Here is a 72,089-nt window from a genome sequence, read left to right as displayed (position 1 = left end):
AAGTGAGGAGGGAGAAAAGCACCAAGAATAAGAGCACGAGCCGTCTCTAAGATATGACGATGCTTGTGTTCAGTGACCCCATTCTGAGGATGAGCCCTAGGACAAGAAAACTGAGGCAAAGTGTCCTTAGAAGATAAAAAGGCACGAAAAGCCTAAGAAGTGTATTCACGACCAGAGACAGATCGAAAGTTCTTGACTGATGTAGCAAATTGGGTGTAAACCATGGCTATAAAAGATCGATAGATGGACAATAACTGACTACGATGATGCACAATATAGATCCAAGTAAAGCGAGTGTAGTCATTAATAGAAATAACATAATAACGGTTACCTCCTTTAGAAATAAAGGGAGCGGGACACAAAACATCAGAATGAATAAGTTCAAAAAGAACAGTTGTCTGAGATACACTCATAGGATAAGGGTGATATAGCTGTTAACCAAGCTTACAGCCAACACAGACAATATAAAAGGAAGGAGAGACAGCTCCTAAGACTCCAAGACAAGCAAGAGATGATAGACGAGAGGGACACAAATGACCAAGATGATGATGTTACATATGATGAGACAAAATTATATCATGACAATGATGATTGGGCCTAGCTAAAGATGAGAGGTGAAGGCTATTCAACATATAGACTCCACTATGGCGGCATCCAGCTCCAATCACCATCCCACAGTGATCCTGCACATGACACAATGTACGGTCAAAAATAACCTGACAATTATAATCAGTAAGCTGACTCACAAACATAAGGTTCATAGATAAATGAGGAACATGAGAGACAGAAGGAATAGAGAAGGCATTGGAAGAAAAGTGACAAGTAGATGAAATAGGAAGGAGGGCCATCTGCAGTGCAAACACATGTAATATGTAAGGATGGACGGGAATGATGAAGATGAGTGGCGTCAGGAGTCATGTGAATTGAAGCACCAGAATCAAGAAGCCAGAAATGACAAGAACTACCTAGAGTAGAAGAAGGAACCTGAGCCGACCGTGCATGTCCAGTGGAGTCTACTAAATGGGAATGCTGGAATTGTCAGAACATCGCCAATAGCTGACAGTAGACAGTATAGTAGAAAATGGTGGAGTAGGAGATGATGGAGCAAGAGAGAACTGTACAGAATGTGCCTACTGGAGGAAGTGAGGCAGTGGGAGAAGAGGTGATGAAGAAGTACCATAGGAAGTAGTATGCGGAAGTCCACACTTCTTCTTCCAGTAATCACGTTTGAGATGACCAAATATGCCACAGTAGTGATAAGTCATAGTACGTTTCGCCCGTGAAGAAGGCCGAGATGAGATAAGATTAACCGGAGGTCTAGTAGATGAGGAGGCCGAAGAGACAGAAGGAAGACGAGAGACAGCAAGAGCACTATCCCCCTATGAAGGAAGTCCGGAGGCGAGTTTCCTCAGCATAAACAAATGCGAAGGCCTCATCTAAAGAATATGCTGAGGGGGCATGAAGTAACTAAGCCTAAGTTTGCTCAAACTCAGGGCGAAAGCGCATAATAAACTCATATATACGCCGTATCTCATCAAGGATACGGTGACAAGAGCAAGACCCAGAATAGGTAAGAATCTGGGCAGCATAAACAACACAATAAGGAGGAGTGAAAGCATCAATCTGACACCATAGGGTATAATACCGACTATAGAACTGGTTGACTGTGTCCTCGCCTTGTTGGAGACTAGTGAGAGCCTGGTATAAGGTGTAGAGTTGCACCTGACTAGAACCACAGTATTGGCACTCAAGATATTCCCATATCTCGTAAGCGGTGGAAAGATTAGCAATCTGAGTATGAATCTCAAGAGTGACTGTCTAACAGATCATCATCTTGGTTGTAGAATCATCAGCAGCCCATTTCCCAAACTACTGCTCAAAGGCCGTGAAAAGAGCAAAGGCCTCAGTGGAGGCAATAGTGTCAGGGAAAGAAGGGGTAGTAAGAGCAGTATAGGTACCGTCAACGTGGTGAAAAACACGGATGCCATCGAGAATCCGCTTGATGGTGAGTCTCCAAGCAATGTAGTTGGTGCCATCAAGCACCACATCTGAATGGTGGAGATTGCGGTGATGGTGGTGATGGTGGTCGGGTAGCTGTGGTAGAGTTGGTGAGGATCATGGTGTTGATGGTGGCTGGGTCACGGTGGAGGTAATGATGGCCGATTGGTGAGGATGATGGTGGTCAGGTCACAGTGGAGGTGATGGTGATGGGGGCCAGTTGGTGATGATGATGGTGGTTGGGTCACGGTGGGTGGTTGGTGATGATGATGATGATAGTGATGCTGATGGTGGCTGGGTCACTGCGGAGGTGGTGGGGATGGTGGCCGGTTGATGATGGTGGGGTGGTAAGGATGATGGTGGCGACCAGTTGATGATGGTGGTGGAGGAAGCTTGGTTGATGGTGGCCGAATGATGATGGTTGGAGGTGGTAAGGATGATGGTGGTGGCCGGTTGATGATGGTGGTGAAGGAAGCTTGGTTGATGATGGTGGAGGTGGTGAGGATGATATTGGTGGCCGGTTGATGATGGTGGAGATGGTGAGGATGATGGTGGTGAAGAGAAGATCCAGTTCAAGTTTTTTTTATGAATGATGATGGAAAAAGTGATGTAGATGAAGATTGCCGAGGAAGATGACCGGAGAATGTTGATGAAGATGACTGGAGAAGTTGGACGGAGAAAATGGCTGGAGAATTTGGTCGGAAAAGGTAACCTAACCTAGTATGTTACCATGATAAAAGATAGAAGAAGAATAAAATGAATCAATCCTTATTCATTGCATGTGAAACAAGTATAATCTTGGGTCTACATATAGAAGCCAATGATACAAGTATACCCCACTACCTTTGTACATACATACATATATACATCTAACAAGCACATCATGCTTTCTTAGTCACAAATTCAAACCAATAGTCTCCAGAATGATGGACATTGTGAAAACATTCATAAGTATTACAGGCTAAAACACTATAAGAATATGTATGCACTAGGAGAAAACTTCCAAAAAATAATAAGCACCATATAATTGAATTCTCATGAAACTTCTTTATTGTAGCTGAATATGATAGCTTAGTTTCTTGAATTATACCGATTCAATATACTCTCTCATATGCCTGAGCTTACATTGAAAATCCGAAGATGGCTATAGTAGATTTATACAAATTGGCATCTGATAAGGTCTTATACTATCATAGTCAAATTACTCTCGAAGGAATTAGTAGTAACTTCTTTTCATGTAAGTTCAATTATACATGAAGGCTTAATCACTATCTGTATGACATACTGCACATTCTGACATCTTTTCAGTAATACATGGTCACTCCATTTTACCTCAATATAATTGATAAAATAGACATCAGGAATAAAGCATTCAAGTCCTAATATCTCTTTTATTAGGGGTTCAATTTCCAAAAGGGCATGGATATTTGCTGCTTCTAACATAAGAAGCTCCATCTTCAACCTTTCTGAAAATGCTTGCTTCTCCAATCCCCATAACATACCTACATGGAATGAGCTCTTAGATGTATGTCCAAAATTAAGAACATATGATGATAACATAGAGAGGTCAAGAAAAAAAGAAGCAAGAATCACATAATAGATGGTCCCATTTGTATCACTATCTGCAGAAATAAGCGATATCATCACAAAAGAATAATATACAAGAAGCAAAAGATAAGACTTACGTGCCAAGAAGAGCCTCCATGTCCTCCTCTTCAGCTTGTGAAACAAGATCATTCTGAACGATAACTTTGGAATCAGTTGGTGTCAAAACAGATGCAACTGCGCCATCTCTTGTTATTACTTGATTAGTAATTGCAGGTTAGTGCTCCTGAACTAGTTTAATAAACATGATGGTGAATAAATATTATGATTACGGTGATGACTGAAGATGTAAAATTTATGCAATGTCACAAAAATAGACTACGAGAATGTCCAACTTGAAGCCTCTTATGACCATAATTGCAATACGGAAAAAAAAAATTCACATCACCTCTAGCTATTGAAGAGCACACTTTCACAAGTAACCTTCTTATATGATGTTTCCTTCTATATATCATAAAGACTTCAATATGTGTTCCAGCCTAAGTCATAAAAATATTAGAAGGTACATCCATAATTTTAATTTTAGATGTACACTGTTTAATAATGATTAAAAAAAACTTACACACTGTGATTTGTGCCCTTGACATAAAGTGTATTACTCTAACCATACTTCAAACATTGACATTATCTACTTAATCCTGATAGAAGAATTCTACTTAACCAAATCACACACTCCATCCATTAAAAAATGTTTTGATTTCCTTAATCCCCACATTCATGCAAACTATAGAGCTCTAAACAACTGCCACTTAGCCAGAAATAAATGTCAAACCAAAATTGTTTATGACAATGAGATGCAAGAAAGAAGAAGAAGAAGAAGAAGAAGAAGAAGAAGAAGAAGAAGAAAAAGAAAGTGTGTACCTTAGCCCATAATGCCATCTCAACAATGTCTATAACAACAAATTTGGGAAGGTGGCCTAACATCTCTTTACACATGTTTAGAATGCCATGAATAAGCCGATTCCTACTCAAGAACAGCAAGACAACTAGAATTTATACTCATTGTAATATAAGTAATCTATTTATCATCCTACATGTCGCTGATACTCTTGCTGATACTCACATGTTATCTATATTATGCATTGTCCATTGTGGAGGTGCAACACTTTGGCTTCTGAGGTTGTCAAATCCCTAGACCAGAAACAAACTACACAATGAATTTCTTCATGGTTGGAGGGTCTGCATTACTCGGAATCACATGAGATTGACCAAAATATATAATAAAAGAAATATACAAACAACATATTTAAAAAAAGGTGTGACAAAAATTTCATTCTTGACAAATAGTATGAATGGATTGAGATAGAAAAAACAAGTCTTTCATTGTTAAAACAGTTCAAAACCACCGATAATGAACACTTACTCTCAAAAAGTCCAAGCTTAATCTTACCCTGCAAATCATTCAACACAACAATCAGTTCCAATAAAACTCCACAATGAAAAGCTCTAATCCATAACATAAAACCAACATTTCCTAGAATTAAATCAAATATCAAAACAAGAAAGCAAGAAAAACACAAAAAAAAAGAGATGCAAGAAAAGGAGTAAGATAAATCACCGCGACGGCATTGCAAGCCCCACACTAGTCATCAATGGATAGAACCGGAACGAACACCGCAAAGATGATGACAACAATGACCAAGCTAATGGATTGAATGATCTTTGCTCGTTCCCTTCCCTCCATTTCATTAGCAAGCTTTGAGCTCTTCGTTGTTCGAAGCTGTGAACCAGATCGAAAGTGGTCACTACCTTTCAAAGGTAATTTATTTATAAGTGTGATGAATTTTTAAGTAATTATGTCTTTTCTAATGAAATTTTTCTGAACATTGGTCAATCACATTGTATCGTTTGAGTAGACAGAACCACTCTCATCTCCAACCTTTCCCTTCCTCCATGTTAATGCTTTACTTTGAAATCATCTCCTGCGGGTCCACGCCGAGCACCACACAGACCTCACCTGCTGCATTGAACACCAAATCCAGCCTCACACATCATCCACATCATTCACTTCTCTCTAACCCAAATAAATCCCCATCCATGCTTTACTTAGAAAAATACCCTTCTTTCCATTCCCCCTTCCCCTTCCTTTCTCTCCTCTCCTCTCCTCTCCCCTCTTCTCTTTTATTGTTTATCAGGCAAACAATAAACACATAATTAAAAGCATTGTATTATTTGAGTGTAGGAACAACACCATATAATAAACACATGAAAGCAATAATCATTAAGCCAGTAAACAAAACCACTCTTAGCATGTTGACACACCCCTTTTATGTGTATACCGCAAGTGCACGGGTTATCAAAGTAATAAAGTACCCTAGTGAGTGGGTAGTTGTATCCATAGGGAATAGTGCTCAGAAACATTAGAATTGCTATTTAACTATGGTGAAGATGATTTAAGAGTTGTGTAAACAATATCAATGCAAATGAAAATAAAGGAAAGAAGAAAGAGACCCAATGGGAATAAGGAGAGGCAATCGATAGAAAATGGGGCACCCGGACATTGCTCACCCTAGAACTATTGTTTCAAGTGCAAGACTCCTCATTATGCCTCCTAACTAATGTCTAATGAGTCGTGAAAATCCTAAGACACACGGGTCCTAAAGCTAAGGTCAACCGTGACTAATCCTCATACTATGCCCCGACAAAAAGGGATACTCTCGACGCCTGACACTATGTAGGGTTGCAAGAAGCTCAGGGACTCCAAGTGATAAACCTTATACCCTAGTATAGATCTAACCCTTTGGTCCAGGTGAAAGACCTCTAGTCACAATTACACTTTAGCACTAAGGATTACTTCAATGCTTCACTTTGTTGCTTGCGCAACTAAGCCCCAGTGGAGTTTGTCTCTTAACACTTTACTCTATCATGACCGCAAAGAACTCTTGGAACGTGGAGGTAGGATAAATAACATCGGATGGGAAAGGGGACGTTCCGCTACCTCTCAACTCATCCTCTCGACCCTCTCCAACCATGCTTTGTCTAACCCTCATGGTGTGTCACTTCATCCACAAGGATTACCAAGATAGATTCTCAACCCCAGTGTCACTCTAGGGGAAAATTAATACAACAAGCATTTCAAGGTTGGAACTCAATTAAAACATCAATTAAAGAAGCAAAATAAGAGTCAATGAAACAAAATCATCCTAGGGTTTACAAGTCCAAGCACCCACTAGCGGTTTAGCTCTCCATGGAGAAAGATACAATCAATAATGCAATTGAATGTAAAAGCATGCAATCCATAAGAAAAATCCCCTCGTAGTCCATATCGATGGTCTTGTGGAATAGCCTCATCTTCTCTAAGAGTTCCCTCGTAAAACCTAGGGCACACCTCGCCAAATCGATGCCGACGAAAGCTCCCCCAATAACTATCTTCCGAAGGAACGAGGTGTCGAAGGATGTAGAACCACTCCAAAGACCTAGCCAAATCCTCTCCAAACCCTAGCCACAAGTGCCTCCAAAGATGGGGAAAAGTTGGGGAAAAGATTGGAAAAGGATCCCTTAAAACGTCTGAAATCACGGCTTTTATAGGGGTTGGAATCGGGCATCCATATGGGCTTGTGAAATTTTCACACGCCCGTGTGAATTTGTAGAAGTTGATTTCCTGTGAGCTGTGAACAGTAACTGTTACATTGAGTTTGCTACAGTGATTTACTATGGTAAACTGCTACAGTATTTTGTTAAACCACTCCTAAATCCACACTTTTCATCAAGGTCACATGGATGGGCACACATCCATATGGTAGATCGCGTTACGTCTTCAACTAAACCACATTGATAAAGATCTTGCTAGCATTGCTTAAGTCGGAACACATGGGTGTGACTGCCTTTGTGCCCCTCCAATTAGCGTGTCCGCTCGAGCACAATGGAGGTTGGCACACACTCACATGTCTTTGAGCACAACTTGTGTCTTCATGTTTGTTCATTCCAAGACTTCATCAACAAATGCATCCACGATCTACTTTTGGTTCCTTTCTTTCTCAATTATCTCCACAACCCTTTATGCACAAAAGAACACATATACACAAGAATAAGCGATAAAGTCTGAGAAAAGTAATGCTCAATGTAATAAAAAAATACTTTGTATTACTTATACACAAGCACTTATCACATGTCATCCTATGCTTTACTTAGAATAAAAGTTACTTAATCCTTGATCCTTCCATGTCATCTAAAACCTTTTCCTCAAACCAAAACACAAATACACACCCAAAACCCTCAAAAGTAACCTTATTTTCATTTTCCTTCTCCTCCACCTCTTCTCTCCTGTTGGGTAGGACTCATCAGGAGAGACTATTGTGTAGGAATCGCCAGGAAGGGCTATTGGGCGAGACTCGTCAGGAGAAGTTGACATAGCAGCTCGAAGGAGTATTCGCAGGAGTCAAGGAAAACTTCATTCCAAGTTTAAAGATTACATAATGCAATGAAACATATTAGTAGAATGGTTGTTATGATTTGCATATTGATGTAATTAGGAGTAAGAGTAATTAGAAGAGTGGTGATTGAATTGATAGCTGTCCTGGCATAGAAGGTGCTAGATAGAATGCCAGACTGGAAAAGTTTGTTAGAATTGTAATGATTCTATATAATAGTGAATGATGAATGGAGAAAGGCATCTTTAGCCTGATTTTCTCTAATTCTCTACTCCTTCCTCTCCTTCTCTTCTTCTTCTTCTTCTTCTTCTTCTTCTTCTTCTTCTTCTTCTCTATCTGAAATTTCCTTGAATTATCATCCATCCCGCAACATCTCCTCTCCTCTCCTCTCCTCTCTTCTCTTTTATATCTACTAATTAATTAATTAAGTGATCACATTGAGATGATCATTATTAACACAATCTGTAAATCAATAATACAACCAGAAAAATTAAATGTTTGTTTTCAATTAATACAAACTATTGTTCATTGATTTCAAAGCTCCACAACACCCATTAAAAGTTAATCATTTCACACAACACCCCAAATTCTGAAATAGCACAAGCGTCACAAACTGAAACCAATATGAAGCTAAATAATTGAACATATAGAGAGACAATAAAAAAATTAGTGGGATATTTATACTATCATCTATTCGGATTACATTATCAACATAAGACATCAATGTATCAATTGAATGATACATCAAACCTATTGGGATCAAAAACATCATTATGATGACCAAATAGTACATTAAAAATTTCCTTATTAATATATCTTTGGATTATAAGCAATTGGGTATGACTTATGAGACATATATAGCAAGAGTATCATTAACTCTCTTAAAGTATCAAATCACTACCCAATTATTTGTGTGATCAATTCACAAGAAGAAATAATGTAAACTTGTGTGAGGTAAGAAATCACCCAATTGCTTGTGTGATCAGTTCACAAGAAAACCAAGATAAGATGAATTAGCAAATAACACAAATTACCACAGACATATGAATAAAATCTAGCTGAAATTCCTAGTCATCAAGATTAAAGCACAACACCAAAAAGATCTAAATTGAATATTCGACTCTCAGTCAAGGAAACCAAATGATTAACACTGGTAATTTGATGACTAGGAATTTGACTGGTATTACACAAACTTCTGACGCATTACTGATAATTTGACTGGTATTTGTAATTTGAATAAAGATATGAAGAATATATATATATATATATGGCATTCAAAGTTGATAAAGCAAGAAGAATATCATTACAAGCCTCTTTTGCAAATTAAGTTTCCAGCATATGCTCCCAATCAACATATATGTGTTATACTTTAAGAATATACATGTGTTTGAGAAAGAAATCAGTGAAGTTTTCAAAATATGCAGCTAGCCAACATATCCTCTTTCAACAATCCTTGTAAGTCAACAACTTTTCATTATTGATGCACATGCTAGCAAACTTTAATGACATCCGAATCTTCCTAGTTCACTGCATTAAAGATAGCACGACAATGAAGTTACAGCAGTAATAAATTCCTGCATCAAAGAAAACTGGCAGAACTAAAAGCAAATCAAAAATAAATTCCTCTCCTACCAAGAAACATGCGGGAAAAAAACAAAGAAATGTAACAAGGAGAATACATACATACATACATACCTTCGGCTCCATGACACTTCTTCTAGAGTTCATGCTTATTTCTTTAATGGACCTAAAAAATAGGGAGTCTCAATAGTCAAAGAAAAATTCCAAACTGTTGACTAAAACATTCAATATCAATAAAAGAATAAGTTTCACTCTTATTTATGGTTCCTCCCATGTGTAAGCATTCAGTCTTTCCTACTTCACTTTCCTTCGACTTGGATCAAGTTATGCAAACCAAAAACTTATTAGACAGTAGGGTAGCTTTCACAATGAGGTCGGTAGCTTTCACACCCCTTACGTAGCCCTTTCTCTCGGGAAAATTAACAATTACACATTGACACTGTATACTATTGAATTACTCAGGAGTAACTTTCACACATCAAAAAAGATAGGTCTTTTTGCCCATAAAATAGTAACTTTCACGCATCCCCTGAGGTAGCCCTTTCTCTCTTTTATCATCAAAAACACACTTGTAATGCATAGTATCTGATTATAAGAGCGGCTTTTACACAATAAGGGTGGTAGCTATTTCCGCCCGTAGAACAATAGCTTTCACACATCCCTTGAGGTAGCCCTCACTCCAGGTTAATCATCAAGCACACATTCCTCAAACATAGTGTCTATTTACCTTAGAGCGGCTTTCACACTATAAGGGTAGTAGCTCTTTCCTCTTTTTAAACACTAGCTTTCACACACATGATCAAACTAAGTTTCTATTCACAATAACTTTCTCTAAGCATCTAGATCGCTATATAGTAAAGACTCAAGAAAGAAATTAAAATCGACAAATGCCATTTTCCTATACTAAGAGACTCCCAAACAATGCTAGGCACTCAAAAGCATATTCACCTGTGTATAATCAAGGTAATTATTTAAGCAATTAATTTATTGTTGTTAAAAATAAAGATTTAAAGAAGAAGAAGAAGAAGAAGAAGAAATATAATGTGTTAGTGGTTACATAGGCAACAATCATCAAGGAAATAAGAACAAAAAATTCATCTAAATTTACTCAGTATAATTTGACAATTTTGTTTATTATAATCATAAATATATATATATATATATATATATATATATATATATATTTATAAATGGAAAAAAAATTTTAATTTTCATTATTTTCTATAAACAAGGCTCAACAAACATTAGTGTTTGTATACTTAAAAAAGGACAATAATTTCTCAAAGTAAAAAAATACATAACAATACCATGTGTCTTTCAATATTTATTTAATTTCTACTTACTAGAATTTGATCATCACTCCAATTCTTCACTTTGGTTTGAATAAACTCTATTTTCTAATATGTTGTTGTTCTTATTTCGGAAGAGCCTATGGTTCAATCAACTGTATTTTTCTCCTCTTCTTTTCTGCAGATATTTAAAAAAAGAATATTAAAATTAAAAGATTTAAAGAGATTTATATAGATTTGAATTATTATAATACTAAATTATATATATATATATATATATATGCATAAACACAGAAACACACCTTGTTGTTGTTGTCTTTCAATGAACTTCCTCTTGGAATTCTCTAGTTTTGCTTGGAGAGATACATCATCAAGAGAAGCCAAACAATCTTATAAAATCCAAGTTATTCAAAGTGGTAGTTCTACTACTAATCTTTAGGGAAACATTGGCTTTAATTTTAACTTTAATATTACTACCTTTTGAACAAAGTCCCCATTACTAAATTATCTGTTCACTTTTTAATTTACAATGTTCAATGAATAAAATAGTAATTCTTTCTATCATGTGTGATAATTTAGTTAATGGAATCACTACCTTTTGTTCATTTTGACTCTGTATTGTTAAATTTGAGTTGGTCACTTTGCATGACTCTAAAATTTTTGGTTTTGAATTTATTTCATTATTTTGATGAAGTTTTGAGCATCTCTCTAAATTATCATAAGTGAATGAACTATAGTAGAAGTAGAGTCCTCCTTCCTTTGAGTACGAATCTTCTGTTTATTTTGATTCATAGGCTTGTGATTATTGTCTTCAATACCACCATCTAGATTACTGATTTCATAAAAAAACCTACACCACATAAAAACAAAATTTAAGTCTAAATTTTAATAATTAAAAGCTAAATAAATAAACCAAAACATTAAAATTAGCGCCTTAACATGATCAAGCGATGCAACTTCAATGAGGAAGTTCTCTACTTCATCAATTGGAGGAAAATCACCCCATAAATTATCTGCAATATTGGATATCCTTTTCCTGTTTGTAATCTAATTCAATGCAATTAGGAACTCATCATATATGTGCAAATATATAAATATATAACATGAGAAACATATGAATATAACTGCATACTCATCATGACTACTATGAGAAGCATTAATTTATGAGTTGAAAAGCAATTCAACTATTTTGTCTCTTTATTGCAGTAACTTTTATGGATATTGAGATGCAGCAATGTTAATGGCCCTTTCTATCAATTCAAGTATTTCATCGGCTATCATGCAATCAAGAGACCTTTTCATGTCATCCGTTGATGATGTATTTGCAGCAGCATCAACACTTGCGCGAAAACATCTAGGCATGTCTCTGTTAATTCAATACAGTCTGTCTCTGTAGATATACATGTCAAAAGTTAATTAATGAGAGGATCTGATTTGATGACACAAGTGCATGTTGTAATACATATTTGAATTTGTAAGTGTAGCTTCTCTTCATATGTACTGGTTTTAATTACTGTCTGTGTCATCATGCATTGTTGCCTTAAAGTTCCTTATTAAAGGAGCTTAGAAGCTTTTATTGAAGAAAAAGAAGCTAAAAACAAAGAGGGAAAAGACCCAAAGAAAACAAAGGAAAGAAACAACAAAGCTAACTAAGACACAGAAAACACCTAACTAAAGATCTAACAAAAAGCAAACTAAACAAATACAAGCCCACTTTTCTTAAACTATCTCATTAACCACTTTGGAAGCTTTCTTCCTTGATGAAATAGAGAGATCCCATGAAGGTTTGAACCATGAATGGAAAGACTTTTAGAAGCTTCAGCCCAATTCTGGGGGATCAAATGAACCATCAGTATTGTGAAGCATGGTTTTAATTTCTGAAATCCAAGCAGCTATTCTCCTCGCCTTTATTTCTTGTCTTTAATCAAGAAGTATCTTATTTCTTGTCTTTAATTTCTGAAATCCAAACTTCAGCCCACTTTTATTTCTTGTCTTTAATCAAGAAGTGTCTTATTCATGTTATTTTGACTTTAGGTGAGATTAATTTTAGGTAAATATTTTTATAGTCCCCAATCAATCCGAAATTCAAAATTAAATAATCACACCTCTAATAATGTATTTGGTATTTCATTTTTTAATAAAAAAATTGTACTTTTCTATAATTTCAGAAAAAGACAAAAAAAAAACTTTTGCAAATAAAGGGTTAGAATAACCTTTTTAATAACAAGATTAATAATATTATTACATAATAATTAGAATAAGAAATTACTAGTTAAAAACCAAAAAAGAGAAAAGAGGAAAGTTAAAAATAGAATGTATCGGTTCTTGGTTCTTGAGCAAAAGAAGAAAGTGAAAAAGAGGGATTGATGATCCTTCTTTTTATAATATTTATTTAGATATTTGATTTTCCCACCAAAATTATTGTTTTGGCAGGAAAATTGTTTGCATTATAAGAATGTATTCGGATTAATTTATCCCATTTGAGATATATTTTTAAAAATTTTAAAAATATATTTGAACATTTACAAAACTGTTTTATTGAGGAAAAAAATTATGTATGCCCTCCGGGCATGATTTATTTTTATTGCAAATTAATTTTTAATTTACATGATAAAAAAATTATATTTAAAAGTTGCTATATCAAAAACCAAGATGCCATCTAATGATATATTTTTAAAAATTTAAAAATTATTTTAAAAAATTTTAAAAATTGTTATTTTTTAAATATATATATATATATATATGACATGACAAATATTTTAAAAATTATTAACAGTAATAAAAATTAAAAATTATTTTTTTTAAAATTATGATAAAAATATTTTAAATTTTTTCTCCATTAAATCCAATAAAATCACAAAACATCAAACTTTAAAAAATTTTAAAAATAAAAATTATTTCCATTGAAATATTTGGTTGGTGATTAAATTTTTTTTTAAGAGTTTAGGAAAATAAAATAAGGAGGTGCAGAGAAGTTAAAAAATCACAAAACCATTTGATGTGTGGTGATGAGAAGGAGCAGTTCAGAGCCAGAATTGAGTTAGGGGGTGTTTGGTTCATGGTAGTGAGCCCAGAAGTGATGGAAGTGGCTCACTTCCGAACACTTCCATGAGTTTGGTTGGTGGTAGTGAGATTATAAGTGGGAAGTTTCACTTCTAAAAGACATTACTTCTGGGTTTTGACTTCGGAGAAAAAATTTCCGAAGTCCAACTTCCGTGATTTTTTTTAAATTTTTTTAAATATTTATTAAAGTGACACTGAACTCCCACTTCCGTAATATACGTCGTTGTGATGACGCTCCCCATCCAAAAACCCTAATCGCGCCGTTATACTCCTTCGTCTCCTTATTGCTACCTTTTTCTTCCCATCTTTTCATGGTTTCTCAAGGGTTAGATCTACCTTTAAACCACTATTAAAGTCTTCTTTTTTTATATTTGAGCTCTTGCAAGAGTTAAAAATTTTTCTTTCCTGTTCATCAGGTTTTGACTGAACTTTTCATCCGGCGGTGGACAGATTTGGAGTGCGGTTAGCTCGACCTTCTCTTCATAGGTGAGTTTTTTTTCCCAAATCTAAAAACCCACAGCCAAAAGTGTTATCTTTTCATTTATTCCCCTTTATTTCCTTGAATTTTTTTTTAAATTTCTGTTTCTCTGATCGGAAAATACTTGATCTACACTTTTTTAGATTTAATTTGTATATTGTTGAGATATTGATATGGTTTATGTTTTACCGATTTTAACTCAAATCGGTAATTTTTTTAAAAAAGTTTTAGATCATGTACATATTTCATGTTCTATGAGGTTTTTATTATTATTGTTTAATTATATAGATATTTCATTTGTTTGAATATATCTCATTAAATCTTATTAGATCTAAAAGTTTGTGATAATTCCGTGTTGAAGTTGTTGATTTTATTTTAAAAAGATATTGTTATTGGATATGATAATGATTGTTAGGATGCTTAGATATTTCATTTGTGATTCTCTCAATAGATTTCATTAAACTTTACGTTATATGTTGTGTTGTGATGATTTGGTATATTAAAATTGATGTTATTGATGTTTCTATATTTTTTTTAAAACAATAATGTTAAAAGTTGTTATGATAATGGTTGTCCAAATGCCTTGAATACTTTCAATATTTTTGATTCCTCTTAATAGATTTCATTAGATTTGATATGTTTCATTTATTTCAATAGAACTCATTAGATCTAAAGGTGTTGTTATGATTTTGTATATTAATATTGATGTTGTTGATGTTTTTTTTTAAACAATAATGTTATTGGATCTAAAGTTGTTATGATAATAATTGTTAGGATGCTTTAGATAATTTTATCTTTGATTCCTCTCAATAGATTTCATTAGATATTAAGTTGTGTGTTTCATTCGTTTAATTAGGCATGATGCTACAACTTATAAACGTATGTATTATACACAAATATATATATATATATATATATATATAGGCCACATTAATCTCAGTTTCTCATTTGAAAGCATTATAAAATAAAAGCTTACAACAACGTGATTCAAAATTAATTATATATAAATATTATTGACTAAAAGAAAAATGATTGATTATGTAAAACTAAAACATTATTTATAATAATAATAATAAAATAATAATAATAATAATAATAATAATAATAATAATAAACACTTTTCCATCTTTTGATATCTTTAATGACAAAATGGTAAACATGTATAGCACAAATTTGCTGAACATTTATATCATCTTGTTTGCAGTTCAATGTTTAATGATACATAACTTTAACAAGAAAATTACTTGTTATGTAGATGGATAATTGGATCTCAAACAAATGGCCGAAATATTATGCTACCACATTTACAATGATGACAGTTATTGTTTGGATTATAAATGAACAGATAGGGATGCGTAAATCATCTAGGTCAAAGGAGCCTTCTGTGTTTAGAGACTTGACTAGTAAGTGACACATGCACCGTATTTTAAGGAACGGGAAAGATTATTGTGTGAGCTACCTCAGAATGGGTGTGGGGCCTTTTATGCGTCTTGCATCAATCATGCGTGATAAATACCTCTTACGTGATACAAGACATGTGTCCATAGAAAACAATTGGCTATGTTTTTGCATATAATTGGGCACAACACAAAAAATAGAATTATGAGAGTTGAATTTCTATGATCAGGGGAGACTATTAGTAGATACTTCAACGATGTTCTACGAGCAGTTTGTTACATTCGAGATGACTTTGTACAACCTCCACGATATAGTTGCCATCCCAACATAGAGAACAATCCTAGTTGGTATCCATTTTTTAAAGTAAGTGAACATCTCTTAAAAATTACAATCTTATAAAACTAATGTAGTTATCTCAACTCATATGAAACACCTAATTGCAGGACTGCATTGGATTATTGGATGGAACACATATAGTGGCATCTGTCCAACTGGAAGGGTTACCACATTTCCGTGGCGTAAAGGACCAAACCATAATGTGCTTGCTGTAGTGGACCCAAACCTAAAATTACTTATGTCTTAGCAGGGTGGGAAGGGCCAGCAAATGATTTTACAGTTTTGAAAGATGCTATATCACGTCCTCAACCTGAGGGGTTAAGGATTATGCAAGGTATGCATAAAATATTTGAAGGAAACAATTATATAAAGAAATGTTCTAAACTTTAAATGCTTGGTGTAGGAAAATATTATTTGGTTGATGCTGGCTATATAACAATGTCTAGTTTTATTGCACCTTATCATGGAGTTAGGTATCATTTGAAGGAGCACAGCGGCCGTGCACCGACAAATTTTAAAGAATTGTTTAATCTAAGACACGCATCTTTATATACAAGAGTCGAGCGTGCCTTTGCTATACTTAAGAACCGTTTCAAAATTCTGACTTCACAGCCATTCTATCCATTTAAGACTCAAGTAAATCTAGTACTAGTTACTTGTATCCTACATAATTATATTTTATGTGTTGACCCAAATGACCAGATCGTTCAACTTCCATATCCAGAAATTGAAGATGTCCCAATCATTTCTCAGAACCGCTCCCAATGTGATCAAAGAGAAGAAAATAGATCGTGGGTTGAATTGAGAGACAAGATTGCCAATGAGATATGGTTACGTTATACAACTTCTTAGATTAGACCATTAGTATGTTTATTTTAATCTTTTTTTTTTGTCAATATAACTATGTTTATTGTATTGGAGAGTAAACAATATTTGATATGTTTGATATTCATGTTTTTTCCTTTATGTCAACTTTGGAGAATAATTGTTATTTAATTAGTTTAATATTCATGTGTGATTATAGTTGTTTATATAATATGTGATCATCATTGATATTGCAGGATTTTTATAGCTCATAACAAGATGGATGGCACTACAGTGGAGATTGGTAGTTCATCTGGGGCACGTGCCAAACGTGGCACACCCAACAAGCGCTGGAAAACTGAGTATGATGATTTTCTCATTCTTGTACTTGTTGAACTAGTAAAGAAAAGCATGAAATGTGATAAAACTTTCAAGAAACCAGCATTTGTATATGTTGCAAGTGCTGTCAATTCTAGGTTTAAGACAGATTATATAGCTGACAATGTTGAGAATCACTATAGAACATTGAAGGCACAATTCTGCGAGATAAAAAAAGCAAAAGGATTAAGAGGTGCTAGTTGGAATGATGCAGAGAAGATAATCACCCTTCCCGCAAAAATGTACAAAACATACACAGAGGTAATTTAAATACAAATAAATTTAAATGCTTCCACATATTGATAATAAGTGTACTATATATGTTAACATTGAGTATTGCAGGCTCATCCAGCGGCAATACCATTTATTAACAAGCCACTAAGCAACTATGATGGGTTATGCATTATTTGTGGAGATGATGATGCTTCTAGATCCTATGCGACCTCTATGTTTGCAAATATTGAAGAGAGATTGGAAGAAGAAGACATGGAGTTAGAAGGTGAGCCAAATGAAATACCTGTCGACAATGAAGATAATGGTGACCAAAACATAAGCCCACCAGTTCATAGTAGCTCATTACCTTCAACTCCCATTAGAACCCAATGAGGGGCAAGAAGAGGTAATGCTCAAGTCGATGGTGCTTCTATAGCAGACCTGCTACGTGCAGTTGATAGAATGGGAGAAGCAATGAAAAATCGTGCACTTATCACATCCATGATCTACAACAAGGTGCTCGAAGTTGAAGGATTTGAGGATAATCAATTAGAGGAGGTGTTTGACTACCTTGGCGCACATGATGGGGAAGGTCGGATGTTTGTCCAGAAAAAGTCCCATTGATCAAGTCATTCATAACAATTTACAGTTGTCAACTTTGCAATTCTAGTGATATAAATTAAACAACAAACTCGATAACTCACATACTTTTAGGTAATCTTCAAAAGAATACACATAACAATCATTGGGTCTAAATTTTCTCTCATATGGATTAGAAACATATAAGAAATTCAAATGCACATATGCTACAAACAAGTTTGCAAACTAAATTCCTCTTGCCATTTTTACTTCACTTTATTGGTTTATCTTCCTTTTCTGTAATCCATAATATTTGATTTTCTTTATGGAGATTATCCTTATCTCCAATGCCATTTCATATATGTGAGATTAAGTATACATACTCTATAATTAAAATAATCATTCTTTATATGTCTCAATTTACCTTAAGAAACATTTAGAATTCCTTATTATTTTTAACTTTAATAGGTATTGTCCTTTTATTCTTTGCTTATGCACTTTTAGTATTCTTTATTATCAAACTCCTTTTCTTATAAACACACATGGTCTAAAAAACAATGATTAACAATTTGCCTTTATATGTATCATAGGAGATTTTAAAGTAATAATAAGAGAGTTATTGGTGGAAAAATATATAAGAAAGCTATATTAACTCAACCTCAAGAGATTCAAATGAGCCACTATCCTTCTTAATGATGTGCTATTTTACACTTTTATTAATAGTGAACTTTATTGATGATAACTCTAATAAAGTATACTAGAAAGGGCTTTATCCAAAGTTCCAAATTTTAAATCAATAGTCTTTAGCAAATCCTTAATATATTCACACTCAAGAATTGAATTGCGTATACTAGTAGATATGTGATTTTAATAAATATTATTCTCATGTAATTAGATCATTGATAATATTTATACAAGACAACCATTCTCTAAATACGAGTGCCCAAAACAACATTCAGTTCAAAGCTCATAATATTGTAAACATTGCCCATATATTTCAATTAGAAAAGAATTCATTTTTAACACTACATAATTATCAACACTTAAATAGAGAACATTCAATCATCATATGAAAACCATAAAACCAAAACTATTATAAATAAAATAATTATGCTTATAAAACAAAATTTGAGGCAAACAAACAAATCATTATGCTTACCAATGCAAGTCATACCTAAAACATGAATCAAGTGGCATTTATAATCTGCCTGTGGGCGAAGACATAAACACACAATAAATTTATCTTTATTGATGAAATTAATGGATAATCAAAATTTATTAATACCAGTGAGAAACTTAAGAGATAAAAATTATGCAATATTTTATCCTGATTAATTGTAGAAATATCATAAAATCCCTATGAGGCAAATTATTACATCAATCATAATTAATCACAACTTGTCACCTGATAAAACTAGTAAATAATTAAATTTCTTAATACCTGTGAGAGACTTAAAAAATATAACAATTCACTATTTTATCCTAATTAATCATGAAACATATAACAAAATCCTTGTAGGGGTAAAATTATTACATTAATTAAATAAGAATTATTTATTATTTTATCCTAATTAATTATGAAAAATATAGTGAAATGCTTGTGGGGCAAAGTCATTATATTAATCATGATTAATCACAACTTATGTCATTTAATCTTAATGTGATCATATACACTCTTAATGTGTCATTTTATATAATCGTGACGACTCCATAATTAGTTGAATACACATGATCACATGACATCAAACTTTATGTATAAATAAAGTTCAATAATTGTGCACAAAATATAAACCAATTTAATGCAGATAGAAACATCTCCACATGTCATTAATCCAAATGTGATCAAGTAAAAGCTCTTAATGTATAGTTTTTCATGATCATAGATATTGTGGCTGGTTTAGAGTCAATGAAAACTATATAATCACATAACATGAAACCTTATATGTAAATAAAGATTTAATAACACAAGATATGAACAATGTTTAATACAAAAAAAAGACTAAATATTAATTATAATTAATAGGAACTTATGTAATTCAATCTAGATATGATCTAATAAGAGCGCTTTAATTACAATTATTCATAAGCATAGGTGTTGCCACAACTCCATAATCAATGAAAATTTTACAATCACATTACAAATAACTTTATACACAAGTAAAGTGCAACAACATAAACACAACTTGATGCAAATAAGGTATCTTTAATAGTGTATTTAATTGCAATATATGTCAATAAACTTAAATGTGATCTTATAAAGTCTTAATGCATAATTTACATAATCATGGATGCCGTGGCACTTCTAGATCAATAAATTTATACTATCACGTGACATATAGCCATGAACAAATTCAATGCAAATAAAACAATTAATTATACTTATTATAATTAAACCACTTAATATATAAAAAATTCCATACAAACAACCCTCAGAAACAAATAAATAAATAGATAGGGTTTAACATGCAAAAACACACTTAATTTGTTTAAAGCAAAGGAATTTTGCACAAACATCGGTCACTTTATTTAATTCGAAACATCATTCAAAATAATGGATAATATAAAATAGAATAAAATAAAAATAATAATAAAATAATAAAAATATTAAACTCAATGTCAGGGTTTTACCCTACTTTCTTCCAGTTAAATAAATATAGCATAACAAATAATCACCACAAACGACCTCTTACTTTTTTTTTTGTACCATATCTCTTAAAATCAGGGTATAGATGCTTGTTAAACTTGCGATTGGACTTCACCCCTGTGAACACCCCTGATTTTCCTTAAATAAAAGATGCTTATCACTAGATAACCATGATTACAAATGGCTCACAATAGCATCATTATATTGCACCTTTGTTAATCAACTGAAAATATCTTATCACTAGATAATTCCTTCCTTGGTTAGTAATTACAAATGGCTCACAATAGAATCATTATATTGCACCCATGTTAATCAACTGAAAATATTTTACATAAATTTTTTTAAAAAAATACAAAACAATTTAAAAAATAAAAAATTACCAAATCAACATGGTTAACGAGTAGACTAAATTGAAAAATTAAAAATATAAAAAAAAATAGAAAATAACCAATATGGTAAGATCTCAACACATCATCTACTTTGAAAAAACAAGTTGAAATAGATCATAAAAAAGCTAAAAAACAGAATAGTCATATACTACAAAATCATTTTTCTTAGGTCCCTGTAAAGAAGAATAAAAAAGAAGAAAAAACCCTAACCCTAACCCTGGAGATGCAGTCATGGACTTTGCGGAGTTGGAGGCGATCGAAGGCCTCCGATGGCCGTGGAATTCATGGCCGCCATCCGCCTCCTCCTCCGCCGAACTCGTCGTCCCTCTTAGCGTTCTCTTCACTCCGTTGATGCCCGTCTCCGACCTCCCTCTCCTCCCCTACGACCCCTTGTCCTGCTCCTCCTGCTCCTCTGTCCTCAACCCCTTACGCCCGCGTCGACTACCGCTCCGCCGTCTGGTCCTGCCCCTTCTGCCTCGTCCGCAACCCCTTCCCCCGTGCCTACGCTGGCATCGCCGACCACAACCTCCCTGCCGAGCTTTTCCCCACTCACAGCACCGTTGAGTACCTTCTCAGCAGGAGCCCTGCTTCCTTTGAATCTTCGTCTTCGTTGGCGGGGTTCGATGCCGTGAAGGCGGTCGCCGGGTCGTCGTTTGTCTTCGTGATCGATGCTTGCACGGAGGAATCGGAGTTCCGGGCGCTTAAAAATGAGATCTTGCATGTGGTAGCGCAGCTTCCGGAGAATGCGCTTGTCGGGCTGGTCTCGTTTGGTGCCATGGTGTGGGTGCATGATCTTGGCTTCAGTGATTGTTCTAGAGTTGTGGTGCTGTGTGGTGATCGCGAGCTTAGCTCAGAGAAGGTATTTAATTCTTTTTTGCCCCCTCTTGTTGTTTGGGTTTTAAATTGGTTCTTCTGCTATTTGATTGATTTATTTGTTTATTATTATTATTTTGTATTTTTTTTTCTTCTTGTGAATCCGTTGGTTGTAGCAATTTGGAAAATGTGTTGAAATTCTTGATTATCTATGCTTGGGACCTCTGAGAACGCTATGTGCAGTTGAATTGAAATGTGAACTTTAGCCTCTAAAGGTGGTGGGCTATCATTTTATGAGAGGTTGGTGTGAATTTGGTAGTGGGTGCTCATGATTTCATATTCTAAGAGTTTCTGGCTTGTTAATTGTTATCTAGCAAAGATTGATTTAGCCTGTTATTGGTGATCTAGTATTTCAAATAACCACCATTTAGGGCTGAAGTTTGGACGAACTTTAGAAGCCAACATTTTAGCTGATTCATATTTTTTTTTATATTTCTATCTGTTTGTCTATGATGTGTATTGTTTTGGAATAAGTTCATTTTTGGTCACTGTAAACCAAAAATGTTACCTTTTTCTTTTTATCCAAAGATAAAATTATTTTCTTTAATATGGACCAAAACTACTGATTTTGTTTTATGGAATATTGCTGCAATATTATTTGAGTGACATGGAGTTTCTTGACCCTTTGCCTTAAGAGTAGTTCTATTTCTCAATGGTGCCGGGAAGGGACATAACTGCAGTAGAGTATTCTTGGATGATCCACATCCGTGGGTTAGATGCTGATGAGGATTTAGAACTATCCATTTGATGACTGATGAATCTGTTTTAAGTTTTGGGACCAAAATGAATATAGAGGTATAGTATAGTGACCAAAAGTACACTGTCACCTTTGTTGGCATGCGCATCTCATTATTGAGACTACTCCATTCTCTGTTCTTTTTCCGGAGAAGATGAGTTTCAGTCAAGTTTTTGGAGTACAAAACTGTGGTAGTTCTTTGTTGTTCTATAAAGTTTTTTGTATGGTTTTTATTGGGGAAATAAGAAATCTTTTTGTGAGAGTTAGGATTTAAAAGAATGATAGCATTCCCTTTTGAAATTTGAAACAGTTATTAGTAGTTATTTCACTTGCATCCTGTAACCTTTGTAGTTCTTGGCATTTGATATTCATGCTTTCTAAGGAATAAATTTACATGTACCATTGCTATGCAAGAACTTTTAGGTAGTGAAGTTATAGGAGGGTGAGAGCTTTAACAAGAAGGCATCTTCTTTACAAGTCTTAAACCCTAGGTTTTACAAACTGGCTAACAAACTCAACATTCTCATTTTCTATGTTAAAAAAACAGGTAAAGTTTCTGAACTACAGTTCTTTGTGATGTAAAGCAGTCAAACTAGCACCATCTGTTAGTTAGATGGCCAATTGTCCTGACTGTGCTTTTTGATCAAGTATATTGAATTTTTAGTTAGTCACAAGAAGTATTGTTATACCATAAGACATATTGAGCACAGGTTCTGTTTTTTTTTTGGATGGTGTGTTATTGGATCTTTTTGTGTTGATCAGTTCATATCTAAAGGATAGTAGTTAGATAGGCAGTTTGTAGTTATTACAAAGATAGGTGAAGGACTTAAAAAAAAAAAGAGGCAATTTTTTGCAATGCTAAGCAATTATTTATTTGGCAAATGATATAATATCAGTTGGAACTGTAATGATAACTAGGTTGTAGAAGGATTTTATTATCCTTTTGCACTCTATTATGTTACACTTGGTGACTTATAGCTGAACCCAACTCCTTGCACCAGAAAAGTTAGTATTTCTTCTGTGGAGGTTTTTGAAGGTTGTTAATGTTTAAAATATCGAGAAGATTTATTTCTTCCAGGTAATAAATTATCTGTGAAAGAACGAGAAGTTTGAAACTGAGATCTTCTAAGATGTCCACTATGGGAACAGTTCCAATCTGTGACTATATAAAACAGTTAAAATGGCTTGAGACTTTTAAACTATGAGTATTAAGTGCTTCTTTTGGCATTTCAACCCGGAAACCTGCAGTCTAGTTGGTGATTGTTCGATTGTATGTTAGCTTGTGCTATTTTGTTGTGTGGTCAACTTAGGATTATGCTGAACAGCTGAAGGTTTTCATATGTGTGCATTAGATAACTATTGCTATTTTCACCTGAATTAGCATCAGCAAATGCTTCTCCAGGAGCTTATTTATGTCGCATCTCTTGTTTGATTAACAACTGATCCAGATCTTGATTTAATGATAACATTTTCTCCAGAATTTACTAGTTGCGTTCAAGGCATGCTCATTTTCACTGCAATCATCTACTTTGTTGTTTGATTTTGAATTACCATTTCTGATTTGTGATGGAGTTTATGTTTCTGAATATGTATGTCTCATTGCAGCTGTGACTTATTAATTGCCATATATAATCCTCGATGACTTTTATGTATTTTGTTTTCTTTAGATTCAGGACCTTATGGGCATTTCTCGCCAACATCATCGCAAATTAGGATTGTCTCAGTCACTTAAGCAAGGTTTTCTTCTTCCAGTATCAGAATGCGAGTTCAATATCACTACTGCTATTGAAGAGCTTATTTTATTTAATGCATTACCTGGTCATCGCCCTCAAAGAGCCACTGGTGCTGCTATTTCAGCTGCAGTGGCTATTATAGAAGGCTGTGCCCCTAATTCTGGTGGCCGAATTATGGTTTTCACATCTGGTCCAGCAACTGTTGGTCCTGGGATGATTGTAGAGACTGATCTTAGTCATTCCATTCGTACCCATCAAGATCTTTTAAGTGGCCATGCACCTTTTGCTGAGCAAGCCCGTAGCTTCTACAGACAATTGTCTCAGAGATTATCTGACAGATCGCTTGTTCTAGATCTATTTGCTTGCTCCCTTGATCAGGTTGGAGCAGCTGAAATGAGATTCCCTATTGAGACATCTGGTGGCTTAGTGATGCTGATGGAGACATTCGAGTCAGAGCAGTTTAAGAAGTGTTTGAGGCACATTTTTAAGCGTGAAGGAACTGACCATCTCAATATGCATTTTGATGCAACCGTCGAAGTTGTGACTACCAAGGAGGTTAAGATCTGTGGAGCTTTAGGGCCTTGCATGTCTCTTAAGAAAAAGAACAGCTCTGTAAGTGAGAAAGAAATCGGCCAGGGGGGGACAAACACATGGAAGATGAGCACACTAGCGAGCAAAACATGCCTGGCCTTCATTTTCCAAGTTAGCACTGCTCAAAAGGCCGAGCCATCGAAGGTCTTCTTTATTCAATTCATGACAAGGTATCGCCATGGAAATGGTGGGCTTCGCTTGAGAGTGACTACGGCTGCAAGACGGTGGGCTGCAACCCGGTCGCCAGAAATCGTGGCAGGTTTTGATCAAGAAGCTGCATCTACAATCATGGCCCGGCTTGCTATTCATAGGACAGAAGAATACCATGCTCGAGACGTTATCCGATGGTTGGATAAGATGTTAGTCCGCTTCTCATCCAAGTTCGGTGAGTATATACCTGAAGATCCATCCTCCTTTCGCCTTTCTTCAAACTTCTCCCTGTTCCCTCAGTTCATCTACTATCTAAGAAGGTCCCAATTTATTGATGTCTTCAACTGTGCACCGGATGAAACTGCCTTCTTTAGGCTAATGCTCAACAGAGAAGGGGTTGTCGGATCCCTTATCATGATCCAACCTACTCTTTTCCAGTACTCGCTCGATGGGCCGCCTATTCCTGTGCTACTTGATGTCAGCTCAATCAGACCTGATGTTATTCTTCTCTTCGATTCGTATTTCCATGTAGTGATTCACTATGGTTCAAAGATTGCACAGTGGAAACAACTTGGATATGACAAAGATCCAAGCCATGAGAACCTAAGAAAACTACTCGAGGCACCGGAATTGGATGCGAAAGCACTTGTTGAGGATCGAATTCCTATGCCGAAGCTCATTCGATGTAATCAGCATGGGAGCCAAGCAAGGTTTTTGCTTGCGAGGCTTAACCCGTCTATTACTCAGAAGTCTCAGTTGGTGAATGGGTCGGAGATTGTATTTACAGATGATGTGAGCTTGCAAGTTTTTATAGAGCACTTGCAAGCTTTGGCTGTGCAGGGTTGATAACAAGGATGGGGTGTTTTTAACTGTCCTTTTGTTTTGTGAATATTAGAGGTTCATACGGCTGTTTACTATGCTTTTTGCTTATGTATTTTGTATTTGACTTTCTGTAAGAAAATCATGGATGGGTTATTTTTCATATGTTTTTTTTTATATTTAGATTCGTAATAATTATATTCTTTTCAACACACAAAAATGTCAGCAGTTGTGGTGGAGACAAGGATTTGTGGAAGTGTTTTATGAAAGAATTATAGAAAAGGTTGTTTTCAGGATTTGTATATTTCTTATGATTCTTATGATAAATAATAATAGAATTATAGAAGATTATTTGGGGTATGTTTAAATTTTTTTATTTTTCTAATGGAAAAGATAATTTTTGATATTTAGTCATTATAATTATGATTTATTGTAATATCAAAGAATAAATTCATAATATTTGGTCATATATTAAAACATTATTTACTATGTGGACATTTTCTGCAATGGAAGATATGTTTTAATTAAATATTGATAAACTAGGCATTAATTTGAGCAAGCCATATTGCCTTTGTAAACCATTTGGTAATTTTCATGTAATTTTTTCTACTAATTCTTTTAAATGGTTTTTTAAATATGTTTTTTTGTTTATATTTTTTTGTTTGTATTTTCTTTCCATGCATCCGATTGAGTAGATCTTTCTAAACTAGGAGCACATATATTTGAAGTTCTTGATTTTTTTAACTCTTCTTAATATCTTTGCTTCTCCACATAACTCTTTAAGAAATTTATATGAAATTCTCATTTTTGTTCTTAAATTGTTTCTTATTTGTGTTTTCTCATGCCATTTTGGATAGTTTCTTAATAGTTTTTATTCAACTATTATTAACTGTTTAGAGGAATACTAAGAAATTCTGTCACACTACTCATAAAGTAAACATAATACCAACATTTCTTTTGTGGATTTTTTTAAGAATTTTTTTTATCTTAAAAAAAAATTGCAACACTTCATATTTTTCATCTAGATAGATATTATTTATAAACCCAAAATCAAATATCTTTTTCTGCTTGAATGACTATTGATGGGGTTTTGATTATTGTTACTTGTGTTAGATATGTTCAATAGAATAAGTCTCCTAGCCGTTTGGTGGAGATCAGGTATTTAAATTTGATTTGCTATCTTTAATCCTGATAGGATTCATTAGTAAAAATCCATTTTGCCCCAACAATTACTGTATAATATTTTTTTATTATTTATAATAATTTCTACTTGACATATATTTATATTGATCAATTTCAATAAAACGTTTGTTTTGCTATTTGAGTATTTCTAATTTTAATATATCTCTCCCAATATTTTGAAAAATCTATATCCTTCATATATTTTATTCTCAGTGAATATTGGGATAAAAATAGATGTGTCTCTTTTGTATATCAAAATTTTTTAGTACAAATATAATTTCTAACTTAGGGTCTGTTTGGATGCAAAAAAAAAAAAATATGACATAGTTTTATTATGCAGGAAGTGCAAGTGATTATTACAGAAATTATGACATATTTTATTCCTACAGAATGAATGTTTGGGTAACAAAATAAAAAAATATTACAAAAAATATTACATATTTTTTTCTTATATAATGAGTGTTTGTTTTGCATAATAAATAATTATTACATAATAAATATAACCGTTGGATTATAACCATTGGTAATTAAATTTTGAAAAATAGCCATTAAAATATAGCCGTTGTAAATATAGTCGTTATAATTATAGCCGTTATCATTTTTCCCTATTTATACACAACATGATTCCTTTGCATTATACACATAACTGAAAAAAAAATTCATAGTTCTAACCATTGTTTCACCATGGACTCCTTAAATCTTTGGCGGAAAAGAAATGAAGAAGATGATCTACTTATGCTCAACAATTGGTCAAGAGAATGTTTAGCACCTTCCAGCAATGTAGAACATCACACATCCATTCTTACAAGTGATGCATATGTAGAAGAAATTCTTCAAGGTCATGAGGAACGTTGCAAAAGAGAATTTCGTATGGAGCCTTATATATTTCAAGCACTGGTTGATCGTCTAAGAGAAAAATCTCTCCTCTGCAACTCAAAACAAACAATAGTCGAGGAGCAACTAGCAATGTTCATGTACACTCTAGCTCATAATGCTAGTAACCGTGATGTGCAAGAGCGATTTCAACATTCTGCAGAAACGGTTAGTCGATATTTTAGTAAAGTACTTAAAGCTGTTAATCGACTTGCTCGTGAATATATAGAACCTCCATCGACACTGACATCACCAGTTATTCAGAATACCCGAAAATTTTTCCCATATTTCAAGGTAGGCAAATCTATATACTATGAAGTTTATTGTGAATTTTTTTCGTCTTTATAAATGTTTATATGTTTGTTTATTTTTTAGGATTGTGTTGGTGCTATTGATGGAACACATATTCCAATCACGATTTCTTTGGATAAGCAAGATCCTTACAGAAACAGGAAGCAAACGTTATCACAGAATGTTATGGTTGCATGTGATTTTGATCTTCGTTTTGTATATGTACGAGTTGGTTGGGAAGGTTCTGCTTCCTACGCTAGGATTCTCCAACGTTCGATTGAACAAGGTTTAGAAGTCCCACGGGGTAAATATTATCTAGTAGACGCAGGATATGCTAATACCCCGAATTTTATTGCTCCATATAGAGGTGTCCGGTACCATTTGCAAGTGCAAGGTCGAGCGCAAACTAGACCGGGCAATTATAAAGAACTATTTCATTTGCGACATGTGTCATTACGGAATCATGTTGAACGCATCATCGGCATTTTGAAGATGAGGTTTCCAATCCTTAAAGTAGCAACTTTCCACCCAATAAACTCTCAAACTGATATAGTGGTTGCTGCTTGTATGTTGCATAACTTCATCCGTATACATAATGGTACAGATGTTGTTGAGGATTTCGATAATGAAGCCGAAGAAACTATTGTTCCTAATGGAGATGAGTCATACGGAGAGGATGTTGATACCATGAACTCTGAGCGAACTGCAGGTGCTCGTAAAAGAGATGAAATAGCAATGCAAAAGTGGAATGATTATTGTAGCTACCGCCGAGCCTAACCATAGGTGTGTGACAATCATAAAATTGTTTCTTATCCATTATATCGCAGAGCACTTTTGGATGAATGAATCTTGGGTCTTGTTCGAAACCATTGCCTATACTGAAATAGCATTATAGAGTATATTACAAGACAAAAGGATACTTATGAACAAATTCATGCCAAACAAAAAAAAAGACATACAATCAAAATTACACATAATGAAAAGATCCCCATAACAACTTTAACACGTTCAAGATTACATGTTCATAATCAAAACAAGTTCATGGGAAAAAAATTGTGCTTATGAAAACATTCAAGTTCAGGATAACAAGTTCATAATCATCTTCTACTCAATTTTAGAGAACATCATTTTGAGCCATGGCACTTTATGATCTTCCTGAAGACATAAGAAGAGTTCACGATAACTCTTATCTTTAATGAAAATTTGGGTAGCTTTGAACATTTCTTCTTCAGTGAAAATGGCACTCATTTCATTAAACACCTTCATGCAATCTTCTATTGTGTGTTTCTCCACTACTTGAGTGCCCTTGAGAACTTCAAGATATTCTTTGTTCTCGCGCTCTCGAAATGCAATGTATTTATCCATATTGAATGATGAATCTTGCGGCTTTTTCCCTTTTCGCTCCCTTTTTCTTCTATGTCCATCTTGATCTCTTAGTCCCCATAGAATTTCATTGCTTGAACTTTGAGTGTGAGGATTCCGTGGTTGAGAACTAGGTGGTAACACTTGCATGATACCATCATCCTCAGTCTTGTGTGTAGGTGATTGTTGCCTTGAATCGTTTGGAGTAAAAACACTTGGAGTTGGGGTGTGCACTGGTGATTGGGAGATATCTTCATAATCTTCTATACCACGAGATCGTTTGCCTTCAGCATATCTCCCTACATTTTAAATATATAATTTGTTAGTGAAGTACAAGTTTATAAATGTAAAATATTAGAAAATATATGCTTACTCTCATAAACCTCCTGCAATGGCATAAAATATGGAAACGGTCTAGTATGCCACTTCCTTGCATCTCTATTCCTCTGTTTGATTTTTTTCAAATTAGATGGTTGTAATTAATGAAACCAGTCATTATGTATGTACATACCTCTAGTAGTGGTGCCCAAACATCATCAGGAGTGTACACAATATGTCTTTCATAATCCCATCCGAACCCACTTAATTCAGAAAACCCTTTTAGAAGCTTGTAAGTTTTTTTCAACTCTTGCTCTAATGCTTTGACTTGGCTTGTGGTGATACTTGGATTGGAAAACTTGGTTATCATGTCACGTACCATCTTGTTCCATGCTTCTTTGGTCCATCCATTTTGTGAACGGTACGCATGAGTATTATACTCACCTAATAACTTTACTAGGTGAGCCTTGTGAATTTCATTCCACTTTGCCCTAGCTTCATGTCTTCCTTCACTTGCCACACTTTCACTTGCCACACCTTCACTTGCCATAAGCACTGTAAAATATAACGGGTAGTACTCAGTTTTTTGGTAGAAACCATCAAACATATAATTGAATTTGTATTACATTTTGGGAAGAATTTGGGTGGTCCCTGCATGTTACTGGAAATTAAATATATTTTGAAAATTACAAAACTGCAAGTCTTTAGAAAGCCAACATGGCTGACAGAATTTATTTACCATGGAAGTAAGGCTGACCTATTAAATATGCATTACAATCTGGGTAAAATTAACTTACAAAGGATCTATTAAAGGAGCCAAACTCGAGGAATCAGTTGCACATTGCAAAATCATAATCAATAGAACAATCAAGCAGTTGAATCATGAAAATTATAAAAAGTTAAATGTTAAGATTGCACAAATGGTTGCCAGTTTAAATAATATTAGAAGCAGAGTTCATAATGAAAAGCATAAAAGCAATTTAAAAAACAAAAAAGAAAAAGAAAAAGTTAAGGGAAGCAACATAGTACACAATTAATTGCTAGACTGTCTTCAAGTTGCAATTAACCATTTGTCTCTATCTTACAATTATCTAAAACTCTTTTAAAGCTACATAGGGCCATGCATTATTGACATTGGGAGGCCATAACATTATAATTTAAGTCATTCTTTAAACTTAAGCAGCAAAAACAAAATTGACAATCTCTTGATATAGTATTGGAGATTGATATTCATAGGTATTTGATATTAATTAAACTAAAAGAAGTGAGTACGGAGAAAATAGGATGGGAGATCTTGTATGAAATGTGAGTGGCAAAGGGTATGTCGGGTCTTCAATATCATGGCTTCTAACATTCTATCCCACTAGTTGCAATATCAACTAGAAATTTTTGAAATTTTTCCTTGTTACGATAAGGTTAGATTGCTATCCCTATTCATGATGTCAAGCGAGATTCAATAATAAGCTTGAACATTTTGCGGAACTCGAGAGATCGCGAATTGAATACATCAAAGTAAAGCACCATTTGCCAAAAGACATATGCATTTATTCTCCGAGCATCAACAGTTGTACATATAATCAGAAACTCATTAAATCAATTAAATGGTAATCACATGAACTAATGAATCTTAGCCACCATTTTTTTTTTAAACCAAGAGTTTTGCTGCTGTGAGTAATGCGAATAATCAATTTATACTCAGCCCAGCAAACAACCTGCAGAAAAATTATATATGTCTTAAAGCATTATTGTATAAAACTCAACAAGTTATGTCAGAATGATCAGATTAACATGAAATTCAGCAGCAGAAATCATGTGGCCATTAATTAGTTTTTTTCCATTTAATAAACAAAGTTGTTGACAAGTTAAAGCAAATTAAAATTGAAGATAAGATGAAGATATTTAGATAATGACTTGATGAAACATCAGCCATATGATTTGTCAAAGCTGATAAAAAGATTAGATTGATGATAAGATATGATTAAAACCAAAGTGGACATCAACATGATATGATGATTAAAGTTAATGCTGATGAAAATTAAAATTAAATAAAGTTTCGACCATTTTCTGTAAATGAGCTGTGGAATATCAACATTTGGCAGACTTGGTGATTCAAAAACTGATAGTTTCGACCATTCAGTTACTTGTTTAAATTAATGAAAAATGACTTTTTGATAAGTTATTCTATAAAAGAGCACATCTTATAAGAAGATTGTGAATACCTAAATCTGCATGCTGGCATCCTAATTTTCTGTTCAAATAAGCATATTCTTTGTCCGCCCAATGAACAATAACATCGACCTCATCTTTCTGTTGAAGAAACCTTCATGAATTCCCTTTGACTTGCTAAAAGAACCAAACGAACTGAAATCAACAATCTAATCATTGATCAAAATTACAAGCCAAGCTTTTCTATCATCAATCTATTGAAAACCTAGTTAATTTATCAATACAGCATGTTTTTCCAGTTCTCAATAGCAGTGCAATCCCTTGATGAATCTGTGACAACAATAGTGCACAGAAATGCTCTGCATTGATTCACTAAATTTCCAATGAAATCCAGACACAAATGGACACAAATAGAGATCATACACCAGTTTGGTCTAACAACATAATTAAGAATACTCATTGAACACAAAGTCTATTTTAAATTCAACCATTAGAACCCGCAAATTCAACAAAACCTATCACAGAGATCCAACTTTTATACATCAAATGCTTTGAAATGAAAGCATGAAAATTAAACAGAGAAGAAAGAAACAAATCTGAAAGTGAAAGCTCAGCATACCTCTTCGGTTTCGCCGCCGCGTGAAGGATGAAAAGAGGTGGAACAAGAAACTTGCAACACCAGCCCTTTTATAAACTCCGAGAGTCGGTGCCCCAGATCAAACCCTAAACCTTGTTATCATGGCTTCAGGCGTCGGTGTTGCCGCTCATCGGCCGGCGACACGGCTGTTGGAGGTGGGAGGGTGCTTCGGGTGTTCCACTCCGCAACGGCTTCAAGCTTCTGGCGTGACAGTCGGCAACACAGCAAATTGAGACTCGGTTTTGATCTTCATTTTTGAGAAGAAAGGAGTTCGTGCGAAGGAGAGAGGGCGGATGAGAGGGGTCACGACTTTCATAAGAAAAAAACATTCCAGTTCCACTGCAATATTTTTTTCTGGCAGAATCCCCACATTATGCCATATTTTTGGGGTGTAAATTAGGTACCCAAACGACCATTATGCCATAAATCCATGAAAATATTTTTTTCCGCCATAATGTATGGATTATGTAGGATTTTTGGTTTATCCAAACAGGGCCTTATATTCGTTTATCCATTTTATACATATTATCCATACCTCAGCAGAAGTCTTCATAGTTCTTATCATCTATAAATGCTTTTATGGATTTGACTATAATTGGCTTCTCCTGAGTTTGAATACAAATTTTGAATTCTATTTTTTCTGGAACTCTGTTATATTTCATGTATAGTCTTGGATTTTTTTTTTCCTTTTCTAATATTGCTGTATATCCTATTGGTAACCGTTGTTTTTATAAAAGTGTTATTGTTGCACTTGTATCTACTAATATTTGTGTTATGGCCAACTGCGTTTGTTTATAATGTACTAATTTTTTTTAATTCATTTCTTTTTATATCTCATATTATAATAGGAAATTATTTTCTCTTCCTTTTTCATAGCTAAAAGAGATTGTTCTTGGAGAACTAATTCTAATAGCATTTGAATAGTAAATTATTTGATCAGACTAGTTAAAGATGCCGTGGTCAAATCAATTAATGTAGTTTTTTTTTTTGACAAAGTCAATAAACGTTATTAAAGAGACAAACAGGTATAGAGGTGCATCAGTTATATAGCTTAACAACCCCCTAAATACTTACCATGTGGGGCTGGTTAATACACGGGCGATGAAGGCCTACCACATACAGTAACCAAAATGTTATATAAGGGACCATAATCACACAATAGTATATCCCACCATACTGTGCACCCCTAGATGAGTGGAGAATACGCCTCCTCCCACAAGGGACTCACACTAAGACACGGTGAATGAACATTGCTCTACCGTATTAGGAAGCGTAAGGTTCCAACCCCTCATTTGCCCATGCATACTTTATCTCTTGCACTAAGCAAGTGTTGGCAATTCTTGAAATTTTATTATTTTTATTACTGCGAGCTTAAATCTATCGTCTATCATTGTAGGGATATGTTCTTATAGTTATAAAAGTTTGTTTGGTGGACAAGATAAGGAGTATAGATAAAATAAATTAGTATATCTTATTTTATTCTTTGTTTTGTGGGCCAACAAGATATAAAAGTCTTATCATATCCATTTTATCTTGCCCATAATCTATGATTAATCTTATAAGAGGATTGAGATAAAACTTGGTAGGATAAGATAAAAATTTACTTTTTTACCTTTTTACCCTAACACTTCTCTCCTTTTTGCTTAAAAGCATTGGCTTCAATTGAAGGGATTTGCTTCTCTTCCTCTTACTTATTCATCTAGTTTTTCTAAATCCAACATAGTCCTCTCTTTTTTTATCGGATCTCGTAATATCCGTGACTAGAAGCTCATCAATGACAAGACCAAGTCCGGGACACAAATCTCATTAAAGTCGATTAGCCCACAATCTTTAATCTGATTTTGATAATCAATTTTGACTTTTTCTCTATGTTTTTTTTAAAAAATTTTTGAATTGGTTATTTTGTGAATTTTATCATTTTATTATTTTATTTTATGTTAAATTAGCATGTCCAATTAATTGTAGAAATCATGTTAAGCTTTGTTTTCAATCTTTTTGTGTTTGAAATCAAGCATTTTCCCTTTTTGACTGATTTTGGCAGTTACTTTAATATATTTACCATTTTTCTTATGATGCTTTCCCTTTTACAATTGAAAGCTTTATGTTTTGTAGACAATGTTAAAGAAACATGGTATGCATTGGGTCTATATGATATATTTTGATTTGAATGCAGTAGATCTTTTTCTAAAGAACTATGGCTTGGGCATTGTTGATGATTTGAGGTTTCCTTTGATCATGAGTCAAATTAAATTTTTATATATATATATTTGGCCTTTCCAAACTATTCAACCACATAATTTTTTTTATCAAAGTTTTTTAATAAAATAATAATGAAAGAGGCTAGCAAGGGAGTTACAAAAAATGGGTAGCCTAAGGCTTTATCAAGGTGTTGGATATAAGCTATGATTTAAGCATGCATAAACATTAATTAAAAGCAATAATGATAATTAAAGTGATGAAACGTTCTAGCTTGGGATCAGGCATGTAGTGCACTGCCCTAGCACTAAAATAGCCCCCACTTTGTGCAGGTTCAATAGCTCCACACTCTAGTGCTAGGATATACTAATCTAAGGAAGATGACTCCTTGCTTAGCACGATAAGTCAAGAGTTCCATTCAAGTATCACCCAAAAGAAAAGTAAAGGTGCGAACTAGAAATTTTTTTTCACAGGAAGAGAGTTGAATGATTTTAGCTTAAAGGGGAAGAAGATGAAGTGTGTGTGTGTGTGTGTGTGTATATAAGCCTAAATCATCATAACTTTATATATACACAGATGCAATCAAAAGATCCCATCAAACTGTCATAAAAGTCCATTGGATGAGAATCAATAGATATAACCTAGCTAGTGAAAGGATAGGATAGGCTTGTAGCTAAGCTTTGAAATATCATCACTTTTGGTGAGATGATGTGAAAGGCGTGAAGGTCTAATGTATTTAAAACTCAAAACCTATGAGGATTTAGGATTGGATGTATAAAGCTTAAGCTCTAACAATCCCCCACTACAACCAAAACTTAAATCATTTCTATATAACAAATTTATGTATATATGTATACTCACACTAAATGATCATCAATGAAAACTCAAAAACAAATATTAAAGATAGTGACAAATTTAACAATAGAACAAAGAAACATGAAAACAAAATGAAAAGATTGGGTTTTCATAAGATCAAAATTGAGTTGTCTTTACAAGACTTGATCCTTAGCTTTCGATAGAGTTTTCAACTGATAGGGATAGTAGTGAACTAAGTCTTGAACTACAGTCCTTTGAATCAGAATTCATCTTGAGCAAAATCATGGCGCATTATTTGGTCATGCGCTCGATACGATTTCATGGAGATTATTAGAGAGTTAGCCTTTATACTCTCATAGTTGCGGCTTGACAGCTATCTCCACATAGGTGAAAACTCTAGAGATATCTAAAGTGTAATATCTCACTTAACAAACTTTGGTCTCATTACGAGCTTTGCTCAACCTTAATCCACTACATGAGAGCACACATCCTATGAATGGGTGACAATATATATACACACCTCAAATATATGTTGGGAGCTCTTCCAGTCAACCATTCAATAGCTTCCCTTTGAACCTCTATCCTGGCATCTTCATTCATAAAAGTAGGGTTATTACTATTATTGACCTTTATGGGTTAAGCCTCATTCCCCTTAACACTTATGCTATCATTTGTCTCGATAGCCCTTTAGTCATGCAATCTGCAAAATTTAGCTCTGACTTTACATAATCAATGATCAAAATATTGTGATGTCTGTTCATTTTATTGTTAGTACTTTCATTCTTGTACTATTCAATAGCATATTTTAAATCACTATGTATAGCAATAAGTGACATAGGAGAAGGCATAATAGGAATCTGATAAAGCAAATTTCTAATTCACTCAGTTTCAGTGTATGTAGAATCAAGCGCAATCAATTCAGCTTTCATGGTACTCCTAGCATTGAGTTTCAACTTATAAGATTTCCATTGGATAGCTTCTCTCCCAAGTAAGAATACTTGGCTTAAGGTTAATTTTAGATCTACTAACTCAAATATCCAGTTTACATTTATATATCCCTTTACCACACTAGGAAATCCATTGTATCTCAATCCAAAAGACATAGTACTGTTTAGGAATATGAGAATCCTCTCAAGAGTATTCAGCGTTCTTGTTTTGGATTAGTAGTATATCTACTCAACCTAGGTACATAGTACGGAATATCAGGTTTGGTTTTGTTCGATAACTACATAAGGGATCCTATGATCTAAGCATAAAGACCTTGATCAACAAGTTTACCTTTATTTTTCTTAAGATGTATGTTGGGCTAAAAAGATGCAGCAGAAGGTTTGCAATCTAGATATTCGTATTTTTAAAACACTTTATAGTGTAATAAGATTGGGACAAAGTGATGCCGTATACTGATTTAGTATGCTTGATTCCTAGGATCACATTTGCATCCCACTATGTCTTTCATATCAAATTTCCCACTCAAGAAGTTCTTGACATCATTTACAAATCTAGGTTATGAGCAAGAATAAGTAAGTTATCAACATAAAGCATACAACAACACACTTGCGATATACTGATTTGTTGTAAACCCACAAGTCATAGTTGTTTACAACAAACCCATAAGAGAATTGTAAACTCAAACTTAGCATGCTACTGTTTAGTTAGCTGCTTAAGTCCATAAAGAGATTCTAGTAGTTTACAAGCCTTATACTCTTGTCCAGGGACAACAAAACCTTATGGTTACTCCATGTAAATTTCTTCCTCTAAATCACCATTTAGGAAAGCAGTCTTTACATCCATTTCATGGATTTTAAGGATGAAAGTAGATGCAATGGCTATGAGAGTCGTAATGGTAGTAATGAGAGCAATAGATGAAAACGTATTAAAGTAATCTAATCCCTTCTTCTGTTTGAATTATTTTTGCAACTAACCTAGCCTTGAACTTTCAATAGATCCATCGGATCAAATTTTCTTCATGAAGTCCCATTTGCAACCCAATGGTTTATTCTCAAGAGACAGGGAAGTAAGGATCCAGGTATTGTTGTTCATAACTGAGTTATGCTCATCATTTATAGCTTCTTTCCAGATAAATGAATCAGGGGAATCCATATCCTCTTGGTAAGTGGTAGGAGTATCCTCAATTATGAAGATAACAAAATTATCACCTAGGTTCTTTTCAACTCTTCCACCTTTGCTTCTTTTAGGTTTTTTTTTATAGGAGTAGGAACTAATCTAGAAGAGTAGTTCAATGTTAGAGGGATTTGGACAGACAACTGATTTCAGAGGGAAGATGATCTCAAAATAAACTGCATCCATAGCTTTAATGATGGTGTTCATAGCTATTTCACTCACCTCTAAATTAACAAATAAGAATCTTCCCACATTGCTATCTAAGGTATACCTAATAAACACTGTGTCAAGGTTTTTGGAACCTATCTTCCTAGTTCTAGGATCAGGGATTTTAACCTTAGCCAAACACCCTCATACTTGAAATAGTTTGAGCTATGGAGCTCTTCTTTTCCAAAGTTCATAGGGCGTAGTGTTGCGGTCCTTAAAAGCAATCCTATTCAGAATAAAATAAGCTAAGAGCAAGGCCTCCTCCCACAAGTCTTCGAGTACACTATAACTTAAAAGCATGGCATTTACCATGTCCATTATGGTTGTAATTTTCCTTTTAACAACCCATTCAACTTAATTGTATAAAGAGCAATAAAATTATGCACAATGTCATTTTTCTTATAAAAAAAAGAGATGACATTTAAAATATATACACCACCTCTATCAAATCCGAGAATCTTAGTGGCTTTTCCTAATTGGTTTTCAGCTTTGGTTTTGAAAATAGTGAAGTTGCTAAGGGTTTCATGTTTGAATTTGATAAGATAGGTGCAACAGAATCTAGAATGGTCATTTATAAAGGTAATGAATATTGGTTTCCAGCTCTAGTAGGAGTTTGACAGGAGTTACAAATATCACTATGAATCAAATCAAGCAAATCAGAATTTTAGTTGATATATTGGAAAGATTTCTTGGGTAGTTTGGCTTGAACATAAATTTGACAATTAGAAACCTTGATCAATCTTGGATTTAGGAATCAAGTTAAGGTTCATTAACCTTATAATAGTTCTGAAATTCACATGACCTTATCTTCCATGCCAAATATTACAAGATTCAACGTTGAAGACAATAGAAGATGAAAATGAACAATTAGAATTTTCATTGAAAGATAAATTAGAAGGTTCACAAACATTGAGTCTAAAAAAGCACCAAATATAAAACCTTTACCAACAAATAGATTTCACTTAGAGATTACAGGATGATTTGACTCTAATACAATTTTATAACAAGATAGGATAAAAAGAGAACCACTAATAAGACTTTTTCCTAATGTTAGGCACATGAGGAAAGTCTAATAAGGTGAGGACTTTTCCTGATGTCATCTTCAAGTCAATCTGTCCTCTCCCTAGCACATGTACTACTGATTTGTTTCCAATAGTCATACATCCTCCACTTGAGACCTGGTAAGTAAAGAAATAGAAATGTTTAGCACAAACATGGATGTTAACACCATAATCAAGACACCATCATATGTTTTGATAAGTCAAATTGATAGAAGGAGCAAATGATATAGACCTTAAGTGAGTTCCAGAGGAGTGTGTACCCATCTTAAGCACATTTACTTGTGGTTTGGATAAACTAGAATTTTTCTTGATAGGTTCAGTCTTTTTGAAGAAACAATTTAAAGCAATATGGTTGGTCCTACCACAAACAAAGCAATGTTTAGGGGTTTTCTCATAATTTTTTAAAACAAAAGATTTGGGGTATTGAGAGTTTGGGAACGAGAATGGAGAGGTTTTCCCTTAGCCTTATAGGATTTCCTTTTAGGGGAAAACTGAAGACCTCTAGGAGAAGAAATTGAACTCTTAGGGCTATCAGTATGCTCAATCAAGTAAACTCGGTTCTTATGAGGATCCCCACTTTTAGAAAAGATTTAATTTGCCTCCTCAATTCTAATGGTGTTGTAAACTCCCATAAGCTCCAAGGAATTATTCTTATGTTTAGGAGAATTGATACAATGTGGCTCTCATTGTAAATGGTTCCACACTTCTTTAACACTAACGTAATTATGAAAAGTATGAGTTTTCTCTCCCATGTCCATTCAATCTTCCATCTTGTAGTTTTCAAGCTATATACTCAGATGGCTTATCCTTGTGGCATTATCAGGACCATATTCCTTCTCTAAAGCATGCCAGTCATCATTAGCAATCTTAAAATCAAAATACTTGTTGTAGTGACGATTAGATAGAATATTAAGGGTTCTATAGCAACGATGAAAATCCATTTCTTCAGGATTTTTGCTAAGAGTTGAATAACTAGAGGTTTGATTAACAATTGAAATGGATAATTGGTGCAATCCATCTAGACCAAGGTCAGAAGAATCAGAATTAGGATTTTAAATGAGGGTTGTGTGCAGTCCTAGGGTGAAAAGCAAAATTCAACCTAATTTTTCCACCTCCTAATGTTAACTTTACCATCAAATCTTATAGGCCTGCAAGAGGTATCAGATTGTGTGTCTGACATAATTTGTAAATATATTGCAAATCAAAGATCAAAGGATAACTAGTGTGCCAGGTTCCAAAAATTTTAATAAAACATGCTAAAAAATTTTGTCAAGTAAATACACAAAAAATGCAGATATTTGCAGGTAAATTAATCACACAAATAGGAATTAAATGCAGTAGTAAATTAAATAAAGAAAAAATAATGGAAGGATGTGAGGATAATGCAAAATTTATGAAAGTAAATAACTAAGTATTGTAAGTCATGAAATCAATTAATATGCATAGAATTCAGTGTAACACTTTAACCAAGAATGGTAAATAAAAATGTGTTGAGATGTTGTAAAGTTGAAATTTTAGTTTTATAATATCATCACCTTTACTATTGTGCAAACTACGAAGTACACAGTCAAACAATATAAAATATATGTTTAGTTGTAATTAAGAAAATTAATAAATTCATAATAGAACTACGTTCATAGGATTAAATGTTCTAGTGATGAAATGTATTCCACATCCCACGACGCTCAAGTCCCCGACCTTGCACCTCCTCTTCCTCTAGCGAGCACCCTTTCTCATCTTCATAGTCCGCTTCTCCCACTCTCTCTGCTTTTCCTCCTCTTTTCCTATCTTCTTTTTTTTTGCTTCCTCGTCTCTTAAATTTTAGGGTTTCCTCAAAATTTTAGGGTTTTCAGGGACTCTGCCAGAGAGATATTGGTTAAGGATTCACGCTGAAAAGGTACGCGTTGTGGAGATTATAGGTTTTTTTTATCTATTTCATTCAATTGCTTAATAAATAAATGATTTAATTATATTTGTGATTGATTTAGAATTATATTGCTATATTTTATAGTTTTCTGAAGCTATTTGTGTTTTTATTCCAATTTGAATAATATACAATTTTTTTAATGCAAAAGGATGTATTTCATCTAAATTCATATTTGATTTATGTACAATAGATTCGCTGCAACCAAATAGTGGGAGGATGAGGTTTCTTTTAATTTAGGTTTTGTGCCTACCTTTTAAATGGATGTTTGATTCATAAACATCTCTCTTGGGTAAATAAAAGTGAGAATTATCTTGATCGATATCTTTAAATTAAAATTTTAAATCATAAAAATTAACATAATTTTTTTTATATTTCAATACAAATATTGAAAATTTAAATTGTATAAAAGATAAATATAAATCTTTTATATCTATATCCATGAATCATGGCTATGATTTTGATAGACATATCAAACATATTAGTGTACCCATATAAAATATTTAAAAAATACCTTACATGCATACACTGATCATCAATCTATATAAGTTTAGAGTTAATAATTAAATTTCAATTATATATATGATTTAATGTTTTTCTATAAAAAAAATTTATTTAACTCTTTTGGAAAGAAAAGTAGGAATGCTTTTAGACCCATAAATAAATATATAAATAAAAAGTTGGAGAATTAAAATAGATGATATGCTCTATTTATTACTAACAACATACCTACTTAATTTAGCATCTTATCAAATGTATAAAAAGATGTCTTGCTAATAATAGTTTATGCTAATTATTCTCACGTTAACTTATCAAACACCTGCAGTATAAGGTTGATATGATTATGCACTAGTTGTTAAGAGTATGCATAGCGTGTGTGTGTGTGTGTATATATGCCCTCTTATGCCCATGAAGATATGCAATTATTCATGAATCATGATATGTTTTATATTTTTTCAGGTTCAGTCAATCTAAACACAACTCAATTTAGATTACCTATAGGTAGCCAATTTAGTTATTTATCATGTTGTGTATTTATTTTGTTTTCATTTTGACCTCTTAGTTAAGTAAAATTTTCTTTTCTATTTAATGGGTAGTCGGTGATAGACCATCAACACATTTTGTACTTTTTTCTTTCTTGGAGAATATATGTGAATATGATGAAATTATATGGGATTGGTTTCTTTTATTTTATTTTTATTTTGAGAATGGGATTGTGAGAGAAGGGCTATAAATGAAAGAGCTTTTGCTAGATAAGAGTCACGAAGAGATGTAATAGATTCCTTTATTATTCAGGTGATAATAATTATATATGGGAATTAAGAATGTGGACAAATACATTTGCACATCTTTGAGAGGTCCTAATGGTACGGGGAGGCTTGATGCAACTTGGTAGCATTACAATTGGGGAGCTAGTCATTGTTTTTTTATTAAAATATACTAGCTCATCACACAAAGAACATGAGTATTCAAGTAAGGTTCTCTAGATCGGGTCAAACTACTAGTAGCTATTGTTATAGAGTCTTAGCTGTTGTTTTAAGGTTACAAGATGAATTATTTGTCAAGCCACAACTAGTTCTAGAAAATAGCAGTGAAAGCAAATGGAAATGGTTCAAGGTATACTTTATTTGAGCAATGTAAAATATACATGGCATGCTTTTCATTAGATGTAAATAAATAAAATTATAATTTTCTAATGAACTTGTAGGGATGTTTAGGTGTCTTAGATGGTACCTATATAGCAGTAATACCAAATGCACCAAATAAACCTCGGTATCAAACAAAGAAAGATGGACTTGCAACAAATGTCGCAGTAGTTTGTACCAAAGATATGTTTTTTGTCTACATACAAGCTAGATGGGAAAGATTGGCTTCAGATTCTAGGGTACTACATAATGGAATAATCATGCAAAATGGTTTGAAAGACCCAATTGGTATGTAAATAATTGATCTTTATTGTGTATAGTTTGTTGTTAAACATTTTGGAAATCCTAATACTAAATCAATTTTAACCTTTTTAGGTTCATATTATCTTGTTGATGGTGGTTACTTAAATGGGGAAGGTTTTCTTACCTTGTATAGAAGTAGGCGGAACCATATTCAAGATTGGCCCATCTGCTAATGTCTGCCTCAAAATCGTGAAGAGTTATTCAATTATAAGCATGTGCAAGTAAGAAATTTGATAGAGAGATGCTTCAGCCTTTTGAAGAAATGATGGGGTATACTTGGAGTCCTTCATTTTACCCTATAAGAACACAAATTCGAATGATTTTAGCATGCTGTTTACTACACAATTTTATTCATATTAACATGGCGGGTAGATCTTGAGGAATTCACTCCACTTGCAGATAATGAGATGCCAATAGACGAAGAACCATTAGTTGGAACTGTTGAGCAAAGTAATGAGTGGACTAAAAAGAGAGATAACCTTGCGCAAGAAATGTGGAATAGTTTTAGGCGTAGGCGTGAATATTAGTGCCGGATGACTCAGTTCATAATTGTAACTTTTGTTATGTGATAACCTTCTAATGAATATTGCTTAATTATCATAGTCTTTTTGTGTGTGTTTGAGTTGCACTTGTTTGGTAATATCCATAATTGTACTTAATTTTGTACTTTTTTTGCATTGTATAATATGAAGTTCCAAGTTGATTATAAAAAAGCCATATTTACCAATAAATTTGAAAGGCATGTTTACTACTAATGATTATGGTTTACTCTAAAATCTTGTCATGTAAAAATTATAGGGAAAAACTTGTTTTTGGGTTATTCCAACGGATTTGCATTTTCTTGTTAATTTTTGCAACCATTCATCACTTTCCTCTTTAGGTTCAATAGTTATATATATTATGTTATCATAAAATGTTTATCACTTTAAATCCATTAAAAAGTTAATTAATTTCTCAAGATAGTTCAAAATGGAGAATGAAGGAACTAGGAACATTGGGATGAATAGTGCATCAAAAAATACAGACAAAATCGGATAAAGAATAAGGAGAATACGCTACTATCAATTGTGGAAGAATTAGTGATGGCCGGTTAAAAGGGAGATAATGGGATATTTAAGATTGGCACACATGAGGAGGCTACAAAAAGAATGACAACTAGCATTCCTGGTATTATTAATACTGTCAAGCCAATAGTTAACAAAATGAAAAGGTGGTTTATAAAACTGAATGAAGTAGTGGACAAGATGAACACAAGCGGGTTTGGTTGGGATGATGCAAGAAAGTGTGTCATAGTTGATAGTGTGCAAGTTATGACAGAATATCTATAGGTACATATGTTATTGTTGATATTATTCTTAAATTTAGTGTGCACTTATTATGTGATAGCTAATGTGTGTGTGTGTGTGTGTGTGTGTGTGTGGGTTTATCAACTAGTAATATAATTCACAATTTTTTTGAACATGTAGAAACATCCAAAGGTGGGAAATCATGCAAATAAGGAGTTTAAAGAATTCAAAATATTGCAAGGTATTTTTGGTAAATATAGTGCTAATGGGCAAGGAACTGAGACATCTGTAGATGTTGTGGAAGGGTTGAATGATGACACAAATAATGTCATTGAGACTGATTTAGAGCTTGATGAGGAGCATACTTTGGCGGCACCTACAAAGAATCATGTGTCTGATGTACCTAATGTTTCCAGACTCTACTAAAACATGAAAAAGTGTTGGATGTTGCAAACAAGTTTAAAAAAAAATGCCAGATCCTCCTATGGCAAGAAACTTAGGTGAAGAGGTAAAGAAGCTTGGTTTGAGCGAGGATGAGGAGGTTGATTTAATGATCAAGTTCTCTCATAGGCCTGAGTATGAGAAATATTTTTGGGAGCTGAATGGTGTCCAAAGGATAAGTTTTGTGAAAAATTGTAGGATGGATTACCATAATCTTTACATAGTATTAGAGGTTTACAGCTTTGTGAAGTTGATGTTTTTGTATCTATGGATGTATGTCTTTAAGTTGATGTGGCTACTCAAAGTTTCTGTTTCATGATGACTCTTTATGGTATTTTTTATAGTTGTTGACAAACTATATATGTTGTGATTATATTTTATTATTATTTTGTTACGTATTCTATTTGTTGAATTTGGTTCATTCTTGATTTAACCACCATTTGTGAATAGCTACAAAAATTCATGTAATAGAGTTGTTATATATATATATATATATATGGAACATGTTTTTTAAGATCAGGACATGGCCGAGTATCCCTGTCCCCCCTAAGAACATAAGAAAATATTATTTATATATTTTATAGGTTAATGCACATTGGCCCCGCTTTATATATATATATTTTTTACAAGTTAATACACATTGTTGTCCACTTTTTTCTTAAAAAAAATAATAAAAAAAACCCCTACTTTTTTTAAGCAAAACATTGTTATATATATATTAGGTACACGTTGATGCACATTGGCCCCCACTTTTCATAAATAAAAAAATATTATATATTTTTGTACATGTTGATACACATAATATAAAATAATTATATTTATAGTAAAAATATTTATGAAAATTTATAGTTTGGTTCTTTGATATCTTTGAAAATAATTTTTATATATAAAGTATGTTGTTTGGCAAATTGAAATATTTACAAAGTAATACATATAGTTTTAAAAAAATTATAATTTTAGAAAATCATATTTACCAATTTTATAATTTAGTTTGTTGACATTTTGTAAATTTGTTTATATAGTAAAAAAATGCGAAAAACAATTGTTTGGAAACTTGATTTTCTTTAAATTAGTGTATATAATATAAAAATATAATTATAATTTAATAAGATTATTAATTATAAATTAGATTATATGGATTATAGATTATAATATATTTAATAAGATTATATATTAACAAATTTTATTGTTTAGCCGATTAACATTTTAACTGAATTTATCATGTATTTTAAGTAATAAAATATTTTTTTGCATATATTTTAAAAATTAAAAAAAATATAATTATGATTTAATAATTTGATTAATTATAAAAATTTAATTAGGTTAATATTGAAATCAATAGAAACATTTAAATTTACTTGTGAAATGTTTATTGTAAAATAAACATAGGATAGTACAAAGGGTATCAGAAGTAATTTTACAATATTTTGTCGAGTACTTGTAGAAATCAAATTAAGAATAGTACAAAAAATTATGTTGTACATAAAATATCAAACAAGGTACTGTATAAGTAGTTGTGTTGTACAATAACTACTTGTTCTGTTATATACTGCTTGTGCTATACTTGTTGCGTATCAAACACACCTTAAAGGTCTTTACCCTTAAAAATTAGATGACACAGAAATGAGTAACAAAATCACTCCATGAGTGGAACATTTATATATATGTATATATATATGTATATATATATATATATCAAGGGTGTGTAATTATTTAAATATGAAAAAGGAGATAATAAAACTTACTTAACCATTTCCTGATAGTAGTTATAAAATAGAATATGCAATGTAGTAGATATTTTTCTTTTACACATGAAATCTAATTTGAATAAGTATGAAGTGTATACATTATAAAATAAATCAAGAAAATTTGCAACCCGTCTTGGAGTTGGCCTAAGTTCACATATGTTGTGAGGCATGGTGTCTCAAAATCAAGAGGTGCCCCCCTATCCATAGGGGTTTATCCTCGCCACCCCCAAATTGAAAGAACATGCCCCAGTTATCTGCATCGCCTCTTCATATGTCAGTCCGTGAGTAGACCCCCTACTGCAATAGTATGAGGCCTCATCTCGACACCATCACAGTAAAAGAAAATGTATTTGAAAAAGGGTCCAAAGCACTTTATTATTTATAAAAATATAACCTTCAAACCATCATGTACAATTAAAAATCCTTTAGACCACATACCAGTGATATCACATCATAAGAGGTTGCAAGGAAATTTATTGCTAGCCCAAACATAAAACACTATATAAAATCAATATAGAACGAATTATAGACAACATGACTTATACAAAAGAGTAGGAAACAAAGAGAAGTTAATCTAAAGTAGTATAGAGCAAGAATAAAAATTATTATAGACTAGTAATAAACCATTTTAAAATAGTTTTCAAAATAAACATCCACTCATAGCTTAAACCACTACTTTTGGAAATTTGAGCAAGGCTACTTCTCCTCAAGCTCCTTGCCTTTACTTGAAGATTTACCACATATAAATAAAACCAACTTGGTATGAAGTTTGAATCTAGAAAAATATATATACAAGAAAAAAATGCAAGTTTTAAACCTATATGCAATGCATGGGAGATAAGGGTTCAGTTAGATGTTGACTTTGATTCAAATCTGACCCAACACTCTATAATAGAACAATGCTCACTACCAAAATCATGGAGAATTAACACTACAAGAATATGTGTGATTAGAAACATAAATTTAGGAATGGATTGATTCAGTTTCTAATTAAATTCAGATTAGAAACGAAATTGAGTTCCATGACCTTCTTCCTTATGAGCTTTTTATAGTAACGCATACAAAGAAAGGTACTTTAGAGCTCATTCATGCACGATCTCAGGCTATTAAGGTAAGTTAGCATCAATTTTATTTGTGTTTTTTTAACCATAAACTTTATTTGTACTGCTTGTGATTTTATTCATTACTTTGATATCAATATTTAACAAGTTAAATCCATTGATGCAGGATTATTTTTAGGAACCAAAAAAATCCATTTTTAATCCATTTGTAAACTCAATTAGCAATGGATTAGAAACGGAAAAAGTTGTTTCTAATCTGTAATTTTGTTGTAGTGTAACCATGCATAAGTTCTTTACATAAGATTGCTGTGCTCTACATATTATTTGTTACATCCATGAAACCTCATCATTCGTGAAGTGTTATGCATCCAATTTCTTCTCAAAATCTATAGCCAACTTTAAAAACAACAATAGATAATATAAATGTGCATAGCAAACTCTCCATCACTAATTTCACAAGCAGGTTGGTAACTATCTAAACCTATCATCATATCATACTAAATCTAAGTATCACAAATGTATATATAAACAAATATCATCATTAAAGCTCAACATACACATAATACCCGTTACATGCCACAACATAAACAACTTCTTTTCTAGAGCCTCTACAAGTGTCACAGTAATCAACCACATAATCAGCCCACCCACACATTTTTATATTTCCCACAACTAACAATTCATATATAGATCCATCTCTGATATGAGTCCCTCCAACTCATGACAAAACCTATAACATAACTGACCAGGGCTATTTGCTAATGCTAGCTTAGAATGTAACCTCGACCTGTTTCTTGTGTCAAGCAAGAACCTTGGTATGTGAAGATGTGATGAATAGTTGCGGAAGGTTGTTAGATAAGTCGATGATTGAGCATTATGAAAACTCCGATAAGCTCAAATAGTTTTTAAAATACCAAAAGATAATTTAATAATCTCACAATTTTTTGGTAAAAGGTAATCTCATTATTCCAACCAAAAAGGCTTCTTAAATATAGGAGTTAATAAATATTGGTAATTAACAAAATATCTAAATTAATGCTGAAATTCCTAAATTATTCAAACCAAATAAGGAAAATACTAATTTCTTGTCATGGAAGCCTTAGAATCCTCAGATTAAGTCAAACTAAATAAGGAATAAAATAACAATTGTTTTGCTAATGTTGATTCTCTAGTAAAGCTAAAATGGTAAGTAATCCTTAATTTTGATTTGTGCCTTTTATGTTGCATCCTTTAAGATTTCCTTGTTCAGTTTATCACAAATTAGAATTTTAATGATAGATTTCCCTCCTTGTGACACGCCTTCATCACCTTTAATGGCCTCTATAGATTAGCTTGGGCTCAAACTTCTCTAATCAACCCATTTAAAGCTCCTTGAATTTCTTACTTCGTGAACAAGTGACCGGAACAATTGGAATTTGAATAGGATTTTTTCTAGTCATGTCCTCTTTAATCCCCATCACCTTCATTCCGTATCTAAACAAATGCGTTCCTCTTCTTCATCAAGAATGCTTATACTTTTAAAATCCAACCCACATAATTATGAATTCTGCACAATCCAAGTGTTGGTCATAACCGCTAGATGATGCTTCTACAACCCCGATCTCCGACAATCTTGAAGTCCCTCCTTGGTTGTTTTTCTTTTCTCTTCTCTTCTTCTTATCATCACTTGCTTTTACTGGTTTCAAGGCTCAATTATTAAGCGAGTTCTCATTCTCTGAATTGTCCTGATTTTCCACACAGTTTTAGCTGCTTTGTAAAATTCTCTTCCAGTCTAGTGATGGCTATTGGGTGGGCCGGAGTGGGGGCGGGGTAACCCCTACCACCGCCGACCAACCTAAACCATCCCCACACCCCGCCCGCTCAAATAGAGGTATTCAAAATACCACAACCTCTACCGCAGTTTTTTTATGCCCCGCCCTGTCAAATTTTTTTATTATTTTTTTTATTTTTTATTTACTTATGAATGTAAAGGTACAAACAATCAATTAAAATTGGGAAGAAATTAACAAAAATTTTTTATCAACCCACTTAAGACATAATATTTATCAATAAGTTAAAATTATAACAAATGATATTTTTATTAATTTTTTAGTTAAAACATCATAATATAAAAGTATAATTAAAATACTCAATAATTATAATTGAGTGGATATTTTAATTTGCGAATAAGGAAAACCTAATATATATATATATATATAGAGAGAGAGAGAGAGAGAGAGACATGTAAATAAATGCTTATCAGGGCTGGGCAAGCTAAAGCCAAACCCGCCTCGCCCTGAACCCCTCACAAAAAATCCCCTCCCAACCCAATCCCGCCTTGTGCCCCTCTCTCAAACCAAAAAAAACCACCACATTCAGGGCAAATCCGTGGGTTTGGAAAACCAAGGGTCGGTTCAGGTTTTGCTATTCCTAGCATTCCCTAATAGGAGAAGCCTTTACAGAACAGTCTTTGAAAATTCACCAGTAGTCGCTACTTAGAAAATTTTCATTTCAATGTGGTAAATATCTTTCCCTCCTAACCAGCTAAGAGTTTGCCTAAAAATTTACAATCATGCTTTTTTTTTTTCCATTTGCCATCTAAAAGTTTTTTTTTTAGTGTTACAATGCCCTTGTTATAATACAATAGTGATGGGCCATTTGAATCTATAGTACATGTATTCCAACATGAAATTAACATTGAAAAATAAAATAAAACCTAGGTATTACAAATACTATTCATATACTTTAATCTTTGTTTGAATCAATTGGAGATATTGAGTAGTTTAAATATAATGCACATATTAATTCTTTGATGCACATATTTCTAGCTATGGCTACTAGCTAATAAGCTAGATTGCCTATTATTTATTATTCATTCTTCACCACGATACATATTGAATGGACCATCTATACCGGGATGAGCGTGTAATATACTTTTGAGTTGTATCACTCACTCTCATCATTTGGGCCAAGGTCCATTGACCGACCTAATGTCGGCCCAAAGCTAGTCCAAAGCTAATGTTTGACAAGTTGATCGAAGGTCAACCCATACAAACTTCGAATTATAAAATGGATATGGGATTTTTTTTTCTTTTTTGGACTCTTTTAGGCTGACCCAATGGGCTTCCCCATAAGCCAACCCATTGGATTTATTATTAAATATTTGTATTTTAAAATTTAAAATTTTAAAAATAATAAATTAAAGAACCTTAGGTGTGGCAACTTGGGGGAGGGAGCCGTTGGGAGTCTTGGAATCATTATTACCATCTCCATCCTTATTTATTTTCTAATAATAATAAATTAGAAGAGCTATTAAGATTAAGAGTTGGTTGTTGGAGGAGTGGACAATAATCATACGGCAACAACGTCTCCCTTCTCCCATTTATCTTTTGTTTTTATTATTTTAATATGAAAAATTTCTATAAATACTTTTCTAATTTTCACATTTTTACACCAATTTCATTCTCATTTTCTTCTCATTCTCAAGCTCACATACTCCCTCAATACTCTCACACTCTGGCTCATGGAAAAAACATTCACTTCCCCAAAAATATAGATGACGAATTCTACTTTCTTGAAGGAGTTTGATTTTTAATCAACATTTCCTATTTTTGAAGGTATAAACATATCTGTTATTTAAAAAGATCATGGTGATACTGATGAGAAATCATCTTCTTTTGTATGAGACTATTTGGAAATGTTGAAAAAAAATTAGATAATTAAGAAATAAAATTAAGATCAAAATGTAAAACATGCGGTGATTTTTTTTAAAAAAAGATGGTAGTAGTCCTCTTCTTATATATATAAGATCTTGTACTCAAAAAGCATAATACAGACATATGTAATTATATAAAATTAGGTAAAGATCAATCAAGCAATTGAACTACTTTTACTTGTAATAAAGAAACAACTAAATTAGAAATATTATATTATATAATTAGCTTTAAGCAACCATTTAATTTGTAGATAAACATGGTTTTGTTGGTATTATTTAAAAAGAAATTAGTCTGCAATATTAATGTTTTTGTTTTTCAATTGAAAAAGTAGATATTATGAAAAAGTTTTCCAAAATAAGGGTTTGTTTAACTTCTGATATGTGGAATACTTGTAATCAAATTGGTTTTCTTTCTTTGATGCCACATTATATTAATGAAAGATTGGAAATTGTGTAAGCAAATTATTTCTTTTAGAATAGTTGAATCCCCTCATGTTGGTTTTATCCTAGAAAATACTATTTTAGAAGTACTTCAAGAATGAGAAATATTTATTAATAAAGTTTTACTTTAACATTAGCTAATGCTAGAAATAATGATGTTGCAACTGCATTTTTAACTCATTATTTGCATTCACCATTAGGCATTGATTTTCGTATACAATGTTGTGCTCATATTTTAAATTTAATTATGCAAGATGGTTTATCAATAATTTTTTATTCAATTTTATAAATAAGAAATATTATTTTTTATATTAATAGGTTTCCAAACTAGACATATATTGTATTTTAAATGTGATAAACAATTACAGAAAAAAAAGAAATATTAAACTTGATTTACCACATTGATGAAATTCTACGTATGAAATGTTAAGAGTAGCAACCACATATACAACTATTGTTTGAGATTTTTAAATTTTTAAATGTTATGAGGAAGTTTAAAATTTATATTATATTGAATTTCATAAGAACTCTTGCTATTGTAATACTAAATTGCCTGATAAACTTGTTTGGACATATGCAACTATTGTTTGAGAATTTTTTTTACAAGGTTTTGATACCTCAACAAAAAAAATTATATGGTATATATACTCCTAGTATTTCTTATGTTATCCTGAATTTAATTAATATTTGTTACATGTTTAATAATAATTCTACTATAGGTATATTTAAACTTGTTTTTGTGAAAATGGAAGAAAATTTTAATGAATATTTTGATGATCTATATGTTACTATTTTACTTTGATTGTCTTTTTTAATCCTAGATATAAAAAATATTATTTTGATTCTTATTTAGATTTAACATTTGATAGTGATTCTCCAAAAATTAATGATACTTTATTTTCTTTTGATAGTAAACTATATGAAATATATTAAATTTATAAACAATTAATTGAATCTCAAAATGTTCATGTTTCTTATTCTCGATCTTCTTCATCTACATCTCCTTCTCCTTTTTTTATTAGGTGGCCAAGTGCCAAAATTCAATGTTATTAACTTCTAAAAAGGAAAAACTGATTTTTCTTCAAATATTTTGTCTAATGGTTTTAAAACTTGATTTTTAGTTACCAACAATAGAAGGATTAGAACTTTTTGATATTTTGGAATGGTGGAAATTTTATCAAACTACTTATCATGGACTACATAATATGGCTCAAGATATACTAACCATTTAAATTTTGACTATAGCATCAAAATTAGCTTTTAGTGTGGTAGAGTTTTATCAGAGACAAAAAGAGCAAGCTAGCACCTTTACCAATTGAAGAAATAATATGCCTTATAGATTGGGAGTTGGCAAGTACAAGAATACATGAAGAAAAAAAAACTGAGACATTGAAGAAATTGAATAATTAAATTTGTGTAGAATGGAAAATCATAATTGCAATTCTCCTGAAAAATTAAGTTTTTTATAACTTATATTTATTTTATCTTTATAACTTGAGAAAACTACATATGATTGATGAATAAGTACCAACCTAATTGGGATGCTCTCATATTATAGAGGTGCAATATTTTTCTTAAGTAAAATATGTAATAATACTAATTAATTGATAAGAATATTAGTTTTTATTCTTAATTTAAATCATCACAAAGTATAATTAAGTAAAGTTAAATTATCAAAAAGCAACGGGGCAAATCCTAGCCCGATTCCAAAATTGATCCAATGAACCAAGTCTATGAGCTAAGCCATGAGCTTGATATTTTAAAATTTGGGCCAACCTAGTCTGGCCCAAACTATTCATAATCTGGGTTGGGCTTAGCTGAAGCCTCAAATATTTTGGGCAAGCCTAATGACGAGAGTGAATTACTCCTATATGAACATATTGTATTTGTTTCTTAAGTCTATGGGTACCTCTTGCAATTTATCGCTAATTTCTCTTCTATTAATAATAAGAACCATTGTTTTCCTTGATATTTGTATATTTCTATAGCTTTTTCTCCTATAGTAATTGCGAATATTGATTTTTTTTTTTTTTTTGGTTTCCATGGTAAGAATTTACTTTCTCTATAAATATCTTGTTTTTCAATGTAAATTATATATTTTACTTCATCTATTATTTGGCTTTCTTTATGGAATCCCAGTTTGACTATTTTTTCTCTATACTTGGCTTCTATTTTCTATTTATCTTTTTCTAATTTTAACATTATTCCTCGTTTGATCCCCTACTATTGTCTTCATATTTTGTTACTAGTATAATATCGATTCATAATTCAAGTAATTTTAGTAGATATTCTAATTCTCTCTCTTGTTTTCTTCTTCGTGAATGTGATTTTTTTTCTTTTTTTGAGAAATGTGACAAGCGCTGTGAGAGGAGTGCACACAGGCCGAGAATTGAAAGTTCAACCTATGCACTCACACCTACCAATGTGGGTACAAGTTGCAAGCCTGCATCCACAATTAGGGACCTCTTACTTCTACTATATTTAACATGATTTGAACTCGAGACCTTTTGAATATCCCATACCAACACTTTGGCACTGGGCTAATGTCATTGGGCCATAAACCCTTTGGCTCTTGAAGGTGATTCTAACAAGCGATCTTATTTCACATCTCTTTTTTTTTAACGAAAACGATAAGCATTATATACATCAAGGGCTTACGCACTGACTAGAGAATTCATCATCTAGCCCATGTGCCCTCACCCATCGGCTATTTCACATCACTCACATTCGTTCTCATCTTCACTTCTTCAAACATAATACCCATTCCTTGTCATCAAATTTAAGATGATATGTATAACATATTTCTATATCATCCAACTCTTCTTAGTTTAATCCCATGTTTATCTTATTCTTCATATATTCCTTTTTTATTCATTTTCAAGACCTTTATGCCCACGTCCTAATCGACCCCCGGGAGGAATATGTGCTTCTACTTTATTAGTATAATGCCCTTTCTCTTCACATGCCCAATAGTTACATAATTGAGTATTTGTTTTCTTTTTCCTTGATCAATTTTCTATTTTTATTATAATCCCTTTTATTAATTTTTCTAAATGGCCTAAACTGTTTCCTAGATGGTTTCTAAATTTCTTTTCTTTTGTTTTCTTTCTCTACATCCCCAAGAATTTAATCGTTCTATAGTGGGTGGCCATGTGCTTAGCGTTCTATTTTTTTTTTGTTTAATACCTAAATTAGTCCCTCTATTTTCTCAATCTACCCTTTTAGTCCCCTTACTTGAATTTGTTCCTTTTCATCTCTCTACTTTCACAATTTTGGTAAATTAGGTCCAAACTGTGAATGGCATTAGGTATGTCATTTGATTTGTCTAATGTGGCATTTTTATGAATATAATATTATTAACAAAATAAAAATTAGGAATAAAAATAAAATAAAATATCCCAAAAATTATTCTCCGTTTGGGATCCTTTTAGCACAATCGCATTTGAAAAGCCATCAACTAACCTAGGCCTATCCTCTTCCTCCCCCACCTTTCCCTTCCTCTTTCCTCCTCTTCCAGCCAAGACAGCAACCTCAATGCAACCTAAGGTGTGGGTGCTTGCTCCTACCCGGAGACCTCATTGCACCTAATGACCATTAAGGTATCTATCGGCCCTCTTGCAGGTCCAATCGCAACGAGGGCGAAGTCCCAACAAAGGGCACTAATCATTGCCACTGCTCAACAGGAGTAATCTCTCGTGAAGAAATCTTATAAGTAAAATCATAAAGCAAACAATGAAGTTTAATTTTGATTTTGCTGTAATGCTGGCATAATGTATATATTTCTCTTAACAGTTGATGAAATGTAAATAATACTCATGATGTTTCTATTCTCTATGTTTGATTTTGATTTTGTTGAAGTTTTTTCTATGAGTTAGTAATGATGTGTGGAAAACCTTTGACATTGTTTTGGTCTTGTCATGAGCTGTGTTCTGATTAACTCAACAAGGAAATCTAATTGGAATAATAATTACCAAGAAACTAATGAAATATTAGAGACTAAGGAATTAAAATGTTTGTTAAGCTCTTCATATTCATTCATTTGATAAAAGATGATTTTAAATTCAAAAATTTTGTGAAGATGAGGATATAAGCATGTTCAGTTGGATGGAAGAAGTCCCAAAACAAATACTCTTTCGGTGTTCTTGTAAATTTTAGAAGTACCAAATTTACATTATGATAATCGTTTGAGTATCCCTGATTCACAGTGAGCACTCGATACATTCACAAAAACCTACATTTGAGATAGTAAATAACACATGAATTAATTATAAACATTAAGAAAAAAATATTGCACCCGTTGCTTAATAATTGCTAGGAAATCAAAGGAAGAGCTTGACAATATCAAGTTATCTTAATAATTGCTAGATTGTGTATATTCCAATATTATCTTGTGCACTTAAAGGTATCCTCAAGAATATTTTTAAGAGTGATTTGGTACTTATTTTGTTCCATTTATACTTTCAGACCAACATAAATATAACTCAAACCAAAAGCATGAAATTGGGAGTGAAATGGAGCCAGGAACAACATTCAGAGAAATACACGGGCAAAGTACACACCCATGGAAGTGCTTGTGTATTAGTAATATGAAGTATTCTTTTCTTACGATTAGCATTACTTTTATCATATTTTAGCGCTAATATATGTGTATTTGTGTAACTTGTGTGCATGTAGGGTTGTGGAGCCAAATATAGAGGAAGGAAGCCAAAGTAGATTGCAATTGCACTTTGTTGATGGAATCTTGGAGTGAACAAATGTGAAGACACAAATTGTGCTCGAAGATACGTGAATGTGTGCCAACCTCCATGCAGTCAAGCAATTACATGGTTTGGAGGGGCACAAAGGTAGTCACATTTGCGTATTCCGACTTGTGCAATACTAGTAAGATCTTCGTTAATGTTATCCCTTATTGAAGAAGTGACGTGATCTACGGCTTAGACATGTGCCCGTTATGTTGCCTCGATGAAAAGTGTGGATTCGGGAGTGTTTTTGGCGGAGTACTGTAGCAATTATTGTTCACAGGCCGCTGAAAAACCAAGTTCCGTAGATTCACACGGGTGTGTGGAAATTCCACATGCCCGTGTGGATTCCCGATTCCAGCCCTATATAAAGCCGCAATTCAGCCTGATATTTGCAGAATCCTTTTTCCATAATTTCTCCATCTTTTCCCCAACTTTGGAGGCTTTGGAAAGGTTTTTAGAGTGGTTCTACGGCCTTTGACACTGCGTTCTATCAGAAGATAGTTATTGGGGGAGCTTTCGTCGGCATCGATTCGGCGAGGTGTGCCCTAGGCTTGGCGAGGGAACCCTTGACGAAGACACAACCACTCCACAAAACCATCAACATGAATACCAAGGGGGTTTTATTCATGGATTACATCTCTTTACTTTTGACTTCATTGTTGATTGTATTTTTCTCCATGGAGAGCTAAACCCTTAGTGGGTTCTTGGACTTGTAAACCCTAGGATGATATTGTTTCTTTGACCTTTTATTATGCTTTTCTTAATTGATGTTTTTAATTGAGTTCCAATCTTGAATTTTTATTGTGTTGATTTTTCCTTAGAGTGACACTAGGGTTGAGAATCCATCTTGGTAATCCTTGTGGATGAGTGACACACTATGAGGGTTAGACAATGCTAGATTGGAGAGGGTTAAGAGGGTGAGTCGAGAGGTAGCGGATCATCCTCTTTCCCCCTCCGATGTGATTTATCCTACCTCCACATTCCAAGAGTTCTTTGTGGTCACAATAGAGTGAAGTTCTAAGAGACAAACTCTGCTGGGGCTTAGTTGTGCGAGCAACAGAGTGAAGCTTTGAAGTAATCCTTAGTATCTGGGGCTTAATTGTGATTAGAGGGCCTTTCGCCTAGACCAAAGGGTTAGATCTACATTAGGGAGTATGGTTTATCACTTGGCATCCCTAGAGCCTAAAGGAACCTAGCACAGTATGAGGTGTCGAGACTGAGAGATTTCTCCACCGGGGCATAGTGTAGGGTTAGTCACGGTTGACCTTAAGTTTTGGGACCGTGTGTTTAAGGATCTCCAGGATTTATTAGACATCAGTCAGGAAGTATAATGATTGGCCTTGCACTTGAAACAATAGTCCTAGAGAGAGCAATGTCCGAGTGCCCCACTTTCTATCGATTACCATTTCCTCTCATTTTATTACACCTCTCTTTCTTATTTTCTTTAGTTCCTTTCATTTTGATTTTGTTGACACACCTATTAATTCATCTTCACCTTAGTTAAATAGCAATCTTTGTGTTTCTAATCACTATTCCCTGTGGATTCGACTACCCACTCACCAGGGTATTATTACTTCGACAAACCTATGTACCTCCCAAGTATTGGTAGTGTAGAAATTACAGTAAGAATACACGGGCCATGTACTCACTCATGTACATGGATGTGTACTCCCCAGCACGAGCATAAGAAAATACTAGAAAAAATAGAAGGCCAAAGTAAATGCCCGTGTACATGCCGTGTAACCACCAAGACAGAGCAGCAAGCTTTCTAGAAAAAAACTACATGGCCACGAGATGTTTTACACGGTTGTGTACACGCCCATGTAGATTCAAAGCTGAGCAAAATCTTTGATCCAGAGAAGTACATGGGCAAAGTACATGCCCATCTACTTACCTGATTTGTTAGTATATAAAAGGAAAGCTGAAAAGAGTAAATAGGAGGTTGGCTTTTGGAAGCTTCTGGCTAGACGATGGCTAGAATTTTGGAGTGAGGATAAAGAAGAAGAGGGAGACCAAAAAAGTCATTACCCTAATGGAAGGCTAATCTTTTGGGTGTTCGAAATTTGATGTAGCTTGGGATAATCTCACTTTCATATTGTTTTTAATATAGATTTCATTTGGATTGTTAGGTTCTTTTATATTCTTATCTTGTTGAATTAGCATAACAAGAGTGGTTTATTCATTGTGATTGCATGATTGAAATCGAGAGATTCACTATGTTAAGATAATACATAGATGAAAGGAATCATTAGCGTACACTAGAGATGCGCTGCTTCGATTCTTCTGATTAGAATGGTTGCAGCAAGAGTTATGATCTCTAAATAGGGGTTTCTTAGATCTCATTACAATTGTATGAAAGTTGAATTTAAAGATACTTAATTTTACCATAGTATAGGATTAGGTATTGAGGCATCTCGAGAGAGCACTCGATATATTTTTGAATCCCCTCAATTTAACAACACTTAGATTCAATCTATGTTAATTGCAATTACTTCATTTTAATAATCCCAAGTAAAATCCTTTCGAACACCTATTTCATTTAATTGGTTTATTACTTCTTTGAAATCTTGATCTTAGTACTTAGTGATTTTGAATCTTAGTTTATCAATTCACTTCTCTACAGCTTGAATTCTAGTTAGATAATGAGGATAGAGTTAATACTAGTAATCTTCAGTCCCTATGGATTTGATAACCCTACTCACACAATCACTATTACTTGATGACCAAAGCACATTTGGGGATTAGTGCATTACAAATCATAAGCATCATATCTCTTTAGAGACAGATCATTCTATGAAATCAAAGGAAGTGCTTGACAAAATTACAAGAATGAAGAGGAGGAAGGGGAGGGCATGGGAGGAGGAGGACCATCGAGGGAGGGCTTTGGATCCGAGAAACATAACTTATGGGATTTTTTTATTTCTCATTTTTTAATAATATTATATTCACAAAAATGCCACGTCGGAAAAACCAAAAAGTGGGACTGACGGCATTCATAATTTGGACCTAATTTACCCAAATCGAGAAAGTAGAGGGACGGAAAGGAACAAATTCAAGTAGGAGTATTGAAAGGGTAGATTGAGAAAAGCAGAGGAACTAATTTGGGTATTACACCCTTTTTTTATATTTTCTTGTTATTTTATCCTCATATAAAGAATATTTATACTTTCATAGGCAAATCTTATTCTAGTTATTATTTTAATAATTCTTCATTAATCTGATATCATAGTTTCTTCCAAGTTATATTTTGAAGTGTTTTTATTAAATTTTGAAAATTTTGATTTTTGGCAATCTCTAGAGTTTCTATTAGATTATTAATTTGTAGATTATTTATTTTAATTCTATTATTGTTTGTCTATCTATTAGATTAGTTTTATTGTTTTCTTATATCTTTCTCTATTATTCAATTTAATTGATTATTTGTATAGAGGCACACGATCACTTGCCACAAAGGGTTTAAATCTCACAAATGTTAATAATGTTTCTTCCTAACATTTGTATGAGAGTTGATTTTTATTAATACATTATGTTTTTAATTATTTTTTTTTGCGTAAGTGCCATATTTTTTGCAGCAAAATAGAAACCACCTGTTAGATGGAACTAATGGATTTTCCTTGCTCTAATAAGTTCAATCTCTCTTCACTACAAACCTAGTTTATTCTTTACTGTAGGGTGGACACTATAAAACTTCTTTTACCTAATTGAAAGAAAATAAGATAGTCTAAATTTTATTATATCAAAGTTCAATTGATATTCGAAAAATGACGAGACAAGACAACACAAACTCTTTTGTCCCTTGTTTAATTGGCAAATGTGCTTAGGGTACAGCACAACAACGTGTTTGAGTACAAGTTGGAAAAAGTCTGTCCCACCAAAACCATGGTAAAAGTTTTAAGTTATGGAATAGCATAAAAAAAAAGTCAATTTGCCCCACTTCAACAACAATTGACCAAAAACTACATGTCAACCAAAACATTACCCCTTCTATTTTCTTGAGTCTTGTCAATCTTCTTCTATGAAAATCTTCTAGGTTTATTTGTTAAGTAAAAAATAATTATTATGTTAATATGATCACAAAATTCTTATCTCTTACTATAATAAACATGTTGTACCTTGTTAATTGTTAGTTAAAAATATCAAGATAATTAGTTTCCTAATAAAATAAGATGATTATTTGTTGGATTAAGGAAAAAGTTGTAGATGTCTTGGTAGTTAAAATAGCAAACTAACTACATATAACTTAACAATCTGCAATGACGAGAGTGGTAAATAATCAATATCTTTTAAATGTAAAGATGATGCACATATAGAATTACATACGAGATGTAATGGGCCTATTGACTTGAAAAATCAAATTAGGGTGAATATGCTGACTAATTAAGTGCAGGAGCATGCATGAGATGCATTTAATGTAAAAAAATAATTATTATTTATGGTTTATTTATTTACCCCAAACAATAGAATGAGAATTCTCATTCCATCATTGATTTTGCGCTAGCTTTAATTAGTTCCAATCTATCAAACCTCAGCCAAATGTTTGCCTTCATGAACTCATATTGTACACTGCCATGTTTGAATGAAACATCTTACATTATTCTTTTTCAATGTTTGAAATGCTTTTATGACTTGGAATTCTTTTATTCCCAAATTTCCCTTTCTTGTCTAAAGCCCTTTAGGTAATTTGTAGCACTTTATTTTTCATGTAAATGTTTAACTTTTTATGTTTTATAAGTTTATGTTCCATATGCATTTAAATTTGCTCTATGTGCATATAGTTGTTTTGTTGTTGTTGTTGTTGTTGTTGTTTATTTTTATTTTATTTTTATTTTTGTTGTTATTATGATTATTATTTTTTTAATAGGTAGTGTTTTATATTTTTCAGGCCTCAATCAATCTCTGCACAACATAGTTCAAATTTTCTAGGTAGACAGTTTGGTGTACAATTGGTAATCGGTGGGCAACTTGTTCTATACTTTTTGTGTACTTTGAGAGTTTATGTGAACATGATGATGGCACATACGGGTAGTTTATTTATTTATTTATTTATTTATTTATTTATTTACTTTTATATTGAGGAGGGACAATGAGAGACAGGCTATAAATGAGAGAGCGTTAGCAAGATATGAGTCATGAAGAGATGTAATAGATTTCCTTATTAATTCAGGTGACAATAAATGTTTATGGGAATTAAAAATGCATACAAATACATTTGCACATCTTTGTGAGATCCTTAGGGTATGGGGAGGGTTAGTGCAAATTAGTAGAGTCACAATTGAGAAACAATTTATTGTTGGTTTTTTTAATGTATTAGCCCATCACACAAAGAATAGGAGTATCCAAATAAGATCTCTAGATCGAGTCAAACTATTAGTTTATATTGTTATATGGTGTTAGTTGATGTTATATGGTTGCAAGGTAAATTATTTGTTAAACCACAACCAATTCCAAACAATAGCAATGAAACAAGTGGAAGTGGTTCAAGGTATACTTTATTTGAGCACCAACAAATATGAATTTGTGTTTTTTAATTACATGTAATTTAATGAAATTACAATTTTCTAATGCTCTTTTAAGGGTGTTATGGTGCCTTAGATGGTACGCACATGCCAATAAGACCAAATGCAGTGGATAAACCTAGGTATCGAATAAGGAAAAGTGGACTCACAACAAATGTCTTAGGGGTTCATACCAGAGATGCTCTTTATATATGTACTAGCATGATGGGAAGGATCAGCTTCAGATTCTAGTGTATTGGATGATGCCATAATTAGGCAAAATGGTTTGAAAGTCCAAGTTGGTATGCCAACAATTAATTTTTGTTATGTGTTGTTTATTATTGAAATTTTTTGGAAATCCTAATATCAAATTGACTATAACTTTCTTATGTTCATATTATCTTGTTGATGGTGGTTACAAGAATGGGGAAGGATTCCTTGCCCCGTACAAAGGTAGGCGGTACCATAGTCAAGATTGGGCACTCTACCGACATCCAACTCAAAATTGTGAAGAGTTGTTCAATTATAAGCATGCTCAGGCAAGAAATGAAATAGAGAGTTGTTTCGGGCTTTTGAAGAAATGATGGGACATACTAAGGAGTCCTTCATTTTACCTCATAAGAATGTAAACTCGAATGATTTTGGCATGTTGTCTGTGCTCAACTTCATTCGCATAAGCATAGCAGTAGATCCTGAGGAATATGATCCACTTGCGAATGACTAGATGTCTATGTGAGAGGAACCATTAGTTGGGATTGTTGAGGCAAGTAATAAGTGGACTGAAAAGAGAGATTACCTTGCGCAAGACATGTGGAATGAATTTACGCCTAGGAGTGGTAACTAGCATGGTATGAGTTGACTATTGATTGTAACTTTTGTTATGTGATAACCTTGTAGTGGACCTTGCTTTATTGTTGTAACTTCTTTTATGTTATTGAGCTACACTTGTTTAAATGTATCTAATATTTTGCTTAATTTTTCACTTTTGTTTTTCATTGCATAATTTTAATGGTAAGATGCATTGTTATTAAAATAATGCAAGTATTTACCGTGATTTCCATAATCATGCATTTCTTCTTTAGGTTATATTGAAATGGAGAACAAGGAGACCAGTAATGGCGAGCTGAATAGTACATCAAGAAAATGGAGACAAATTTAGACAGAGAGAATGAGGAGAATGTCTCACTATCTATTTTGGAAGAATTAGTGTTAGTTGGCTACAAGGGCGAGAATAGGACATTCAAGACCAACACACATGAGGAGGCCACAAAAAGAGTGAAGATAAGCATTCTTGGCATTGGGATTACTATCAAGCAAGTGGTTAACAAAATGAAAAGATGGCCTATAAAGTTAAATGAAGAAGTGGACATGATGAACACAAGCAAGCTTGGTTGGGATGATGTGCGAAAGCACGTTGTAGTTGACAATCCTCAAGTTTTGATTGAATATCTACATGTAACTATGTTTAACTAAGATGAAATTTATTTGAATATAAATTTGCATTTGCTGAATTTTTTCTTTAATGTAAGTTTGAATAAGCTAAAATTTAATTTGAATATAAGTTTTAACAATGGAAGCTATGTATTCAGCACATCAATTATCAAGCATATGGTATAACATTATTTTTTGCTCAATGTTTAAATAATTAACAAACTTATTCCACATGTAACTATAGTAGGTTGTACCTTTCAAGTGTACAGAAAATTTCATGCTTTTCTATTTCCATATCATGCATGCTTTAACCAATATATATGATTGTTGTGGATTTATATTCATATTGTATGTTCAATGGTTTTTTGAAGGTGTATCATTTTATTTGCTAATTTATATTGATTTTTCCACTTTTATGTCAATATATTGTCATATTATCTTGAAATATTTTTAGCTATGTCATTGTTGATGTTATTCTTAATTTAGTGTGCATGTATTATGTAATAGCTTATATTCATATGTTCTTTTAATGACTAATTTGATTCAGATTTTTCTTGAGACATGCAGAAGCATCCAAAGGTGGAAAATCATGCAAATAGCTAGGGAGTTCAGAGAATTTGAAAGGTTGCAAGGCATTTTTGGTAAAGCTCATGCTAATTGGAGAGGAGCCGAGACACCCACAAATGTTGTGAAAGGCTTAAATGATGATACACATAATGCCATTGATGTTGGTTTGGAACTTGATAAAATGCATACTTCCACAATACTTATGGAAAATCATTTGTCTAATAGACCAAATGTTTCTAAACCTCAATTTAATTGTCAAAAAAGTGTTGAATGTTGCAAACAAGTTTATTCAATGCATGGAAAATTACATATCTGCAGCAAGATTTGATATAACATTTATTGTGGCAAAAATGCCACACCCTCTTGTGGCATGAATTTTAGGAGGTTGACTTAATGATCAAGTTTTCTCATAAGCTTGAGTATGAGAACTACTTTTTGGGAGTTGAATAGTGTCCAAAGGCTATCTTTTGTGAGGAAAATCATAGAATTGCCATAAACTTTGGATTGTATAGAATAGTGTCCAAAGGCTATCTTTTGTGAGGAAAATCATAGAATTTCCATAAACTTTGGATTGTATGGGAGATATATATCTTTCTCGAAGATGATGTATCTATGGATGTATATTTTGCAAGATGATGTAAATTTTGTTTCAAGCTAACTTTTGATTGGATCTTGATGTAGTTGTTGACAAACTACATAAGATAGATTGGTGTCGTTTTTGTTGTAGTTAGTGGCAAACTATATGTTGTCATTTGAGACTATTGATATATATCAGCTTGTAACATGAATGTTTTATTTGTTGAATTTAGGTTATTTTTTATTTAGTCAATGCTTATGAAAGCTTAAAAATATATTAACACAAAGCTTAGTAGAAAGATTTATATATGTGTCCGTGTAAAAAATGTTCTAAATGACACCAACAATGAAAAATGTTGTAAATGACACTAACAAAATGGAATGTAAATAAAATTTATAATATATTTTTCATGAGTAATTATTAATTAATACATTTTGAAAATTAAACAAATATATTTGTGCTAAGTATACTGAAGAAGGTCACCCATGATGAAATAAAGCAATAATTTTTAATGCAACTTAATCGCCTGAAAGAAGAAAGATTGGAGCTCAAAAGGGGAAGGAAAAGACAGAAAAAATACGAGAGTTCCACTTATAAATATCATTAGCTCTAGGTTTTCCACTTATAAGGAAAAGGAGAAAAAGAAAAATAAAAATATCAATAATAAAATAAATATTCTTTTTTGAAGGCAAGAATTGATCTTTCTTTTTAAAATAAAGATCAATTCTTATCTTCTATGTCATTTTCCTCCGTAATGTCGCATGCAAAATAGTCTTGAAAAAGAACTCCTGTAATGGATGCATTCACATGGCCTTTCTTAATATGCATCTTATTGGCTCATCTTCATTCTTTTATCTTCAAAAAATACTCCATACATTCTACCCTATAAGTAACTACCTTGTGCTTTCATTGAGGATCTTCTAAATTTTTTGATGTATAGCACAAAAAATAAAATAAAATAAAATTCTTCCGCTCTCATAGTTTTAATAGTATAATCATCATTTTATTCATATTGCATAGACATAGCCATTCTACCTTGCAATCCTTTTTCTTTTTTTTCACCATATCCTATTGTTATTAAATGCTTAGTTGGACATCACAATCAATTGCAGAATTTGCTACTGAGAGTAGAAATCCTTGAAAAAGAAATAAAAATTTACAATCAAATATTAAAAAAAAAAGAAAAGGAGAATAAGAAAGATAAAAGTATCAATAATAAAATAAATATAATTTTGGCGAGTTAAGTATCATAAATGGATGCAAAAGTTACATACTTTTATAAATATAAAGAAAAGAGAATAGTTAAATTATTAATCTATCCTCCAAGTAACAATCATAAACTTATCCCCAATAGAAATTCTAATAAAAAAATTAATTTATTTTGGATTAATTAGTAATATCTATCCCAATGAACAATATAGTATTTTACAATGTATACCTTTAGAAAGTATAAAAAACAATAATAAAACATAATTCACAATATATATATATATATATATATATATTAATTTTATATCCATTTTATTAGCATTGTTGCTAAATTCCACCCACGTTATCCAGCTGAACAAGGATATAGTAAAAAAGGATTTCAAGATCAAATATATACTTCTATGCAATATATAGAATACGATGAAAATACTATTAAAAATATGAGAGCACCAAAGTAAGCTGTGCTTCATACAAAAGATTATCAGTGAAGGTACATAGCGTATTCTTTGCTTAAAGGACCGTATGGATGAGACAGATGAAAATGAGTCGAAAATTCTAACTGATTATCCCACACATATGGGTAAAAATATATTAAAATACCTTGTGAGATGTATCGACCACACTACGCTTTTGTGAGAACTATTTTAAAAGTGACATAATGGGGAAAGACAACAAAAAAGATAAGAACCGACTTTACTTTCTCAAAAGAAAATTCAAATGCACTGAAGAATGTCACCCATAATGAAATAAACCAATAATTCAAACAACTTTTATCGCCTATATAAAGAAGGAAAATAGGAGCTCAAGAAATGGAGAGAAAGTATCAAACAACGTAAGACTTCCACTTCTAAGAATTATTAGCTCTAGGTTTTCTTTGATAAAAATCCAAAGAGACTTGCACTCAAGTATTCAAAGTCTCCAAGTAAGTTTGTAATCTTTATATCTTCAGTTCTTGCTTTATAAACTTTTATTTTGTTATTTAATAAACTTTAACCTATCTTGCTATCTTCAGATTAGTTGAAAGAAGTTATGTAGTATACACCCTAGAGTAAAGAACGAACTAGGGTTGTGGTGAATAGAGAATAAGCTTATTAGAGCACTAGCTTTGATTATCAATATACCAACGAACAAGGAAATCCTCTAGTTCGATCTAATAGGTGGTTTCTATTTCACTCAAATGCTATGGCACTGCCTCAAGCAAATTTAAAAACATAAAATAGTAATAAAAATCAACCTCCAAACTAAAATTATAAAGAAAAATCATTAACATTTGCAAAATTTACACCTTTTAAGGTAAGCAAAAATGCAAATTCACATACAAATAATCAATTAAATTGGATAATACTATATATTCAGAACAATCTAATAGTTGCACAAACAATAATAAAATTTAGAAACATATGCAAGTAAATAATATTGGAGAGCAATTCTCAAAGTACAAAAGAGATAACAAAGAATATATTGCATGATATAAATCAAGTATATTCAATGGTGCTCAATAGAAATATCATACTATGATAGAGAGATTCTTTATATCCTTGAAGGAATAGAAAATTTTGAAATACATTTAATATCCCATAAATTTATGATTCGAGTAGATAGTAAAAATTTTAAGTAGTTTGTCCAAAAAAAAAAGTTAGAAAGGTCAACATTAAACATAAGAAGGTTATAAAATTACAAAACATATAATTTTGAAATAGAGTATACTCAAGGATGCAAAACATTATTTTGCAGATTCATCAAAAAGAGAATTTGCTCCAAAACAATAATGAAAGCTCAAATACAAAATCTTTTACTAAGGATAGAAATTCTTGAGCAAGAAGTTCAAGAATTACAAGAAAAATGCAAGACAGAAAAGGAGAAGGAAGAAGAAAGTAAGATCAACAATGAAATGATTATTTTACTATGCAGTAAATACCATAAGTGGATGCAAACATTACATACTTTAATTAATATTAAAGGATAATATATTGCAGATGAATTATTAGCATATCTGCGAATAACTATGATAAATGTACAGTCAATAGGAATTCTAGTTAAAGAATTATTTGATTTTGGTTTAATCAGTAATATTTATCCAGATGAACAATATCAAGTACTACAATATCTCCCATAGAAAATATCGGTTCTATATTTATTTTGTTAGTAGTATGGCAGAATTTTATCCTTAATATCCCACTGAATATTTAATAATAGTTGGATATAGTAAGAGAGGATTTCAAGCAAACATTGCAACAAGTATGTAATGTGAAGAATATGATGATTATACAATCAAAAATATGAGAGCACAAGGATTCTTTGTCATATATCAAAAGCTCCAAAAGCTTTTCAATGAAGGCATTGGAAAAATGCTTACGGCAAAAGGCACATATAGATAAGATAAAAAAATTACGATGTGTTAGCAAGATGCAAATTATCTTGAGATAAATGAAAATATATATATATATATATATAGAAAAACGAAAAATGTAAGTTTCAGCCACCACCAAAGCTTTTATAAAAGATTAGTTTGAAGAAGATATGATGGATGAAAACAAAGCAAAAATGAGACAGATAGAAGGAATAAAGAGAAAGGAAGAGAAAGAGAATAAGAATGAATAAAGAAGGAAAGAACGATGATAAAAAAAATAAGATATAAAAAAGCTAAGATAAGAAGAAAGAATTCTAATCTTATTTTCTTTGTCTTCTACTTTTTATCTTCTAGTTCTTTTTATCATCTTCTTTGTCTTCTTCCTTCTTTATTCCTTCTTATATCTTTTGTCTCTTTTTTGTTTGTTTTCATCCGTCATATCTTCTTCAAAGTAATCTTTTAGAAAAGACTTAGTAGTGGCTGACGCATTCACATTTTCTTTTTCTATATATATATATATATATTTTGCCCATATTTCAAGATAATCTGCATCTTACTAACTCATCGTAATTTTCTTATTTTCAAAGAAAACTCCGTATGTACCTTTTGCAGTAAGCATTTCTCCAATACCTTCATTGAAAAGCTTCTGGAGCTTTTGATATATGACAAAGACTTCTTGTCCTTTCATTTTTTGTTTTTTTAGTATAAGCATAATATTCTTCATACTACATACTTGTTGCAATGCTTGCTTGGAAATCATCCTGTCATACTGTATTCAGCTATTGTAACGTCAGCGGGATATCAGAGTTGAAATGCTGCCATACTTTCTAACTCGCTAAATACTATAACGATATTTTCTCTGCATATTTCTTTTAATTATGGCTTTTTTATTTTGAATGGGAGATATTGTAGTCAATATTGTTTATTTGGATAAATATTACTAATTAAACCAACGTCAAATAATTCTTTGACTAGAATTCCCATAGATGGTACATTTATTATAGTTATTCGTGAATATGCAAATAATTCATCTACTATACCTTATCCTTCAATATTAATTGAAGTATGTAATTTTGCATCTACAAATGATACTTACTCCATAGTAAAATATCCATTTATTTACTCATCTTACTTTCTTCTTCCTTTTCCTTTCCTGTCTTAAATTTTTCTCTTAATTCTTGAACTTCTTAGCTCTTAGAGTATTTCTGTCACTTAGTAAATAGATTTTTGTATTTGAGCTTTCATTATTGTTTTGGAGCAAATTCTCTTTTTGATGAATCTGCAAAATAATGTTTTGCATCCTTGAGTATACTCTACTTTCAAAATTATACCTTTGTTTTGTAATTTTCTTAACCTTCTGATGTTTAATCGTTTGACCTTTCTAACTGGACAAAATGGCTTAAAATTTTACTCTCTGTCAGATCATAAATTTATGGGATATTAAATGTATTTCAAAATTTTCTATTCCTTCAAGGATATAAAGAATCTCTCTATCATAGTATGATATTTCTATTGAGCACCATTGAATATACTTAACCCGGTTATATCCATGCAATATATTCTTTGTTATCTCTTTTGTACTTTGAGAAATTGCTCTCAGTATTGTTTGCTTGCGTGTGTTTCTAGTTTGTATTGTTTGTTGCGGCTGTGGATTGTTCTGAATATATAGTATTATCCAATTTAATTGATTATTTGTATGTGGTGCATTTGCTTACCTTAAAGGTGTAAATTTTGCAAATGTTGGCGATTTTTCTTTATAATTTTAGTTTGGGTTGATTTTTGTTACTTTTATGTTTTAAATTTAGCAGTGATAACCGCCAGGCGAGCAAAGCCACTGGGCTCCGGGCAGAGGACTTTCGCCTGACAGCGCTGTGACAATCGAGCTGGCTCTTTCTAATAACTGATGTCTTCCGCAGTTCATCTTTTACTCTGGGGTGTATGCTGTAACTCTTTCGGCAATCTGAAGATGTGAGATGAGTTAAGTTGAAGTTTGTAAAACAGGAACTGGTTGAGATTACAGGCTGCCGGAGACACAGATGCGGTGCAAGTCTTTCTTCAGTTTGTCAAAGACCTGGGCTAATGATCTTAGAGTGGTCTTGCGTTGGGCCTGCTGGGCTGGCGGGCTTTCGCTGGCTGTGGGCGATAAAGATTGTTTGAATGACGGTTTGTTCGTGTGGGCGTTGCTCGGTGCGTTGGTACTACTGATGAGTCGATTTCTTGCTCTTTTGTTGTCTTTTCCCCCATTGTCCTTTTAAAATAGTCTTTTACAAAGCTCTGTGATGGCTGATGCGATGCAAGGGTGATGCACAATATATTTTGCCGTAATAATATCGATTTTGACTCATTTTCATCTTTTGTCTTATCCATACCGGTCATGCAACGGTAAAATGAATTATAAACCGTTGATCTTTGTGTTGCAGTACGGCGAAAAAAATCCGCGATATTCATATTTTTAATGGTATTTTCATCGTGATGCTGCTCATTGCGTAGAGTATGTATTGATCTTGAATCGCTGCTGTCATGTTCGACTGGACATAACGTGTGGAAGGCAACGGCAATGCTGTAAAAATGGTGTAGAGCCAATAACATATATATTGTGATTATCGACTGTTGACCATTTTACTCAAAGGCAACACGTGTAAAGCTATGATGACCGTTGAAGTACTGATTGATCCAGAATAAATTAATTTTTGATGAAATTCTATTGAGGGGCCTGTTGCTCGAAAAGTATGTGTGCGTCATTCTGATAACTCGCCAAGTATATTTGACACATTATTGACTGCTGTCTTTCTTATTCTCCTTTTCTTTTTTTGTGTTGATTATGAATACATTTTCGAGATTTCTTTCTCATTAACAGGGTCTCTGCTGATTGACTTGGCTGGCCAGGACTGTGGTGAAAAAGGAAGGATTGCAGGCCAGATGACTGTCAATATGCAATAAGGTGATTATGAAAACATGGGGAGCGGAAATTTTATTTTTATTTTTGTGTATGCATCAAAAGGTGGAGATCCTCGATGGCGCAAGACCGGATTACTTATGAGGTGGGAATGCTGTGGAGGCACGAGAGATGAGAATGAGATGAGGCCAATGGATGTGTTATGTGAGTGTGAGCCCAGAGGGCCATGAGCTCGTCCGTGCAGGAGTTCTTTCAAGACGGCTTCCATGCGACATTACGGAGAGGCTCAGGCATAGAAAATGAGTTGATCTTTGTTTTGAAAATGAGATCGGTCTTACCTTCAAAAAGAATTGATATTGATGACCTGACCTTTTTCTTCTTTACTATAAGTGGAAAACAGAATGATGTAAGTGGAACTCTCGCTGAGCTCAATCTTTCTTTCAGGCAGATGGCTGCGTTAAGTGGCACAGGCGAGGTGGTATTTCAGTGCCCAACAGGCTGTGACGTTTGATTTTCAAGATGTGACCAATTAATGATTGCTCATGAAATATTATGAATTTGTTGCATTCCATTTGTTGGTGTCGTTACGTTGCTCATTGTTGGTGTCATTTGGGGTATTTTTGCGCGGTTTATATGGGCGAAACTTTGTGTTAATGTGTTTTTGAAACTTTCATGACGTTGACTAGGCCAAGGTAACCTGAGATTCGACAGGCGTTCGTGATTGCAAAACGATATGTCAATGAGATGGTGACTGACGCCTGGTTGCCGCGGCAAAACGTGCGATCATCTTATGGTTTGTCGGCAACTTCATCAAGATCAATCGGATAACGAACAATTGCATAATCTTCTGCAAACTCCCGCGAAATGCAGTCCAGGGTTTAACGATTATGATTTTCTGGGTGACAGCACGGTTGCTGATATACGGTCAAGGTTTGTAACGGTTCTGTGATTTTCTGCAGATAACCTTTCGGACGTCGGCTTCATCATGCTCCAGCTGTGACCCGATGGTGAGGTGACCTCA

At 32.9% G+C, this 72,089-nt stretch overlaps 3 protein-coding genes and 2 pseudogenes across 3 annotated transcripts; 4 read left to right on the top strand and 1 right to left on the bottom strand.

The window, feature by feature from the left end:
* The first annotated feature begins 21,320 nt into the window (after positions 1 to 21,320).
* LOC120274750 (protein transport protein SEC23) lies at positions 21,321 to 26,131 on the top strand. The gene is given in 3 exon segments (XM_039281279.1): positions 21,321 to 21,548; positions 21,550 to 21,984; positions 24,402 to 26,131. Coding segments are annotated over 3 exon segments (2,280 nt in total). The 5' UTR covers positions 21,321 to 21,356; the 3' UTR covers positions 26,055 to 26,131.
* Positions 26,132 to 28,559: 2,428 nt separating this feature from the next.
* On the top strand, positions 28,560 to 29,150 carry LOC120274601. Its single transcript, XM_039281148.1, has one exon. It carries the CDS (start codon positions 28,560 to 28,562, stop codon positions 29,148 to 29,150), a length of 591 nt encoding a protein of 196 aa, XP_039137082.1.
* Positions 29,151 to 29,477: 327 nt separating this feature from the next.
* LOC120274600 (uncharacterized protein At2g29880-like) lies at positions 29,478 to 30,603 on the bottom strand. The gene is made up of 3 exons (XM_039281147.1): positions 30,247 to 30,603; positions 30,109 to 30,181; positions 29,478 to 30,034 (listed from the first exon to the last, which is right to left on the bottom strand). Exons 1-3 carry the CDS (start codon positions 30,601 to 30,603, stop codon positions 29,478 to 29,480), a joined length of 987 nt encoding a protein of 328 aa, XP_039137081.1.
* A 9,942-nt stretch (positions 30,604 to 40,545) lies between these two features.
* Positions 40,546 to 43,657, top strand: LOC120274599 (annotated as a pseudogene).
* Positions 43,658 to 44,900: 1,243 nt separating this feature from the next.
* On the top strand, positions 44,901 to 63,197 carry LOC120274598 (annotated as a pseudogene).
* The last annotated feature ends 8,892 nt before the right edge of the window (positions 63,198 to 72,089 follow it).

Source organism: Dioscorea cayenensis, chromosome 13 (genome assembly GCF_009730915.1).
Source record: "Dioscorea cayenensis subsp. rotundata cultivar TDr96_F1 chromosome 13, TDr96_F1_v2_PseudoChromosome.rev07_lg8_w22 25.fasta, whole genome shotgun sequence".
Classification (NCBI taxonomy): Eukaryota; Viridiplantae; Streptophyta; class Magnoliopsida; order Dioscoreales; family Dioscoreaceae; genus Dioscorea; species Dioscorea cayenensis.
Note: the sequence above shows the minus strand (reverse complement) of the source record. Positions and strands in the feature narration are given on the sequence as shown.

Bases quoted from the DNA above. Each gene is read 5' to 3' on its own strand.
- LOC120274601 (XM_039281148.1), top strand. From the start codon at position 28,560: ATGGTTGCATGTGATTTTGATCTTCGTTTTGTATATGTACGAGTTGGT.
- LOC120274600 (XM_039281147.1), bottom strand. From the start codon at position 30,603: ATGGCAAGTGAAGGTGTGGCAAGTGAAAGTGTGGCAAGTGAAGGAAGA. The intron at 30,182-30,246 runs GTATGTACATAC...AAAATCAAACAG, and splicing joins TTTGGGCACCACTACTAGAG to AGGAATAGAGATGCAAGGAA. The intron at 30,035-30,108 runs GTAAGCATATAT...TTTAAAATGTAG, and splicing joins ATTGCAGGAGGTTTATGAGA to GGAGATATGCTGAAGGCAAA.